Source organism: Drosophila ananassae, chromosome 3R (genome assembly GCF_017639315.1).
Source record: "Drosophila ananassae strain 14024-0371.13 chromosome 3R, ASM1763931v2, whole genome shotgun sequence".
NCBI lineage: Eukaryota > Metazoa > Arthropoda > Insecta > Diptera > Drosophilidae > Drosophila > Drosophila ananassae.
In genome coordinates this window covers 1,825,502-1,897,590 of record NC_057930.1, presented here as the reverse complement: position 1 = coordinate 1,897,590, position 72,089 = coordinate 1,825,502, and the positions used below count along the sequence as shown (strand labels likewise).

Genomic DNA, 72,089 nt, shown 5'->3' with positions numbered 1-72,089 from the left:
CTATTCGGCTTGTTCGTTACAGTATTCTCGCTGTTCCAAGGCTGAGCGTATTTCGGATGTTAATCTGTTCACTTGCTCGATGGTTCCGTGGTTTCTTCGGAAGCCAAATTGGTGTGCCGGGATAATGTTGCAAGCTTCCAGATGTGGTATTTTGCGAGTTAGCAAGCATTTTATAAACCATTTAGACAAACAAGATAGACGGCTAATTGACGGTACGATGACGGAGTTGTGTGGTCATATTCAGGCTTCGATATCATTATAATGATGTATTTCTTCCACTTTTTTGGGAAATAGCTAAGATTTATGATACCATTAAAAAGTTTGCAGACGACCTCTTAGGCGCATTTTCGAAGTTCGATTAGCATCTTTGGCGTCCGGGAGCCTTTTTTTGGTTTTACCCCCCTTATGAGTTTTTCGATTTCGTTTGGCTGGAATGAAGGTGCAGTTGGCTGAGGGGTAGCCTCTGGCTGGATGACTGGTAGGAGGAATGCATTTGAGGCAGAGTTTGGCTGAAAGACACGTTGGAGATGTGGAGCGAATGTTTTAGCTCAGTCTTCGTCGCTGAAAGCCAGCATCCCGAAGAGTTTCATATCGGGGTGGTCGTTTCGATTGGGGCGCTAAGATTTGGGTGGGCCCTCCACAGATCAAGATCTTCATAAAGTTAACTGGGTCAAGTAATGCTCGGGCCAATATGTGCTCACCATTTTTTGGTAATTTATTTACTGTAAATCGTCACTGTAAATCGGTGCAGAAGTTTATGGTGCAGTCTTGCACAGATTTGACATCTAGTCGATTTGCACTTCGATTGGGGCGCTAAGATTTGGGTGGGCCCTCCACAGGGGATACATTGTGCTTGTTGGGGAAAGATCCTAGATCTTTTCTTCCTGTTCATTTTCTTCCTGTTGGTGAAGAGCGTGGTCGAGTGATCGGGATGCTTATTTAAGGCGTTGCTTTGAATCTGGTAATCTGTTTTTTTGCCAATCACGACGCGTGTGCCTCTTTTCTTCTCTGATTGGATTTGTAGAATTTGTTTCGGTCTACTTCTTTCCCTTGAGGTGTAGAGATTTTAGCTGCCGCAACGAGTACTTCTTCCAAGGCGCTCGTAGTGTAGTCGATGTCCGATTCCATGTTTAACTCCGGGGCGAGTTCTATGTGGGCAATCACGTACTTTTTGTATTTAAGCCAGTTCGTTTTTGGCGACGTCAGGCTGAGAGAGTGTTCGGTTATTTCGGGGCTTTGAAAAAACGTTAATGGCACAGTCGCTTGGTCTGATGATAAGTCCGAGACTGCTATGGCATTTATTAGATTGCGAGGTAGGTTTTTGTCACCGCAAAATCAATAAGGTCCGGGAGCTTGCAAGGGTCGGTTGGCCAGTATGACTTCCAGGGGAAACATAGTCCAGATTATTTGTCACATTTATAATTGTATTGTATAATCGCCTTCCTCTGGGAGTCACTCCAGGTAGTGATATCAACAGTGCGTGTGTTTGGCGTTGTAGTCTTCTGCGGCTATAAAACGATACCCAAGTGAATTGTAGAAGTTCAAAAATTGTCCTTCCGAGATTGAGAAACGAGGAGGGCAGTAAACGGCAGCGATTGAAAGACTTTCGTTTCTTGACTGAATTTTTATCGATGTGGCCTGCAAGAAGTTTTTGTGAAAAAACCTTTTGTGAAAATGGTGTTTTAAGCATTGTCTGATCAGAACCGTAGTTCTGCCACGGGCTTTCCCATCTGGATGATCTGTGCGGTAGATTGTATAGCCTCTTATTTGAAAGTTGTATTTGCCTGTAAGATGCTTTTCCATCAGAACCATAACGTCAATATCGATCAAGCATAACTTCGATCAAGAATTGTGATAATTCTAATTTATGCCGTGAGATACCATTGTATGCCTTTGCTGCTTTTCAGCTGGTACGTGTAACAGTTTTTCTGAGCATTGTCCAGATATTTGGACACGATTCGGAAGTGCTCTTCAGTCTTGGTTTGCAACTTTGTTTCATGGATGTTCCCTTTGATAAGCGGGAAAACATGAAAGTTGTCACCGTTGCCGATCAACGCCGCAATTCGGTTGAACAGAGCACTCGAGTTTTTCTCCCTGATATAGATTGGAGAGAGCTTGGGTTTTTTGCGCTGGTTGGTTTTCGTCAACCTCCGCCAGTAGGGTTCTCCTGGACGCGGTTAATTTTTGTTGCATTGCCTGGCGGATAACTCTGTGGGCTGATCATGCGCTTATTTTTGATATAGCGATCCATTGCAGTGTGGCCGGGGCCGCTTTGGCACTTTCCGAAGTTGTTGTTTTTGTACTCGCTGTAGTCGTTGATGTCGCGATATTTTGAGTTGCAGTGGTTGTCGCTATGGTTGGGGAAATTGTAGCACTGCTTGTTGCGAAATTTGTTTCCGCATTGGAGGGGAGGTTTTACACTGCGAACTCCATGACGCGGGAGTCGGAGTGAGCAGAGTGGGTGAGCAAGGCCGTGCCCTTTGGCTTTTAGCGGTGAGTAGAGCCAGGTTGCTCTTAATCGCCGATTTTTCCATTTCAGTATCCCGGGTTGAAAAGTAAGAGTAGAAGCCGTTTCTTCAGTTCACTAAGACTTTACACTCGTTCTTTTGAACGTTGCTCAATGAGCTCATTGCGTGGCACTTATTATTTAAAACAATGTCCTAGTTTTTGTTTTAGCACATAACAACTGTTATAAAAAGCTTGTCTATTGCTTTTAATAAATTGTGGTTAAGGGTCTTTTCGCTTATATTGGGTTACCCAAGATTTTTTTTTGTTAATTGTTTTATTAAAACTATTATGTGGCAGTTGTCCCGGAGCTCGCGAAAAGCACGTCCGCTCAGTTCGATAGTTCGATTTATTATTAAATTAGTATTAATAACGCGATAATAATGTTTCTTCTCATGCAGTAGAAATGGAGAAAAACAGAGTTTATCCAATTTATGGTGCGTATGCGATGATATAAAAGGCAAGAATTAGAGCCCGTCTTAGAAAACAGCCAGATCCCAAACATAATGCGAAAGATCTTTAACTGGCCTTAAGTCGACCTTCAACTTCATTCCTAAGGAGCAAGGCTTAGACACTGCGCATTTGGATGCAGTTCTAATCACCGTCACTCAGGATGCTCCATCTCGAGCAGGGACTACATGCATAATAATTCTCGCCAACGGCCACTTCATGGCGGAAAGGTTCTCGTCCTTAACTAGCACCAAATCGTTAATTGCCAAGGCAGGGCCGGATACGCGTCATTTGGAAAGCTGTTAAAGGAGGCTCCTCCTTCCACCGGGCCCATAAAGACCGCTGCCAGCTGTCCATTCGGTTGAAATGTAACTTGTGACATCGCTGTTAATAAAGCTGTTAAGAAATGAACATCAATGTCTCTTTTAAAAGATAAAATAAGGCCATGAGTTCTTGACAGCATCTAAGTGACACAGCAAAGTTTGCAGCTCCTCAAATTTAAGAATTGACGATCCAACATTGACGGTAATAATGATGTTTTGCGGTTTTGACAGCCGCTTCCAGAGTCCACCGAAATGCGGAGATCGAGGAGGAATTCCACTTAATGGACTTAATCGCGCAATACTCCAGCTGCACCCGTTGATGCTCATCGCTTATGAAGATTTGCTTCTTTATCTCGAATTTTGTTAGCTCCAACCAAATTGGTTGCGTTCTTACACCAATTTTGCTGCGGATTACGGCGTGTGCATATAGACAGATGTGGGTAAACCCTTTACAAGATTTATGTAGCAAAACAAATGAAAAACATAATAAAAATTTAACTGGAGCCTTACTGCAAACTTCAGAAATTTTAAAGACTTGGCAACGCTGTGAGAACTTTTGCACATAAGTGAATATCTGCTTCAGTGCTGGAAATGAATTTCCATACTTGGAACCAGCTGTCACGTCACCGTACGGAGATTGGATAAGCAGAACCCTTGCACACAGCTCCAGATAGGGGTCTTTAAGATGGAACCGCTGCTGGCCACTGATCTTGAGGTCCAACAAGAAACGCAAAATCAGAAGACCACATCATTAACACCTTGGGAAGGAGCAGGGTTCAATGACTTATGGCGCGACTAAGGATTTTATGCCCTTGGATATGACATAAACGAAAGAATCATAAGCCTCGATGCTGGCGTCACAAAATTCATGAATCTAAATCTCGGACTGTTATTAGAATGACCATCTTGGGAATTCGTCACGCAGCGGCTCCATGGTAAAACTGAAAAAAAGCATCTCCCAATCGGAATGAAGAGCTTGAGAAAGACTTTTATCGCAGGCCAACGCCTTTGTTATTAGAGTTAGTTAAGACGGCTGGCGGTCTCCTCCTGAGAAGGCGTCACCTGAGAAGGCAACGGAATCCCAGCTGAGCTAGTTTTTCTTTCTGTTGACTTCCCTAAGTTAGAGGCTGTAAGAGGTTATAGGTACACCGGTACCCTCTAGTTCTTCTTGGAGCGGTGTGGTGGTGCTTATGCGCGCCAATTCATCTGCTATGCAGTGGACAGTGATGACCCTGTTACCAGGGAACCAGATGAGGCTTATGTCATACTGGTTTGCCATCTCGTGAGGAGATGACCTGCAGACTGAGATTGTTTTGGAGTTGCAGTGATCGAGGTGATCGATTTTATAGCTGCTTGGCTATCACTGTATTTATTGACTCCTCTTAGTGTAAAGTTATATGTGTTTATGTATTTTAGTGCTTCCTTAAGCTATCACTTCAACTTGAAATACGCTGCAGTGATTGGGTAGTCTAAAAGATGTTAATGCCTAGTTGTTTGGAGTAAATCCCTCCTCCTACTTTTTTGTTTAGTTTGGAGCCATCAGTATTGAAGCTTAGTGCGTTCTCCGGACCTGGGATCTAATACTCGCACTCCTCTCTGTCTGGAATCAGGATCTGGAAAGATATGCTACTATGGATTTTTTCCCAGCTTCTTAAGAAAATATTTCTTTTTGAGGGCTGTCCACTATACAGCACTCCATATAGGGGGACATGCCCCACATGTTTCCTATTGTTTTTTTTTTTTTGCAGGTAAAGAAGGCTACAACAGCCTTTTTTGACCTTTCTTTAATATTGGAGTTCCAATTTAGCTTCCTTTCCAGAATTAGCCCTAGGTATTTGGGCCTATTACTGATGGAGGGCCTTTGGATGTTTAGTATTTGGGGGACGAGGGCCGTGGGTTTGTATTTCCTTCTGAACTGAACTAGCTCTGTTTTCTGCGCATTAACTTCCAGACCATTCTCCTCCAACAGTTGCATTGCTCGAAATAATAAAAATTATCCTATAAGTGACAGTATCCAGTTGCAATGGAACCTTAGAAGGATGTGCAGCAACTTTGGCTGGATAACCGGACCAGACATCAACATGTCATTCCACGAATACACAGATGTGGTGGCAACAGATACATCAAAAGAAACACTGTTGTTGAACGGTCCCCTTTGAAAACACAGTTATGCGGTAGTAAATATAGGCTAGTTAGGCTTGCTCCAACTCCAAATACTCCCTTATAAACGCACCATTCAGATCCTTCAATTGAGACGGACGACAAAACAGAAGAAGAGAAGAAGAGAATTCGCCAAACGGCTTGGGAATGAGATTTGCCTCGAAACTTAGAACAACATTTCAATGTAATCACCGCGTAGAATGCTGCACTTTTAGCGCTCATTCAGCTGGCATGGACTTTTTACAACGTCCAAGCTGAAACTATGCTAAAGGTCCGTCATGTTGGCGGCGAAGACAGCGTTGACAAGGGCCGAATATTCAAAGAAATGGGACCGTAGGAGAATAACAACAGTGCCGCCAATTTCGGACACTTCCATGTAAATTTGCATCTTCGAAGCTGCAGCTGACTAGCTAGCCATAAGTAATCACGTGCACCTGCGATCCTGTATCCAAAAGAGCTCGGCAAGGACAAAAGGGCCCGGTGCGAATCCGAAGGAAAATATTCAATGTAGTCAGTAAGGCTATTGTCGGGTCAGGCAGCAGCCACGGCATAAATTGAATCAATATGAATTTAACATATATAAGTTAAAAAGATTTTTTTAATATTCTTAAAAAAAGAAATTAATCTGTTTTACGTTTTCATTTGAGTGTCGGATTGGAACTGACAATTATGATTCTTATAATTAATAATTACACCTATGCGTTGCTCCATCGCTGCCGCGATCTCATTCGCGGTTTGCTGCAGCTGCTGGCGTCCCTCGATGTCATTGGTAGCTGATGTTGTCGTTGTTGCTTAAGTCCATATCTTCGTTGCTAATTGGTCAATGCAAGTGCATTGTGTTGTTGGTGGATGCACTTGCCATTAAGTTCAGTGAGCTTTGCCAAATATTTGGGTGTTTTCTTTCTTTTGGCTTTCCCACGATCGCAAGCATAATCAATGCTTACTCAGCACACGTGTCTTTCGATCCGTGTGACCCTTATTGGTGCCACGGCATCATATTGCATCCGGTGCACGGTGCACTCAATGCGGTTATGTAAGCTCTTTTGCAGTTGTTATTAAGAACTTATGTGCTTGGACCTAGCGTTTTATTAATATTATCTAGTGTTTGACATTTTAGGTGTTAACTCTTCCCCCCTTAAACGCGGGCTACCTCGTTCGCAACGTAGAAGAGAACAGGGTTAGGAGGGGTTGGATCGCCGGTGTTTTTGTCGTTTTCGGGGCGGCTTCTTTTGGTCTGCACCTTCTAACTAGCATTATGATCAGACTTACGATCATTAAGAGCAGGATAGTGGCTGACGTATAGTTCACGGAAGCCTCGATTGTCTTCTCTTCTTTAATTTTTTTCAGAATATTAGTGTTATTTATGTTTAATTCTTTGATTAATTGAAGGGAGAGGACTTCGTTAATTTTAGGGTTTACCGCTGACAGTTGGAAAAGCGGAGGTTCGGGGTCTACCACAGTGACCTCTTCCGTTCTATAGATGTTTTCGCCGATCTGTACCGTGGAGTTCCTGTGCTGGATGATGAAGGATCCTTGAAGATTAAGGTTCTTTCCGTCCAGAGACACTGTTGAGCTATCAGCGTTTTGATAGCGACCGAATTAATAAAGAATCCACAATTTAATTTCAATAATTTTATTGGGTCAATTTAACCCCAAAACAACGGCAGCGGCCGATCCCAACAATGCCGAATTACAAGTGCTAAAACCTAAGAGCTTGCGCAGAAGCTCCACCAAAGCTCCCAAACTGCATGCGCTACAAAAGAACAACAAAGCGCATGCGAATTTGGGAGAAACAAAGAATATGGAGCAGCTGATAACGGGCAATTAGTGGACCGCTGCGGCTGGTTACACTGAGAGAATAGAAATAGAAATAATTATGATTTTTGATGCTGACACAAGTCCCAACAGACACCATTCCGTTAAAGTCGTTCAGCATCAGTGTTCCTGGTAGTAATTCCTCAAAATTAGGCACATGTTGACTGTTGATTGCCTTGCATTCCGGTGGTCTTAGGTTTAATAGAGCGCTCACGCAAGTGTCGTTGCTTAAGTCTAACAGTTTATCCTTAACACAAATGGTTCTATCATTATGCGATTCACATGGTTTTGATATCGCGAATAGTTCCTTTTTACATTCTAACAAGTTTTCATATTTTATGTCATATATTATATGGGCTTTTTTTACTGCTTTGCTAACTAATAGGGTTCTACAGATTTTCATTACTTATTATTGGGATACTTATGATATACAGAAGACCTTTATTATTCGATGCAAGTTTGACTTTTGAAATTCTAGTAATTCTTCCATATTAATAAACAGATTATTTCCTTTATTAAAAATTTGTTCTAAAATATTGGTTTCTATTGTTGAGAATATAAAAGAGTTTATAATATTTATTTTGGCCCAAGTTATTGCATGTAGTATATTAGATATTTCTTCTTTTACTATTTGAATTCTATATCTGAGGATATTTGGCTCTTCATGAATTATTTCGTTTGAATTTTTAGTTATATTTAAAATGGCATTCGTTACGTTACTTATTTGATTAATTTTCTCACTTAATTTTTTATTTATTATGACCTGCTTATTATTATTTTCTAATTGTCCGTTTATTTTGTTCTTTAGTATTTCATGATCATGGTGGTCCGGTGTTCCTGCCAACCATTTCCATGCCGTTCCTAGGATTTTCTATTGCTCTTTTTTGTCTATTGCTTGTTTTTAGTTTGAGAAGGTTTTGTTTTATCTGATTTAATTCGTAAGACAGGTATGGGTATAGATGGTGTGATGGTGTGAGGCTGTTTAGTCCTTTGTTAAGTTCGTCAAATGTATTGTCGTATTCTTTTAGGTCGAATGTATGGATGATTTTGAATGTTCCCTTTTGTTTGTTATTTTATCCTGATTATGGTATTCTAGGTCGGCTTCTTGTTTTTTTTTTATTTATTCCCTGATTTCGGTCCGCTATTTCTCTATGTCCCCTGTGGTGTTCGGAGTGGACCTCCTGAAAAACACCTCAACTGGTTTTTCCTTTATTACTGAATGGATGGACCCATTATATTCTTCTACTGATTTGAAAGTAGGTCTTCGAATGTCATACTCCCGTTGTCTTTTTTAATGCATCTCATGATTTCTGAAAGTGTTGAATGAAATCGTTCTACCTGACCATTACTGGTTGAAGCGTATGGGGCTGTTGTATGGACTGATATTTTAAGTTGATCTTCTAAAAGGAATCGAATCGCTGCAGAGTTTAAAGCGCGTTCGTTGTCCATTACTACCCACTTGGGCATGCCGAATGCTATCAGCATTTCTCTCAAAGGCGCTTTAATGTCCTCGGAGGCCCTTGATTTTAATATCTTGATTTGGGCGTATTTTGAGAACTTGTCGAGACCAGTTAGAATATTTTTTTTTTCTGTAATATAAATGTCTATGTGGATGATTCTCCTGGGTACTTAGGGATGGGAGTTGGTTGGATTGCCCCCTTCGCTGTTTGACAGGACTATTGCCTGAATTTTCTTTTGAGCTTGTGGGAAGAAGTATTTTTTAAGAATTTGTATTTTGTTTTCGTTTGCGTCTCTGTGTGCCCTTTTGTGTTCTAATGTAATGATCTGATTCTGGGTTGTTTCTGATGGTACGTCTTCAACTTGATTACTAGTAAACCTAACTTTGTGAGACTTGAAGTGCGTAGGATAAATAGTTTGAATTTTTCCCATTATTTCTTCTGAAGTGTAGATACCATTGATAATTCTGGGATCTAATCGGGCTCGGAGTATATTAATGATTTCCTGTTCTGTGTAAGCAATCTTTTTTATTATATGGCGATGAAAAGTTGGAAATGGAATTTCGAAGTTATACGCATCAGTGTTCTTTTAATAAGAAAATTTGGTTTTTAAATGCGTTGATCGGGGCTTCTACTGAGAATATTAGATTATGTGAGAAACTTTCGTCGCTGTGGATTGTAGAGTCTGAATGGATTGAATTAACTCCTGGTCGGGCTCTGGATAGGGCGTCTGCTACTACGTTAGCTACACCGGGCTTGTATTTAATTTCTGGGCTGTATTCGCCGATAATGTCCCTCCAGCGTTTTAGCTTGGCATTGTGGTTATTTGCACTATTTGAAAAGGTCAGAGGTTGGTGGTCTGTATAAATTGTCACTTTCGAATATACGTACAGATGATGTCTTAAGCTTTGGAGAGCCCATACGATGGCTAACATTTCCCTTTCGTTCGTTGCGTAATTTTCCTCGGTTTTCGAGAGGGTACGGGATATGAATGTTATTGGTCTATGGTTCTGTTCTAAAAAGGCTCCTATGGCAAAATTTGCTGCGTCTGTGGTCAATTGGAATTCCTTCGTGAAGTCTGGGTACGCTAATGTTACATCCCTAGATATAAGTGTGTTTTTAAGTTTTTCGAATGCACCCGTTGCTTCTTTGTCTAGGTTAATAGCTATTCTGCTTGACTTGTATTTGGATACGCGTCCTTCTTCTCCCCTTAAGAGGGCAGTTAAAGGTTTGGCAATCTTCGCATAATCTTTAATGAATCTCCTATAATAGCTTGTCATTCCTAAAAATTATCGAAGTTCCTTTAGTGTTTTAGGTATTGGGAAGTTTTTAATTGTCTTGATTTTTTCGATGTTGGTTTTAACTCCCTCTTCTGAAATCGTGTATCCCAGAAAATCAACTTCTTTTTTGAAAAAGTGGCATTTGTCGATTTGTATCCTCATATTGGCTTTTTGTAATGTTAGAAACACTTTGTTCAAGTTTTCAGCATAATCGTTTTCTGTATTACTGAAAAACGATGATGTCGTCGACGTACACATAACAGATTTTCCCTATGTGTTCTCGCAAAATGTCATCTAAAGCTCTTTGAAATATGGCTGGTGAGTTTTTTAATCCAAATGGTAATCTGGTAAAATCGTATTTGCCTCCATTTACTGCGAATGCAGTTTTTTCCATGTCTGACTCTTTAAGTGGTATTTGATGAAATCCACTTTTTAAGTCTAGTACTGAGAAGAATCTGTTGTTTCCTAATTGAGAAATTATTTCGCCTATTTCAGGCATGGGGTACCGATCGGATATTGTTACCTCATTGAGCTTTCTATAATCAATAACTAGCCTGTATTTTTGTTTTTCATTAGAGTCGGTTTTTTTTGGGACTAACCAAACTGGTGCATTATACCGTGACAGTGACCGTGAGGGTCGAATAATGCCATCCTGCAGCATTTCTTGAATTTGTTGTTCTACTTCTTGCCTAAGCGATGCCGGATATGGGCAGTGCTTTCCGTAGACAGGGGTATCGGAGGAAGTCCTAATTTCACCTACAACTCTGGTGGTGTAAGTTAGTTTCGTTTCAGGATCGGCGAAAAGGTTTTTATGGGTGTCGATAAATTTTTTTATTATTTCTCTTTGGGTTTCTGTCATATGTTCGTGTGTTGGTCCGATCTTGTTTACGGCTTGTGCCTCTAATTGATGGATTTTAATTTTCCTATTATTTTCCAACAGCAGAATATAATTTTTAACATCTATTATTGCCCCTAGTTTTTTCATAGTGTCGTTACCTAGAATTCCATGGAAGGTTTTCAGTGTATCTAATAGAAAGAATTTTAGTGGGGTATCTGATATGTTGGGAAGTTTAACTATTGTATGTTGTTTTATTTCATTATTCCCTCCTACTGAATTTACCGTAAAGTTTTTACTATTGGGTTTAGGGCTTGGTACTATTCAAGCGAAACGAATGTAATTTTGGTTTGAGCCGGTGTCAATTAAGAATTTCAGAGTTTTGCCGTTCCCGATAGTTACCTTAAAATAGGGTAAGGAGGAACGGTTTATTCTAAAAAATATAATTCTGACATATCAATGGATTCCTGTTGTTCGGATTCCGCTTGCCATGAAGCTTCTTTATCCAGCTCGTTTATTCCATTCTCTTCCGATGACTGAAGATATTCTTGTTCCTCATCTACCTCTGGTTGTATATTGAACTGGCGTTGCATTTTATTAGTATTTTGAACATTTGTGTTGCTCAGGGGTCGTTTCCCTACAAAATTGTTGTCCTGAGGTCTATTCATATAGTTAACGTGGCGTGAACGAATAGACTGGTCTACGTCCATGGGTGTTGGCTTTGGTTGGGGTCTGGGAGGTGGGTTGGGGTTAAAGAAAGCTTGCGCTCCTGGTTGATTTGTCTGAGTTTGGTTGAGTGGGTTAGGTCGGTTTGGTGTTGTTTCAAATATCCTTGGTGGGATTGCGGGGTTTTTTTACTTGGCTTGGGTAATAGTACAGATTTGGTTGAAAATTTGGTTTGGTCATTCGGGGTAGGGCTTGTGGCGGATACCCTCTAGTGGGTACTAAGTTATCTCTTCTAGGGTATGTGTTTTTTGGTGTTTGGCCATTCCTAGTGTTCTGATTCTCTATTAGGTTGGGGTTCATTAATAGCCAGAAGTTGGGAAAGATTGCCGTTCAGGCCTCTTACAAATGTATCCAGTGCTTTCTCTCTATACAGTGCTGTTAGTGCCTGTATAGTTTCCTGAGATGCTTCGAGATTCCCAATTTGGTTCAAAATCAAAGAAAGTTGTTGGTATACGCTTGATAGAATTCAACTATCGAGTTGCTGCCTTGGTTAAGTGCATACAACTGATATTCTAGTGTCTTTAGGTCTCTCCTATCAGCGAAGTGTGCAGTCAGACACTTCGATATTGCCTCCCAGTCCAAGGGTGTGTTATAGGACTCGAGGACAGCATCTGCTTGACCGACGATTTTGTTCCTAATTGCTAATATTATGCCATAATATTTTGGGGACCCCCTTTTTACTGTCATAAATTTTTAAAACCCTTTCTACACTTTTCTTCCAAGACGAATATTCGGTCTTATTTCCGAAAAAGTCTCTAAGTGTCCGCACTATGTCCGGTAATTTATCTTACTCGCCAATATTGTGGGCTAGTTCCCTTTTAATTATTTGGTCTGAAAAGTTTGAAAAGTCCTTTGTTTGGGTTAATGATTTCCTTTACAAACCCAGCTAGGTTCTTTTGAAGTATGTCCCTAATTTGCTCTTCAATGTCTTTTTCCGTCAGTAGTTTCGAACTCGTCCTTACAGAGGCCGAAGGTCCTGCAAGATTTACCATCCTATCTACCAAGTGCTGTTCAGTCATTTTAATGAGGTTTTTAATGGATGATCGTTAATGGTCTTATGAGGGTTAGTTGTTTGGATGTCAAGCGAATTATATTTAATTTTTTCTAAAAATTCTAGTTTAGATCTTCGTAAGGTTTCAATTGGAGCATATGTTATTAATTGTATGATTTGATTGGGATTTCCTTAAACTTAATTTTATATCCTTTTTAATATTATTCTTAAAATTTTTTTTTTTTTTGTTCAATTTCTTGATGAGGTTTTCTCTTATTTTCGATTTTGAACTATTAATTTTTTGTTCGTGTTTATTTTACTCAAGGTTTCTTATGGATTTTTTTGTTTTCAAATATTTCTTAGATAGCTTACATTAAAATCATTTCGGCGTGCTATCGTGACGATAGGTTCGGCTGATTCCTTTTTGTCCCACACAGCAACGATTCCTCCTGTGTGTGGGTCTACAACGGAGCCTCCTCTATACCTAGATCACGTTGCCTCTGAACGGGTACTGAAGGGATCACGGCGATAAAATCTCTGAACGAGATTCGGAACTTGTATCCTTTCGCGGTTTTTCACCAGGTCCCTGCTCGGGCGCCAGTTAAAAAGATTTTTTTAATATTGTTAAAAAAAAGAAATTAATCTTTTTTACGTTTTATTTGAGTGTCGGATTGGAACTGACAATTATGATTCTTATAATTTATAATTATACCTATGCGTTGCTCCATCGCTGCCGCGATCTCGGTCGCGGTTGCTGCAGCTGCTGGCGTCCCTCGATGTCATTGGTAGCTGATGTTGTCGTTGTTGCTTAAGTCCATATCTTCGTTGCTAATTGGTCAATGCAAGTGCATTGTGTTGTTGGTGGATGCACTTGCCATTAAGTTCAGTGGCTTTGCAAATATTTGGGTGTTTTCTTTCTTTTGGCTTTCCCACGATCGCAAACATAATAAATGCTTACTCAGCACACGTGTCTTTCGATCCGTGTGACCTTTATTGGTGCCACGGCATCATATTGCATTCGGTGCACGGTGCACTCAATGCGGTTATGTAAGCTGTTTTGCAGTTGTTATTAAGAACTTATGTGCTTGGACTTAGCGTTTTATTAATATTATCTAGTGTTTGACATTTTAGGTCTTAAACTTATATATAAAATGTAATAATTATAGTTTATCATATAATCATTTTCTCATCGCTGTTGTTAGTCGCAAGCCGACTCTTCTCGGCCCCTTGGCTTTATTTTATTGTTTGTCATTAAGTTAACGAGCTTTCCGTCCTATGCTAAAAGGCGGGCCCACTTGTACTCTCTAGCTCAGTGCATACGCATTCTAAATCGGAGCTTTCCATTTCGTATGCAAATAAATAAACATTTTATAACGTTTTGAAACAAATAATTCCCTTTTTTGTTATTTTGGAAAAAAGGGAAAAAGTCATTGAAAAGGCTCAATGACCAAACATTGGTGGCCCCGACGTGATATAATTAATAAAATTAACAATTCCACGAGCATAAAACAGTGCGAACATACCAGTTTCAGTTTTTGCGCGGTGTATTAACATATGTACATATGTGCATTTTCGAACATACGCGGCATACAGTGCATCAGTGAAACAATTATTTTGTATTTATACATAAATCATTTAATAGTATAAATAAATACAATACATACAATTGTTATCCGGTCCGCCAACATACATACATACAAACATACATACATACGTTCCACTTGCAAGTGCATTCGACTCACACAAGCGTTCATATATATATACATTCCACAACTCAGTGTACGGTTCTGAGCGCACAGTGGGATAAATCGTGTTCGCTGCGCTTAAATATAATTAAATATAAAAAATAAACAAGAACTATAATTTTGGCGCCAAAATTAATTTGTGCGTGTTTTTACCTAAATTGAGCGTATTTCAATTATAGCGGCGATGAACTCCAGCGGCGCCGTTACAGGAGAACCCACTCCATCTCAGAGCGCGATTTTAAAATGGAATGCAAAGGGTATCCTCCAGGATTTGAAAGAGGATCCAAGGCGCCCTGCAGCCAATGTCAAAGGTGGAGGATGCTATGCTCCATGTGCGTCACGGCCAGTTGGTCGCCATGTACGAGGATTTTAAGGCCATCCACGGTCCAGCTTGAAGAGTTAGACATTGCTGAGATAAGCAGCGACTTGCGATGGACAGTGTCTGAGCTTTGAGCTACGAATTGCTGCCCGTTCCACCCTTGCCAGCGGAGGTTCCAGTATCCAGGTGGAACCAGCTCTCAGTCGGAGTTTTCAAGCCTTGCCTCCTCTTCCTCTTTCTACTTTCAGCGGAGGATATTCGAGCGGGCTGAGTTTCATTCGGTCTTTTCGACGATCGTAGGCTGCAATCCTTATATAAGTAAGGTGGAAAAGTTTCAGAGGTTGCGATCTTGTCGTTGGGACTCCGCTTTAGAGGTAGTCCGTTCCTTGGAAATCTCCGAAGAGAATTATGATGTCGCAGTGAAGTTTTTGGAGAATCGATTAATAACCGTCGGTTAATATTTCAGGCTCATGTGAATGAGATTCTGGGCCTCAATCTATTGGAAGGTGACTCAGTTCAATGCCTTATGCGAGCCTTAAAAAATTTGGGGACGACAGTTCAGATCGCCGGCTGCATCATTGTCCAGTACTTCTTCAAAAGTTGGATCCAGCTACTCAGGCCAAGTGGGAGGAAGGTCAAAATGCCTCGAACTCGGATCTCATCCCTACTTGGGAGTCGATGGCAGAGTTTTTGGAACAGCGTTGCAGGACTTTGGAGGCTATGGATGTGGCCTTGGCCGCTTACGCGCCGGGCACTCAGGTGGGAAGACGTAGAGTCGCAAATAACAGTAGAGCATCCTTTATTATTACTAATTCACCTGCCTCTGCTTGTAGACTATGCGTTGGGTGGTCCCATGTAGTCTCTGCATGCCCAAGATTTTTGTCATTGCCCCCTGAGAGCCGCCTTGGCGAGGCCAGGCGACTAGGTCTATGACGGAAATGTCTCCAAACTGGCCATCACCTGCGTGAGTGCCTCGCTGATAATTGTCACAGTTGTGGGTGGAGGCATCACAGTCTGTTGCATTTTTTGGAGTTACAGTCTTCCAGCAGCCAGGCCTTCTGCTGTGCCGTCTACATCAGCCGCAGCCGAGTGCACATTCTCGTTCGGAGTCGTTCTGGGTTTTTGTTCCATGCCGGGCTCTTTTGGATTCTGGATCGCAGGTGCACGTCTCGACTGGCTAGTCAGCTGCAGCTTCGTAGACGCAAAATCGTACGTGGCAGTGTCGGACATAGGCGACACTGGCTTCGCGACAGACGGATTCTCTGTTGATGTGCTCCTACGATCTATTGCTCTGAATATTCGGCTCTCGTCAACGCTGTAATCGCCACCAATATCACGGACCTCCAGCCTAGTTTTGCTTGGATGTCTCCAGCCTGGAATATTCCGTCAAACCTCACTTTGGCTGATCCCCAGTTCTTTCGACCGCAGCGGATTGATTTACTTATCGGAGCCAGTCTATTCTATGATTTGCTGTGTGTGGGTCAAATCTAGCTCTCAGCTGGCCTACCGGTGCTGCAGAAAACCCTGGCTTGGATGGGTTGTGTGTGGCGGTGGATTACATCTGGAGAGAAAGTCGTTCGTAGCCCCAGCCCGCAAGGACGTTGTGAAGAGCTCAAGCCAGCTGGATGAGCGCTTAGAGGTGTCTGCTGCGTACATTTTGGGAAATCGAAGACTGCTCCGAGCCCATTGTGAAGTTGACGAAAGAGGAATTGGATTGCGAGACGCATTTCGTGCAGAATTCTGCTCGGCTCGAGTCAAGCGCCTACTCGGTGAAGCTGCCGTTGAAGGTCAGCTCTGAGTTGCTAGGTGAGTCGTACTCACGAGCCGTGCGGCGATTTCTCTCCATCGAAAGGAAGCTTTGCCATCGCCTCATTAAAGGATCAGTATGCTCAGTCCCGCCTAGTCCACGACCTGCCAGACAGTATTTCCTGCCACATCACTGCGTTTTGAAGGAGACAGCTCAACAACCAAGCTCAGGGTTGTTTTTGATGGTTTGGCTGCCACTACGTCTGGGTATTCATTGAATGACGTTTTGATGTCTGGTCCAGTTATCCAACCAAAGCTGCTGCACATTCTTCTAAGGTTTCGTTGCCCTCGAGTGGCCATTACAGGAGATATTTGCAAAATTTACCGATCGTTAGAGTTTTCCCCCGAGGACTGCCATCTGCAGTGCATTCTTTGGCGGAATTCCACCCAGGATGAGTTTCAGGTTTTTTAAACTGGATACGGTCAACTTATGGGACAAAGCCGGCCTCATTTTTATCAATTCGAGCAATGCATCAGTTGAGACAGATGAGCAGTCTATGTTTCCAAAGGGTGCCGAAATTTCTGCGTTGCGATTTTTATGTTGATGATCTAATTTCCGGAGGTGACTCAATAGAGGAGGCTACCAACATAATGCAGCAAACATCGGGGATCCTCGCCAAGGGCCAATTTCGGTTGAGAAAGTGGTGCTCCAAATGTTTCTGAAGTGCTCTCTGACGTACCGGAAGAGGATCGAGAGTCGTTCCTAAGGTTTGATGATGGCAGCAACTTTACGAAGACTCTTGGCGCAGCTTGGGATCCTTGTACTGATCGCTTGCTATTTTCGTTTGAAGGGCTCCAGACATTCTCGAAGCCCACTAGGCGCATCATCCTCTCCCTAATCGCCCGGCTTTATGATCCGAAGATCTTTCTTCAGAAGCTATGCCGTGAGAAGTTATCCTGGGATGAAAGTCTACCTCCAAGCTCTTCACTCCGATTGGGACATGATTTGCTCCAGCTTCGCCATGGTCGCAGCGTGCTGAATTCCCTAGATGGTCACTATCATCACAGTCTGAAGTGGAGATTCATGGATTTTGTGACGCCAGCATCGAGGCTTATGGGGCTTGCATTTATGTCGTATCCAAGGGTACCAGGTCAGAAGTCATTTACTCTGCTCAAAGTCCCGAGTCGCTCCTCTAAAAACAACTACGGTACCGAAACTGCAGTTATCTGGAGCAGAGTTGCTGCTCGGCTTATGTCGGAAGTAGCTCAGTTGAAGGGTCTACGATGGGAGGTATTTCTGCTGGTGCGATTCTGCTGTGGCGCTGTCCTGGATTCGGGAGGAGCCCGCTCGTTTTAATGTTTTCGTCGCCAATCGAGTTTTAACAATCAGGAATTGACCAGAACGATGGAATGGCGTTATGTTCCTACGCCTTTGAACCCGGCAGACATCCTCTCGCGTGGTGCTCTCCCAAGGAGTTAGTTACTGACAACCTGTGGTCCCATGGTCCTGCGTTTCTTCTTGGACTTCAAGACTAGTGGCCAGCAGCGGTGCTATCTGAAAAACCCACTCTGGAGCTAAGGGCAAGGGTTTTGCTAATCAAATCCCCGTACGTTGACGTGACAGCTGGTTCCAAGTACGCCAACTCTTTTCCAGCACTGCAGCGCGTGTTCGCTTATGTGCCACAAGTTCCACAGCGAGTCCGTCACATAGGGTGTCACTGCTAGCGACATCAGACTGGAACCCACCTACTATTGCGTTTGGTGCAGCGTGTGTATTTTTGGGATGACATAAAGGCGCTTCAGAATGGGAAGGAAATTTCGTCCAGCCAGCATACTTGACACTTTTTACACCTTGTCCCTTTTTACAACTTGACACCTCTCCCTTTTTAGACAAGTTTGGCCTGTTGCGTGTGGACGGTTCGTTTAAGAAATTCGCCATCTAATTATATTGCCTAGAAGCCATCCAGTTACTCGGGCTATAATTGTTGATTTCCATGAGCGTAATCTACACACGGGGCTTCGTGCTCTGCTGGCTATTATTCGATCCCAATACTGGCCGATGGGGGGAGGAAAACGGTGACGAAGGCACAAGTGTATCCGATGCTTCCGCACCAAACCTCGGTTGCTGGAGCACATTATGGCTGATCTCCCGGAGCATAGAGTCAGCGGTTGTCAGGTTTTCGGAGTGACTGGTGTGGATTTTTGCGGCCCATTTTACTATAAGCCAGAAGTTCGCAATAAAGCTTCCGTAAAATGTTACGTGAGTGTTTTCATTTGCTTTGCTATTAAAGCCGTGCACTTAGAGCTTGTAAGGGATCCATCCACATCTGCGTTTTTACATGCTTTGAAACGGTTTAAAGCTTCTGGAGTTTTGCGCGATTGAGTCCAACGAGTGGCATTTTATTCCTCCTCGATCTCCGCATTTTGGTTGACTCTGGGAAGCGGCTGTCAAAACCGTAAAGCATCATTTTTACCGGGCTGTTGGATCCTCAGTTCTTTGATTTGACGAGCTGCGAACTCTGCTTTGTCACATTGGTGCTGTCATAAACTCACGGCCTTTATTGTCTCTTTCAGAGGATCCTGCAGACCTTGATGTTCTAACGCCATCCCACTTTTTAACTGGTGGTCCGTCAGTCAGTTTTATCGAGCCTGATGTCACAAAGCTGAATTTCAACCGTATGGACAGCTGGCAGCGTGTGTCTTTGCTTATTGCCCCTTAAGGATGAAGTTAAAGGACAGGCCTCAACTGTCGGGTCAGGCAGCAGCCACTGCATAAATTCAATATTAATGTAAAATATATATAAATGTAATAATTATAGCTTAGCATATAATCATTTTTTCTCATAGCTGTTGTTAGTCGCAAGCCGACTCTTCTCGACCGCTCGGCTTTATTTTATTGTTGTCATTAAAAGGCGGGACCACTTGTACTCTCTAGCTCAGTGCATACGCATTCTAAATCGGAGCTTTCCATTTCATATGCAAATAAATAAACATTTTATACCGTTTTGAAACAAATAATTCCCTTTTTTGTTTTTTTGGAAAAAAGGGAAAAAGTCATTGAAAAGTCTCGATGACCAAACAGCTCTCTTATCGCTATTGGCTCGATGCACTCCGCTGTGGCTTACTTAGACCGCAATTCTAAAAAATTCTTAGCTGGTTGTAATGCCCCCTTCCACAATTGGGACAATTAGCAGCAAGGCACTGACGAAGGTGATGGCTAGTTTGGAGACATTTCCGATTAAGACCGAGTTGAATTTCCTCGCCAAGCGGCTCTCAGGAGTCATTAACAGATTTCATGGGCATGCAGACCACCCATTGCATAATATGCAGGCCGGGGAAGGTGAATGAGTGATGATAAAAGACGATCAACTATTATTTGCGAAGCTACGTCCTTCCACCTCAGTGCCACATCCATAGCCTCCAGAGTCCTCCATCGCTGCCCCAAAAATTCGACCATTGAGGCATTTCGACTCTTCTCCCACTTGACCTGTTTCTAACCCTTGAGTGATCACCTACTAATGCGGCTAGCGATCTGAACTGTCGTCCCAATTCGTCCCAATTTCAAGGCTCAGATATGGGCATAGGTTTGTATCTGAAAGTCTCAAAACACTTCCACTGAACCATCTTTTAATAGACTTAGGCCCAGAATCTCGATCCAATGAACCTGAAATATTAACCGTGGGTTGTTCAATCGTTTTTCCAAGAAATGCAATGCGACATCACAATTCTCTTCGGAGATTTCCAAGTAACGAACTGCATCTAAGGCTAAGTCCCGAAAACAAGATCGCAAGCTCTGCAGCTTTTCACCTTACTAATGTGAGGATTGCAGCCCACGATTGTTGAGAAAGCCGAGTGAAACTCAGCCACTCCGAATATCCTCCGCTGAAAGCAGGACGGGGAGAGGAGGCAAGGTTTAGTAGCCCCGAACGACCGTTGCGTCCACCTAATTGTTGGAAACACCGCTGGCAAAGGTTTAATGGAAGTCTCCGGTGATCTCTGAAATATCAAATTTTTTAAACTCCTCGTGGATGGCCTTGAAGTCCTCGTACATAGAAAATAACTGGCCATGACGCTCACGCGGAGAATGTCACACCATGTATCACATAAAAGTGGTTCTATTTTATGTTCGAGAAATTACACAGTGTAACATGATTCTGAACTTTGAAGTGGACATAGTAGGAATTGTTCATTGGGTCGAGTATATCACAAAACCATGTTTGAAATATTTGTAACACCCTCAAAATCTTTGATTTATGGTTAAAAACCGTTTTTCGGGACTTGTTTGCGCTTAAAAATTCCTGAACGCGATTTTTTTCAACCGATTTCAAAATTTTTGGTGTTTTTCAATAGAGAAATGTTGTAGCTTTTGAAAAAAAAAAATATGATCTTCGATTCTGTTAAACAAAAAGAACAACATTTTTACACCTGAAACTAAAGTTTTCGACTTTTGTTCGTGTTTTTCGACAACTTACAAAAATTCTGTCATTTTTGCCACATATCAATGTTGTCTTATTAATTCTGAATAAAATGAGACAAATTTCATCAAAAAATAATGAAAATTGGTGAAGTTATAACTCTTTTCCCAAAAAGTGTCAATTTAACCTTAATTCAATTCAGCTAAAAATGTTTGCTTGATCTTTAGCGTTTATAGGACGAGTCATCGGTTTCACGTTTAAGTGACCAACAGTAGTTAGCTATCATACTAACTTGGTTCTGTCCTGCGAACCGTTTTTCAATCGTTGACATTTCTTGATGAAATCGTTCACCTTGTTCCACTGACTTGACCAAGATTGTCCGGAAAAAATTCCAAATGAGAATGCAAAAAATGAATTTTTATGGACATGTTGCATCCCATATCTCCATAAGCTTTCAAAAATTCATGGACCACCTCAGTGTAATTTGAACTTCTCTTGTTTCCAAGTAAGTTTTGGCACAAAGAAATGAAACTCTGCCATGCTCTTTGCTCTACTGGGTTTAATTTTTTTACGAAGTCCTTATCAGTCATAAGCTTACGAATCTGCGGTTCAACGAAAACGCCTGTAATTAATGATAGAAATCTAAAAATAAATTTGGATAATATTTTCTGAAGAATGAGGTGTTGAACACTTTTTATAAATACCTTCTTTAATTTTGTTGTCGCTCAATTTGAGGAATACAAAACTCAGGTGTAAAAAGCTTCGCTGTTTTTATCGAGTCGTTTAACGAACTGCTTCATATACCCCATTTTAAGTACAACGGCGGCAATATGATATCATCAGTCTTCACTAATAGAATGTTTTTTTTTTTTCATACTTTTATCTTTTATTTGTTGGATCTTCTCTTATTAAGAGACTAACAACAATTTTAAAAATCTTATTCTAATACATAATTAGTTTATCTTTGTAAACATCTATACTATGGGGCCTCCGATGTAATGGAATGTTAAGAACATTCTTTTTGCCTATTTGAAGCATTCTCGGCGGCCAGTTGTTACACTTGTAATGATTTTTGGCACGACTGTCCTATTCACAAAAGTAACAAGGATATTTAGGGTAGCCTCCTTGCATTCCAAGTAGAATTATTAGAACTTTGAGGTCCGAGACAATCTGCCAGCGAAATTTATTAAAATTTATCAATCGTAGAATTTTTGCCATCGTTTGATACGTCTCTTTCATATCAGTAGCGTATGCTACTGGAACTGATGGCAATAAATTTTTGTTGTGCAGCAATACTGCTTTCAAACCTATGATGTTAGTAAATTGAAATTTAATTGGGAAATTATACTCAAACTTATTTCCCGCACACTCATAACACATAAAATATACTTACTTTTGCAGGAACCGTCTAGAAATAATCGCCAATCTTGTGGACAATGCTCGTGATCGAGTGCAGAAAACAATTCATCCACATCAACGCAATATACAAGGTTGTTATCAGTATCATCAGCTTTGAAAATTCGTTCGAACGAAGATACGTTTTTATCTCGTGCAAACGGTACTTTGAAGTCATTGTCTACTATATTCCATTGCTTCAATCTGGACCCCAGAATCTCAGTTTGTCTTATAGACAGATTCATATTCCGCGCAAGATCACAAAAATTCTGATTCGACACGAAATTACGTTCGGTTTCTATGGCTCGGGTTGGAATGTACAGTTCGTCATTTACCTCATTGGAAGATTTATCGTATGGTTCAAGCAATTTTGCTGGATTTTCGTCGTCAGTTGCCTGATCTTGTTTTCCTCTTTGAATTGGTTTCGATACAGTCAACGAATTGGCATATTCTATAAGGTGGCGTGTCTTATAGTGGTGACCAGTGATTTTTGTTTGGCAGAAGTAGCAATCCTCCACCTTGTAATACATTTGATAATGCCATGCCATATGGACTCACGAACGGCATACGCTGGTCATCACATTTACCGGATTTCCATTGTTTTAATGTTGTACAGCACATCAAACATACATATTCGGGTTCATAACAAGCACTTTTCACGTATGAGCAATTGAAAAAGAGGTTAAACATTTTAACTAAAGCTTTATTTGTTCTTAACTCGAACCCATGTTGCTTATCAACAAATAAACCGCAAGCGAAACAAAAGAAGTTACGCTTATCACACATTTTGCTTTTTTTCAAGACACAATTCTTTACGTAAACTTTTATTTTATTCTGACTGACCTTTTAAAGCGACATAGTAGGTCGCTTTAATTGGTAGTCATTGGTTATCGCCCTTCCATTGAGCTTACTCCTTTCCTTGAATTGACTCTTTTTGGGAAAAGCGTTATAACTTCACCAATTTGCATTATTTTATGATGAAATTTGTCTCATTTTATTCAGAATTAATGAGACAACATTGATATATGGCAAAAATGACAGAATTTTTGTAAGTTGTACCGAAAAACTGGCATCAAAATCCGAAAAACACGAACAAAAGTCGAAAACTTTCGTTTCAGGTGTAAAAATTTTGTTCTTTTTGTTTAACAGAATCGAAGATATATTTTTTTTTCAAAAGCTACATTTCTCTATTAAAAAACACCAAAAGTTTTGAAATCGGTTGAAAAAATCGAGTTCAGGAATTTTTAAGCGCAAACAAGTCCCGAAAAACGGGTTTTTAACCATAAATCAAGATTTTGAGGGTGTTACAAATATTTCAAAAATGGTTTTGTGATATACTCGACCCAATAAACAATTCCTACTATGTCACTTCTAAAGTTCATTCACTTTTGTTTTTTTTTGTAACATTGTGTTATTAATTTTATTAATTAAATCACGTCGGGGTCACCAATGTTGGGTCATTGAGATTTTAATTTAAGGGGGCAGGATAGATTCCAAGGCAGAGAAAAAAAAACAGATTTTTGCGATTGTTTTTTTAATATCTGAGTGAATATAATTATTTACGATAAATGGCTATATTTGGAGAGTATCTAGGAATTTTTTTGTTAAGAAATAATTATTATTTATGCCGTGACGGACAGTCGACCCCTTCAAAACCCTTCAAAAAATTGTTATCTTGCGGTGCGTAAAATCTGTCCTCACAATGTTATCTTAAATAAAAAAATTGAATTGATTTATTTAAAATATTAGTTCCTTGAGCGAATAAACGAAGATATTGAAAAATATGCGATTTTTAATTTGTGGCGCGGTTGTAAATTCAGAGGTACCATTTTAACATAAAAATCAGCGCATTATTGCCTAAAAAAATGGTACATTTTTAAATGCGATCGTTCATCCACAAGTATTTATTGTATAAAAGGTGTGCGAAAAATTTCATTTAGATCCGAGCATTACTTTTTGAGTTACGTTTCGCACCGACTTGAAAAAGTTGTTTTGAGAAAAATGCGATAATGTTCTATTATAAGTCTCAAACCATTCTGCCCCCTTAAATCACTTTAAAATAGGTCCGAGACTTTAAAAAAAAAATTTTTTTGCAGCATATAACAATTTTATTTTCCTACATAATCCTTTTATCCTAAACCTTTAAGCTCAGCATATTTAGCACAGCGTTTTTCTAATTATATTATTCCCTCCAAATATCAGGTTTTCACAAGGCTCTTAAATGACTCGCTAATGGCTTCTTCATTAGACTCAATAACTTAATTAGTCTAACCACCCAACCATTTATTTAGGTTTGGAATCAGATAATAGTCGCAGGGGACCATAAACAGATTATAGTAGCATTAGTGTCTCAATACGTGAATTTTGATCATCGTGACTAAACAAGTGTGTACACGTTCATAGTCTTCATGGAACAGCACTTTCTTCTTCGGCAAATGCGGCGGTTTTTGCTTAAAGTGAACGTCGAATCTGTTCAAAAGCTTTAACCCCAATGCGTCCCTTAAAATCTGTAACATAATAGCTCCTATGTATCAATTTGAACCAGGTTTAAAAACATGTTAAATTTGAGTAAAATTTAAAAAAACAATTTTGTTTATTTACTATGAACGTTTGCTTATTTTAAACAAAAAAAATGCTCAAGACAAAACTTGAGCCAAAATCACAAATCGATATAAGAATCCAGTTCTCCCAAGTCTGAATGAACGGATGAAGTTTTCAAACCATTGCGCTTGGGAAGTGGATTAGTATTATGTTGGGCTTCCTGCCCGGCATCGGCTTAAGCGAGATAGTGGATAGTAATGGTGTAACCCTCAATTATTTTTGCTTCCTATTATTTTCACCCTTTTTTATTTGCCAAATATTCGGGACTAAAACATACAATCTTATGTTTATTGTTAGGCAATATTGCACTGTTAATCAATAATAATTACGGATAAATATACAATATAAAATATAGAAGTTTAACACTGTAATGATTAAATAATAAACATTTTTAAATTAATAAATTTTTAATAAAAATTATTAGTTTTTCGTCTCTAGAAAAAAGTGTAAACAATCAAAAGGATTAGGTTTTATTAATATATGTTTCATGTGTCACAGCTGCTTAGATTAGCAGTTTTCTGTGGGTGAGCTTAGAGCAACTTGCTGTTTGACATTTGTCAAATGTGAAACCGTTTCACACAGTTCACATCAGTTTTAAACAACAATCTATAATTTAAGTAATTGGTATTGTTGGGCCAAGCAAAAAATGCATTTAAAATAATCATAAAATGCTTAGCTGCAGCTGTTGTTATCAGCATGTATTCTTCTTTGTTTTTTCTCCCAGTTTCGCATGCGCTTTATTGTTATTTGTAGCGTATGCGCTTTGGGAAGCTTTGGTAGAGCTTCTGCGCAAGCTTTTGCGTTTCGTTTGTTGTGAGTTGGAATTGACTGGAGCAGCATAGATTAGGGTTAAATTTAACCCATTTAAAAGTATTGAAAATCTGATTTGAAACGCGTCTACTTATTCGGCTGCTATTAAAAACTATTAATAGCACAGTCTTTAGTCTGACTTTGCCGTATCCCGACGTGTTTTTGCGATTGCTCTCATCTGATTACATTTATCTTTGATACGAGTTTCCCCTTTTCGCGTATCATCGTCGGAGCATATTTGACTTACATAGTTCATTGAACCATTCACTTCTTAAAAACAATATTATTATTCAATATTACTTCTGCCGCGCTCTTCGAATATTCATATATATATTTCCTTCCTGAGTTCTATTCTCAGGTCGAGTAATCCCGTTACATCATTGTTACTCTCAAGCGGTTATTCGTCACGGCGTATCTCTTTTGTGACGTCTTCTCATCGACGTGCCTGATCCGAACGTGCCTCTCTACCACAAATTTCTAATTGATCTCTTCTCGCACTCACTACAGTGGACAAATCACTGTCAATAATGAGTCTAATTTGCACTGCTAAGAAATGCGAGTTTGGAGGATGCATCACTGGTGCCTCGTATCTGTCCTGCTGGCTTTGCAACAACTGCTCACATATTAAATGTGCTGGTGGTGGGCACAATGGACGGATAAGCGATCTTATCACAAAGAATATTGGTCTGACATGGTCTTGTATTGCCTGTAGAGAGATTGAGTCTGAGATGCTGACTTTTTAGATGCCCGTAAGCAATTTTCTGCACTTAATGAGCAATTCCTTACACTTGAGACCCAATTCCTTGGTCTCAAGTTATTAAGTGAATCTCCAAGGAGAAAAATTCCAAACAACAACCCGGTGGGAGTCACTTTATTGGGTACTCCTGCCTCTCATGCGATTCATTCGGATACTTTTTTAACGCATCACCTACTGTTGTGCCTGTGGAAGTGATCCATTCACCAAGTCAGCCTATGGAATCGTCAAGGAGTCTTAGTCCACCTATTGTCTTGGATCCTCCATCGTTGGAAAACCTGCAGGTTCCTGTGGCACCGTCTCCTAGGCCTCTCACTGGTGTGGCGCCTGATCCTCTGAGCTTTCGCTTAGAGCTGTTGCACCTCGTAAAGCTTTATTTGTATCCCGCCTCATGCAGGACGCCACTGTGGATGATGTCAGGAGTCACCTCTTAAACCATCTATTGGTAGCTCCTAATGAATTAGCGGTCTTTAAGTTTAATTTTTAACATAAGCGTAGTATATCCTCTTTCAAAATTGTAATTCCTGAATCCTACTTTGAAAAAGCACTTGATCCGTCAGCCTGGCCTGAGCACAGTATTATTCATGAATTTTTAGACAAAGATCCTCTAAATCCCAACTATGTCGATTCAGCTCCAAAAAACTGAGTAATAACGAATCTTCTTGCTGCTACCAAAACGTTCGAAGTATTCTGGGTAAATTGAGCCAATTTTTTACTAAGAGTGCTTCCTTTGATTTTGATGCTATTGCACTTACTGAAACCTGGCTTAATTCCTCTGTCTCTGATTATAAAATTTTTGTTCCAAAGTACACTGTGTTTCGAATGGATAGGCCATCTCTCGGTGGTGGTGTCCTCATTGCTGTTAATAATAAATTCTTAGCTGAACTAATCTCTTTCCCGAATCAGTTTGGAATCGAGTTAATCGCTTTAAAAATAGCTGATATACCTCCATCGGTGAGGCTATTAAGTTCGTTCTATCATTAGTCAGTGACTCTGATTTTGTCCTAATTATGGGTGATTTGAACCTTCCCAAAATCTCCTGGATCCCGTGTGAAGATGACAATTCCTTGCATGCCAGTTGTCATAACGACTTTATTGATGCATTAATTGAAATTGCTCTTTTCCAAATTAACCCCATCCTTAACACACTTAGCAGATCTCTAGACCTTATTTTCTCTAATAGGATATCCTCCTGAGGACGTACACCATCCTTCACTATTGGTTTCGGTATTAATTGATGTCCCTAATATACATGCTAACTAAAAACGGATTATAAATGCTCTTCGCAATCATTTAGCTGGATTTGACTGGAAATATCTTTCATCTTTTAACTCTATTGATGCTGCCACTGATTCTTTTTATGATGTAATCCACGATGCCTTGGGCAAATTTGTTTCCTGTAGTTTCATCGTCTTCACCAACTAAACCGCCATGGTTTAATAAACACCTTTCTCGTCTTAAGAACAGAAAATCTAGAGCTTACAAAATGTTTCGTAAGTCTGGATCTTTGTTTCATCAGACAAACTTTCTTTACATTCGCAACCAGTTTATTATTCTTAATAATCAACTTTATAAGCGTTTCATCGTGAATTGTAAGGCAAACTTCCGAAATGATCCGAGCTCCTTCTATTCGTTTGTCAATATGAAACGTAAATCCAGTCTTTTTCCTCCTTCCCTAACTTATAAAAATATTTCCGATTTTTCAGAACAAGGTATTGCTAATCTCTTTGCTTCATTTTTTCAATCAACTTATTCATCCGATTCTTATAATTTAAATTCAACATACCCTTATACAATTTCGTATATAAACAATTTTTACTTGTCTAAATTTAATCATCTTGATGTTTTTAATGCTCTTTCAACCTCGGATATCCCATTTTCTGCTGGTCCTGATAATGTCCCGAGCTGTATTCTCAGGCACTGCTTCGATATCCTATGCTACCCTCTTACCATCCTATTCAATTTATCTCTGGACCTATCATGCCTTCATAAGAGATGGAATGAATCTTTTATTATTCCACTTCATAAGAAAGGTTCTAAAATACTTATAGATAACTACCGCGGTATTGCTAAGCTTTCTGCTATTCCCAAGCTGCTGGAGAAATTGGTTACATTGCAACTGCAACATCATTGAAAAGCATAATTTCCTCCTCCCAGCATGGTTTTGTCAAATATCGTTCTACAACAACCAATCTGCTAGAATTCACTTCGATCGTCCACAAGGGTTACTAAAACGAATGCAAACCGATGTAGTTTACACCGATTTTAGCAAAGCTTTCGATTCTGTTAATCATCGTCTCCTTCTCCGGAAACTTTATCTTATGGGTTTTCTTCCTAATATTATACAGTGGATGACTTCATATCTATCGAATCGTACGCAGCGGGTTTTGTTCAAGAAAATCACATCTCATGTTATAAAAGTAACATCTGGTGTTCCGCAAGGCAGTCACTTAGGACCTCTTCTGTTTATCCTTTTTGTTAACGACTTACCTAATGTCGTGAGCTATGCTTCTACACTTAAGTATGCTGATGATGTCAAGCTCTGCTTTTCTTTCTCTGACCACTTCCTTCATAGACATCTGCAATTTGACCTTGATGAAGTATTCTTGTGGTGCTCTAATAATCTTCTCTCAATAAACTGCTCAAAGTGCAAGGTTAGGACGTTTAATGCCTCATGTCATCTCGTACTCACTTGGGAATCACTTTTTAGATCGTGTTTCTTTAATGAATGATCTTGGATTTCTTTTCAATCACAAGGTGTCGTTTAATGAACATATTTCTGTAACAGTTAATAAAGCCAGAGGAGTACTTGCTTTTATCAAGCGTTGGTCAAAAGAGTTTGATGATCCCTTCACCACTTAAACGTTGTATATCTCTTTGGTTCGACCGATCCTGGAATACTGTTCATGCGTTTGGACTCCGCAGTATATGGTTCATCAAAGAAGTATTGAATCAGTGCAAAAGCAGTTTCTTTTATTTGCCTTAAAATATTTAAATTGGGACTCAGATGATCTTCTTCCAAGAAATCTTTGTCGGCTAAAATTATTAGACCTACCACCATATTAGCAGGTACGTCGTACTTGTGCTGGGGCCATGCTCTTTTATAAAATTTTTCTTGGTCAAGTTGACTCAAAACTTTTACTCGAAAAGATACTTTTTTCTGTTCCAAACAGGTCAACCAGGTCCTTCCGACCCCTTTGGTTACCAATTTGCAGATCTAATTTTGCGGATCATGATCCTTTTCGCGTTATCTGTAAAAACTATAACCTATTGTCACATATATTTTCGCCTGAATTATCCCTTGATGTAATAAAATTTAAATTGATTGTTTTTCTATTAGAATAATTTGCGTAATTCTTAATTATAATTAATTTTAATAATTGTATAAATAACAGTTAATTGTTATATTCAATAAATAAGTTTAAAAAAATAAACATTTGGTGACCCCGACGTTATATCATCCGGTTGATTATTGTGATCAGCATTAAAAGTGCCAAGAAAACGCCTTGCTGTTGTTGTTACAAGTTGCATTTTATTAAATAATGGAGTCTGGAGCTGAGACTATTAGAAGAGAAGAGCAGAGATAACCTGCCCAGGAGATGCAGGCCGATGCATCATAAGGTGAAGGCTGCGGCGCGGACTGAGGATATGCACCATTATGGCGCCGGAGTTAGTGGAGAAGCGTTTTGCGTGAGCGGCTCACCTAGCTTCAAGAAGAGTTGGAGGAGCTTAATTTCAGCGAGATTGGGAGTCAGCTGTTTTGGAGATTCTCACAGCTTGCGACTGATGTGAAGGTGGACATTCAATTGGATGTTGCCAAGCGCTCCATGAGAATCGCTGCCCGCTCCACCCTTCTCGACGGGGCCTAGTGTATCGCCAATGCCATACAAGCCAGCCCCCTCCATGCCACCGTTGCCGATGCCAACATTCAGAGGCGGCTATGCCGAGTGGCCGGATTTCTTCGCCCTTTTTAAGACACGATTGACTGACATCCTTACCTAACGAAAATGGAAAAGCTCCGGGGGCTCATTTCATTTTTGCGCGAGTCAGCCTTGGATACGGTGAGAGCGCTGGAAATACTGACACGAACTACGATGTGACCCTTGACTTATTGCGCAATCGTTTTAGTTTAATATTTCAGTCCCACATAAATGAGATCCTGCAGCTTCGTGTGGTCGAGCCAGGGTCTGTTGCTATTTTGCGGGAGCTATCGGATCAATGGGCATATTATGAGTTCCGGATCAGCTGCCGAGATCCAAGGATGCTTGCTTATCCAGATTATCCTTCAGAAGTTGGATCCTGCCACAAAGGCCAAGTGGGACATACTCGCCTGAAACAACGACAGCCTTCTATCTTGGGAGTCTATGGCACGATTCTTAAAGCAAAGGTGCCGCACTCTCGAAAGCGTTGAATTTTTTTTTGAGTATTCGCTAGGTAACCAAGTGGGCCGAGGTAGATCATCAAATAACCGATCTTCGTGCATGGTATTAACGCCCAGTCCTGGTCTATGCGCCCTGGGTGGTGTTTCGACACACGAGCTTCCTTCTTGTCCAAAGTTCAGTGCTTTGACAATTGAATACTCGATTTGGCTGGATGTTTTCTGGACGCGGATGTGTCGGCGCTCTTTTACTAGGGAGGACAACCCTCGGAATAACCACTCCAATGATGTGACTGCTGCTCCTTCCCACATTGTTATTGAAGGCCCACCCTTCAATGAGGGGAGGATGTTGGGCCAAGCAGCCACCAAAAAATGCATTTAAAATAGCCATAAAATGCTTAGCTGCAGCTGTTGTTATCAGTATGTATTCTGCTCTGTTTTGTCTCCCAGTTTCGCATGCGCTTTCTTGTTATTTGTAGCGTATGCGCTTTGGGAAGCTTTAGTAAAGCTTCTGCGCAAGCTCTTGGGCTTCGTTTGTTGTGATATGGATTTGATTGGAGCGGCATAGATTAGGGTTAAATTGAACCCATTTAAAAGTATTGAAAATCTGATTTGAAACGCGTCTACTTATTCGGCTGCTATTAAAAACTATAGAGCATAGAATAGTTAATATAACCTGTATAAAATTTTATGCGAATAACATTTTTTCAAAAGCTGTTTTAAACAGAGCCAAACAGATCTGTAATAGAAAGTGAAATTTAGAAAACGAAGAATTTTAGAAGAAGTGAACCACTAAAAATTTCCCCAATGTTCAGTTCTTAGTTAAATAAAAAATAATTCAAATATTTGTTTAGAAATAGTTTTAAAAGAGTTTAACCGTAGTTTTAGTTATCATAGTGAAATAATCCACGAATTTTCATTTTTGTTTTCAGTTTTTAATGTAACTGTTATTTGTAATTTAATAATTCCTCCTTGGTTTCGAGTAGGTGGTGAACCAATTAACGTTTGGAATGAGTATTGAACCAAATAAAAAATTCCAGTTTCTTTTTAAAGATAAAAAAATTTAATTTTTCTTTCATTCTCTTATTCTCTATTACTGGAAGATATAACTTCTCTTATTTCATATATTCTCAATAGTATTTTTTAACTACTTAAACTTTATTCCGTGCATAATTAATCGTCTACCATTCATCCAGTGTCCTTTCGCTTATTTGTTTAAAAATTTTGTTTAAAAAAAATTGTTTATCTTTATTATTAAGTCAACATGAATAAAGGTGTTTATATAGATGTACCAAACAAATTTCCATAATTTAATAAATCAAAATTATCGCGGTAGCCCGGTATCAAAATTGTAAATCGAAATATTTTTGTGGGTTATTTCTCCCTTTTAAAACGGTCACATTTTTTCCATCCAAAGTATTTCCATGGGGTGTTCACATTGACATGGGACGTGCAGTTTTCAAAATAAATTTAAAATTATTTTCCAGATATAGCTTAACCTGATTGTGAACTAATTAAAATAAAAGTTTTTAAATTTATACGTTTTGAATAACCTAAACAACCTTTTTGGATACCCTGACGGAGTGAGATGGAGAACACGATGCCAGATGATTTATGGAAAGACTCTTTCGATAAGCTGTTGGATATTCAGCCGTAAAATGAATCAAAGATTAGTGAAATGCAATAACAATAACAAAAAAATTTTATTTTCAGACAACTTCGGAACCTGAACATAATTAAACAATCAGTAAGGCCTGCGCTAAACATGGACTCCAGTGTAGAAAATAGCAACATTGGCACAGAATTAAATGTATCTTTTCAAAATAAGGAGAATGACTCTCTTGAATCTTATATTCCAAGATTTTGTCCAATTTCAACACCTTATACTTATTGCAAAAAATTTATTTGCGAGATGTCTCCTATTACTGGAATAAATTTAGACGGTTTAGAGTGCAATAAAGAAATTCATAAAAACAGCCTTTTTAAAAGGAAAGTTTGTTTCGAAGATTCTTCAAAAGACAAAAAAAATGAAAGCTTTGATTGCGAAGTTCCCAAAAACCTTCTATTAAAACCAGGCAAATGGAGAAAATCCCTAAATATTTGGCGGCGGACACAAAATATTTTTCCTGAAAAAGGATGCATGTGTTCAAAAGCATCATGCGTAACTACTATCACTAGACCATTCAGCCGACGTAAAACAATATTCAAAAAAAATTGTACTGTAAACTTCAAAAATGAAATTTTGCAACATTGCCAACAGACCAAGCCAACTTCATTCGACTTGAATATGCAGAATGTAATATGATCAATACTAAAAAGATTGGAGAAGGAGTGTATGGAGAAGTCCTTTAGATATACCCCAAGTTCTGGAAATCGCCATAACTTCAAAACAGACGATGTGGTTTAAAAATAATACCGATCGAGGGTGCCACTGAAATCAACGGAGAAATGCAAAAAACATTTAAACAAATTTTGCCTGAAATAATTATTTCAAAAAAGATGAGGCAGTCTTCGAAACGGAAAAACCAACATTACGAGTGGATTTGCAAATTTAAATAAGGTATATTTTCATTATTTTCCTTAAGGCAAGCGACTTACCCTCATGTAAAATTTTCTTTTCGAACCCCGGACTGAATCTTTTTATACCCTTGCAGAGGGTATTATAATTTTTGGTCAAAAGTGTGCAACGCATTGAAGGGACATTTCCGACCCTATAAAGTATATATATTCTTGATCAGGATCACCTCCTCGATATAAGAATGTCCGTCTGCCTGTCGGTTTCTAAGCAAACTAGTCTCTCAGTTTTAAAGCTATCGAGTTGAAACTTTGCACACATCCTTCTTTTCCTTGCAGGTTGTATAAAGTTGGAACGGCCGGGATCGGTCGACTATATCCTATAGCCCTGATTGATCGGAAATGCCATAACTTCGTTTTTTCCAAGTTAGAAGAATAGGACTTTCTATCATAGCTTGCAAATAACTGTTAACCGTTTTTTGCTTACGCTCTGTTTGCGAGAGCAACCGATACAAAGCATGCCGTTTCGGTTCCTCTCTGAGCAGCAGGCTTTCATTTGTTTTGTTTCGGTTTTCTGTTGAACGAATTACAATGAGCAAATCATGAAACTCTCATCTACCGAACATCGCTTAATGAGAGATTTGAGTGACACTCGCACAGAGAGACTCAGTAAAAGACCGATTGACTGAAAAAGTCAGCGCAAAAAGTCTTTTCAATAATTTGTTTTCATTTCGCTGCACAGTGGCACATGGTACATGAAATTTGACGAAAAAACTTATTAAAATTTAAACGTGAATTTTCCAATTTCAAACTAATATATTGATTATTTTAATTAAAAAATGAATAGTTGCCTTTTAAATTCATTTATTTTGAGTTAAGCTTAACAACTAAACTTTGGAAAACTTTGTTGTCCATTTTGTTAAATATAAAAAATTGATGCTTTTTTTATTAAGTTCTCGTCCCATTTCAATAAATTTGATGAATCACTGCTTACACGAGAGATTTACAAAGCAAATTGACAAGTTGAGCCCACTAAACTTCACATACACACATACATGCACAAAAGACTTTTTGAATCGTCGAACGCAAGCAAACGGTCCTAGAATGAGCAGACCAAAACGAAAACAGAAAAAAAGTGTGCTTTGACTGAGCGCGAGCAAAATTTGTATACGAGCAACTCAATCGGTTGCTCTCAGACTTTTAGCTCAAAGTCTCAGTGACAAACACTTATTTTGAGACCGCTCGAATCGGTTAACAGTTATTTGCAAGCTATGCTTTCTATGGATTCTAAATTGGGCCAACTTATCCGATCTGCCAAATTTCATAAGGATCGGTCTATATTCTATATCCGTCTATATTCTATAGCTGCCATATAAGTATGTAAAAAGTATGTGTGCAAAGTTTCACTCGATAGCTCCAAAACTGAGAGACTAGTTTGCGTAGAAACCGACAGACAGACAGACAGACGGACATGCTCATATCAACTCAGGAGGTGATCCTGATCAAGAATATATATACTTTATAGGGTCGGAGATGTCTCCTTCACTGCGTTGCACACTTTTGACCAAAATTATAATACCCTTTTAATACTTAAGTGTCCCATTTTATGTTTGGGCCCAAAATTTGATGCTCATTCGACAAATTTCTTCGACGCACTGATAACAAATGTGTGCGAAAATGAAATAAACTGATAATCTGATTAGAAATTCACAGAAATTAGCAATCGCATCCTTTCTTTTACATTATTGTTGTAATCTTTGGTTATAAGCCGATATTACAAATATTGAATGTCAATGCAATTTAACTCTCTTTACGAAAATTATTTAAAACAAATCGTGCCGTTGAAATGCTAAAAACTAAACTTTAAACATTTCAGACTTTGGATCAAAATATTTCGAAATGTGTTATAAGTAAATGTAAAATATTATTAAATTAGTTAAATTTAATGGGTTTACTAAAAAAATGCGTGAAAAAACATTCTTTTATTGACTTTGAGGAGAATTACCCTAAGACTAAATATCTTCCAAACCACCAGGGGATGCTCAATTGTATTTTATTCTTCACATAATCTTTAGTTAATAAACTGTAATGTTACATTTCATACCAAAAATATTTCATTAATTGTAATAAGCTTAACTTTTTTAAGACTTAAAAAAAATACTTAAAAAGCTTAATAACTTGATCTAATGAACAAATTAACAATCGATGAATGGTTAAACCATTTACGCTACGGACTAAAATTCCAGTAGGTCCAGCCAAAACAACATGCTCTCCCAAATTGTTGTTATCTATTTTTTATGAAGTATGATTTTTTTACATCTGGCGCTTCCATAAGTACATATTCTTATATAAATGCCAAATTAACTTTTTAGTCGTGGGTAAAATTGTGTAATTTCATTTCGGCTTACAATTTTGTCAACTTTGATAATGTACGTCAACCCAAATCAGAAATATAACATTTTTAATTGAAAATGATTTATTATATCAGAAACTACATCATTTTATTATGATATAATATAAGATTATAATATGTATATGATTATAATATAACTAGCTGTACCCTGCCACGCTTCGCTGTGGCGTATTGTGGTTGGACGTTCAAGAAATGAAGAACACATCAGAGCATAAGTTCGAATACGTTAATTTCGTAATACTTGTGGGAAAACAATATTTTTCGTTTCTCTATTCTCCGCGTAAATATGAAGGCTATCTGGTTTGCCTACACGGAAACACGCCACATACAATTGTCCGTGTGAAAAGCAATCTACATCTAAATCTAAACCACACAATTGCAGTGATTGACCTTGAGCTTTACCATTAACATGGCGAATGCCAATCGTATGGGAAACTGCAATCTTTTAAATTGGAACGGTGTATCCGTCGGGATCAGGGGGAATCCTAGGAATGAAGACATCTTCACCATTGAAAGGTCCTGTTAAGATCGTTGCTTCCACTAAGTTATTAATCAATTTCTTGACCGCAAGTCGCGTGCCGTTGTAGAGTTTGGTTTGATTAATATCCCGGAGCATAATAATTGGGACGCAATATGTGGGGTGTGCATGCCGGGCAGATTGTTTTTTTAATTTATATTTAATATTTCCAGTTTCTATGCTGGAATGGGATAACATGATTAAGTTCATAAACATCTTTTATTCTTGGTGGCAAGGATAGCTCGTTCACTAGAGCCCATCGTGATTCCTATAATTACAGTATGTTAAAATTTGATCTTGAATAGTTCAGTACTTTTTAAAATTTTAGATGTCGGAGAAATGGACACAAAATTTTTATACCCTTTGCAGAGGTATAATAATTTGGTCAAAAGTGTGCAACGCAGTGAAGGAGACTCATCTCCGACCCTATAAAGTATATATATTCTTGATCAGGATCACCTCCTGAGTCGATATGAGCATGTCCGTCTGTCTGTTTTCTGGCGCAAACTAGTCTCTCAGTTTTAAAGCTATCGAGTTGAAACTTTTCACGACACCCTTCTTTCCTTTGCAGGCAGTATATAAGTCGGAACGGCCGGGATCGGTCGACTATATCCTATAGCTGCCATATAACTGATTGATCGGAAATGCCATAACTTTGGTGTTTTTTAAGTTAGTGGTTTGGGACTTTCTACACTTGTTATATTTGACCAACATATCTTATGTACAAAATTTCATAAGGATCGGCGACTATATCCTATATCTGTCATACATCGATCGAAATTGGCATAACTTTGGTGTTTTTTAAGTTAGAAAGATGGGATTTGGTCAGATTCTATTTTGGAAAAACAATCTGATTTGTCGAATTTCATAAGGATCGGCCGTCTATATCCTATAGCTGCCATATAACTGATTGATCGGAAATGCCATAACTTGGTTGTTTTTCAAGGTAGAAGGATGGGAGTTTCAATGGATTCCTCTTTGGGCAAAATAATTCGATATGCCAAATTTCATTTAAGGAAATTTCATTAAGGATTTAAGGATCGGCCGACTATATGCGATCCGCTATATTTCTAATAGTATAAGATGCGTGGCGCCATCTAGCGGACTGAGACTCAACTGCAAGGGTATATAAACTTCGCTCCGCCCGAATTTAGCTTTCCTTTCTTGTTATATATGTAGATGTTTGACCCATTAGGTGTAAAGTTGGGCTCAAAAGAGGGTTGTAAAATGTGGATGTCCGAGTTATTCGCAAATAAGGAGAAAAGTTTCTACAAGGGGGTATAATGAAGTTTCCTTCTAAATGGGAACACATTATTGAACAAAACGGCGCATAATTTGAGCTAAATACATTTTTTTCCTTCAAATTAATCGATAGATTTGGCAGTTGTTGGCAATTTTCATGCTGAAACCAAAAAATTTATATTTTTTATAATGTTTGGGATGCATTGTTTTCATCGTTTCATAACAAAAAGTTCTCAAAGCTCAAAGTTTTAAATGCACCAAGTACTATTCAAATGTAGTGATCATGCAAAAAAATTTATTCTGAATATTCTATTACTTCTAAAATCATTAATGCTTTTTTCCGTTTCATTCCTCAGAAAATCGTACAATCTAAACATTAATAATTTTCAACGTCCAAGATCTAAATTAGCAACGCTTTTCAATACAAAAAAAATTTCTACTTTTCTTCCATACCTAAATCAGAAATAAAAGATTTAAGCTTATAGACCTCGGAATTTGCATATTTTCATATTTTTTAACGGTTTAAGTTATTTGAATTCTGAAAACAACCAAAATTCATTTCAATGAATAGATAGTTAGAAACGATCGGCATATTTTTTGTTTGTGCATATTTGCACAATGAAAAATATGCAAAATATATGCAAAATATGCTAAAAACATGAAAATAATATAAAAAAAAATGATATGATTATTAAAATCAAAATATTTAATAAAAGCTATTGGTGAAGACGTAATGTATTAAAATTTGATTGATTATTATTAATAGTTATTTTTATTTATGGTAATTGTGTTGCAGTAGAAAATCATAATTTTATCTAGGACTTGTAAAGCTTTGGCGTTTATCACCACAATTCCATTGCTCTTGACAATGGAAGGCCCCTCGCTTCCAAGGAAGTTATTATTTCGGCAATTCTATTAAAATTCGATTTTATAAATTTAAAATCCCGATGTAGTTGAGCATTTCTCATCTGGTATTTGTTGCCCTGTGTATTTTTTAAAAAATTGGATGAGTGGATATTTGATGCTTTTGACCTGTTATGAAAAGCAGTAGCAATGTGCTGCTGCAATTATAAAAAATTAGAACGATACAAAACTTTAAGACTAAATATCACCTTTTTTTTACATATTTTACAAAATACACCATTTCCAATTACTTCGAAACTATTCTCGGGAAGGCTGTTGAACCATTTTCCCATTAAATTTTTTTGGGAAAATTTATTTTTGGCATGGCTTCCTACGTTACTTAAAGATCAGCTTGAACTCGTTTTTTAAAACCACAAGTTAACACGTAAAGCACTTGGACCACAAAAATTGAAAATTTTATATATTTACGTTACGTGACCCACATGTTTTATTCCTGGTTTAATAATATTTAAAAAGTAAATATACCTTTTTTTACGAAATTTAATTGCATATTTTTTGCATATTTTTATACCCTTTCAGAGGGTATTATAATTTTGGTCAAAAGTGTGCAACGCAGTGAAGGAGACATCTCCGACTCTATAAAGTATATATATTCTTGATCAGGATCACCTCCTGAGCCGATATTAGCATGTCCGTCTGTCTGTCTGTCGGTTTCTACGCAAACTAGTCTCTCAGTTTTGGAGCTATCGAGTTGAAACATTGCACACATCCTTTTTTCCTTGCAGGTAGCATATAAGTCGGAACGGCCGGGATCGGTCGACTGTATCCTATAGCTGTCATAGAACGATCGGAATTGGCAAAACGGATCGGAATTTGGTGTTTTTTAAGTTAGAAAGATGGGACTTGGTACAGATTACTCTTTGAGCAAAATAATTCAATATGCCAAATTTAAATTTATAAGATGCGTGGCGCCACCTAGCGGACTGCGACTCAACTGCAAGGGTATATCAACTTCGGCTCCGCCCGAAGTTAGCTTTCCTTTCTTGTTTTTTGAATAAGTTTTGCATATTTATAGCATATATTTAGCATATTTTTAATATGTATTTAAAATTCTAATATTTGAAAAATGTAGTGTCTAAATACAAAATTTGGCATCAAATGGATAAAAAATAAGAAAACATGCAAATTCCGAGGTCTAGTTATAAGTAGAGAAAAGCTACAACATGTGGAAGTATGAACATAATACCCTTAAGGGATCGTAAAGGAAGAAAGATTTTAGTCCTTCTGCTAGGCACGTTTAAATTTTAATCGTTTTAAGTAGATGCTAGCTGTCTACATTACCATTGATAAGATTATTTAAAAAAAACGACACCCAACATCGTTCTACGGTTTGTCAGTGAATGTGAGTAAAATCCAACTATCGTAGGAGGTACAAATTTGTACATATTAAAATTAAAATTCTTTAATATTCGATCGCTAAATCTAAGTTTTAAATCTAATGGGACTCCCAGTTCGGTAACCTAAGTTAAGCTAAGTACGTAGTCTGGTGAGGCTAGATCGATAAAATAACCTTAAATAATAAAGTTAATGTAAGGAAATGTTTATATCTTCACATGGCAGTAGATTGGACCAATCAAATTTAAAATTAACTTATTTAGTTTCATAAAGTCCGCCTTACGGAAGAGAACTTTATGAGATTTAAGTGGAGACTTAAGGTCAATTAAAGTATTGGTTCCGATTAAAACCTCAGAGTAGGATATGTTTTACCGAGTAACATATCAAACATATCTTGCCATCTTGACATTCCTCCCCCTATTTGAAAAAACTTCGGTGCTAAATTTCTCCGGCTTTAACCAAGTTTCTGTAAGAACTGTAATGTGGGATGCAAAGAAAGAACTATCTGAATACAGTTTGGGAAGATAGCTACGGAGCTTCACTCCTAAAGGTTTTCTTCTCAGTACTTGGGTGATGTATTTGGCTTATGCATACGCCCTAGCGAGTCTCGATCAGTAGTCTTCTGGCTGAACCGTGTGTCCCCGATTGGTTTTCTTTATTGGGGTTGAGATCCTGAGCTGGCCAACCCTCGCTTATGTAGGATCACGGCTGGTCGTTTCGGTCAAGAAGTGAGGTGGCGTTTTCCAGACCGATCCGTCACTATGCTTCGATACCAGGTTTCTGCGGTGCCCGGGAAATGACCCAACCCGGCTCCTTTTCCCTGAGGCTTCAGTTAAGCCAAGAATCCGCGTTTTTCCCAAATTTGATGACCAACTCTGTGCGATTGATTCCCAGTATAGTAAGGTTCAGCTACTAAATGAGTCTCCAAAGCGTAAGAAATCCTTTGTTAGTAATGTGCTTGTGGCGAATAATCTGAATTTTTAATGTCGGCCTACTCCGACGACAATTATGCAGCCGATCATATCTCTGGCCACCCAAGAACGGGAACTGAGAAAAATCTCGGCTTCAATATCTCAGTATAAATGAGCAATTGTCCGATTATACTGCAGGTGATTTCACCATCGAAACAGATATTTGTTTTCCCCTGACACTTCTTAGATTTATATCTCGGTTTACATCAAAGCAAAAACAAAAGTACCGGTTATTAATTTAAATACACTTACAACCGTGCCCCTGCAGATGTTTAATAAAATTCTTATGTATGGAACAGTACAGTCTTACTTATAATGTTAAACCAGACAACCTTATATTTTGCTCATCCTTTGATAAGAGTGGTATTGGAACATCTTGAGGTTAAGCCCCTGTATTCGCCAGGCCCCGATGGAGTACTAGGTTGTGTCCTATATAGCTGCACCGAGTCACTGTGCAAACCTCTTCTAAAATTCTCTAATCTATCTCTGGAGACTTCGATCTTTCCCCTCATGCGTAATTAATCATAAATATCCTCTACATAAAAGAGGGAAAATCCGACGCTGCGAATTGTAGATGCATTTCTAAATTGTCAGCATATTCAAAGCTTATTGAGAAAATGAATTACCCACCTGTATGATATTTGCAACACCTAAATATCAACGTGCCAGAATGGCTTCATAAAGCGCCGCTCCACCACTACCAACTTATTTGAGCTTATTATATTTGTCACGGATGGGTTCCAGAATAGCTTACAAACAGACGTCATTTACACTGACTTCAGTAAAGCATTTGACTCTGTTAACCATTCGTTTCTTCGAAGTAAACTCAGTCTTTTGGGATTCCCAACTGATCTCCTTATATGCATTTTGAGCTGCTTATTTGGAAGAATAGTTCAGTTCGCGTCACATCTGGCGTACCCCAGAGGGAGCCATCTTGAACCCGTACTTTTTAAATTATTTATTAACGATTAACCCCTTGCCTTAACTGATGCACTTGTACGCTAATGACGTTAAGCATTGTCTGCAGTGTAGATTCACTTGTGCCCAATCTAGACTTCACTCCGATTTGGATAAATTATAAAATTTGTGTTTAGCAAATAACCCCAAGCTTATTGGTTCGAAAAAGTAAACTCATCAAAGACCCCCAATAGACCAATGCGGGAATCGAGTTCTCCTCGAGTTCTAATGAGTGCAGGGGGGTCCGGAACGTTGATTCTTCTCCTCTTCTCCTTCTGTATGGGGCAATCCAGCCACCCGAAGTTGTCCATTGCGTCCAGAAACCACCCATCCAAATAGTGTATTTTGGGCAATGGGGACGCAGTGACCTAAATGGATTTGGCCAACTGACAAAAGGTTGAAGAACAGGCTGGTTCCAATGAGCGAGTCCACACCCTGCGGTCTGTGGAAGTTGGGATCAGCCAGAGCTACGTCGTGTGGAATCTTCTAAATATCAATTTTAAGGCTGGGCTGACAGTCCGCAATATAAGACACTATAACCGCCTCTAGGTTGCACAATATGTGGTTAGTCGAGACTTCACATCACACATTAACGGAGGATCCATCCGTATAAAACTCAGTGCCACCGAGACCGTCGACCGCTACACAGCTTGACTTGCCAACCGCGATGAGATAAGGTGAACTTGTGAACCAGAGTCCAATAACACTCTGCAAGGAAGGAAGGCACCTGATCGACCACCAATGAGGATATTGGCGGTTGGCAGAAGCACTTCAGTAGGGCGATTTCTGCGTCAAGACCGTGTTGATTGACTGGGAAGGTAGTGGTAGCAACGGCAACACCAGCGGCGAAGACCAAACCTCGTATTGGTGGGGATTTGTTAGGGCTGGACAGCTGCCCGCAATGGTGCAGACAAGGCATGATGCGATTGCACGTTGGGCGACGGGAAGCTGAACATCCGCGTGCAAATTACCATATTCCAAACATACAAAACAGTGGGTCAGCCGTCGCACTTCGGTGTACCGTTGACTATTGGCAAGGCAATGAAGCTTGGACAAGTAGGAAGCGCGTGCGCCAAAACACCACACAGGGCGCATAGAGCTGGACGGTCATTGATAATCATGCACGAAGATCGGTTATTTGATATAGCTGGTGGATACGCAGCCAAAGAAAAGTCGACGCATTCAAGAGTCCGAACCTTTGCTCCAAGGACTCCCAAGACGGAAGACTGTCGTTTGTTTCCGGCGAGAGTGTCTTCCCACTTGGATCTCGCAGCTGATCCGGAACTCATGAGAGCCCGCATATGCCCATTGAACCGATTCGATAGCTCCCGCAACGTAGCAACAGACCCTGCTCGACCACACGAAGCCGCAGGATCTCGTTGATGTGAGACTGAAAAATTAAACCGCCGATTACTAAAACGATTGGCGCAATAGGTTAACGGCCAATCGTAGTTCGCGTTAGTAATTTTCAGCGCTCTTACCGTCTCCAAGGCTGACTCCCGCAGGCATGAAATGAGCCATCGGAGCTTTTCCATTTTTTGTTAGGTGAGGATGACTGTCAATCGTGGTCTTAAAAGGACGAAGAAATCCGGCCAGTCAACATAGCCGCCGCTAAATGTTGGCATCGCAAAGGTGGCAAGGAGGGGGCTGGCTTGTATGGCATGGGTGAGACACCGGCACCGTCGAGAAGTGTGGAGTGGGGTAGCAATTCTCAGAGAGTGCTTGGCAACCTCCACCTGCACATCAGTCGCCAGCTGCGAGTATCTCCAATACAGCTCACTCCCAATCACGCTGAAATAAAGCTCCTCCTGAAATAAGCGCGGTGAACCGCTCACGCAAACGCTTCTCCATCAACTCCAGCGCCTTAATGGGGCTCTTCTCCGCAGCAACCTTTCCCGGCTTGCTGCAGCAGATCCAATAGTACCACATCCAGACTCATCCCGTAAATTTCCAGCGCGAGTGATGCAAATCTAAAACCAAGAGATGATGTTTTTAGTGCCGCAGTTTTTTCAGTTGCTGGGGCAATTAAGCTATTAAGGCAGTCGTTTACCTTTGCGCTCAAATTTCGGGTCTATTTTGACGATGGATTGCAAAAAAAACTACACATTATATTTGCACAAACTTTTTTTTATTTTGTAAAGTCATCCTTGAACTTGAATTAAAAATAAAGAAAACAAGAATATTTGAAAAATTCTGCCCTTTTTTTTTAAATATCATGTTTTTATTTTTAAATTCAAGTTCAAGGAAATAAAAAAAAGTTTGTGCAAATATCATGTGTAGTTTTTTGCAATCCATCGTCAAAAATAGGCCCGAAATTTGAGCGCAAAGGTAGACGACAGCCTTAAATCACGTCGGGGTCACCAAAATATTGAGCATCAGCGTTTTGATAGCGGCCAAATTAATAAGACGAGGTTCATTTTTTATATATTTTAATTTATTGAGAGCTAATTCCGCGCAATAAACAAAATAGCGCAATTAAAACAGAAGCTCTTCCGAAGCTCCCAAAACCGACACAAATGTTGTACAAATGACAACAAATTGCATGCGAATCCTGGGAGACAAAAGAGAAGATTAAATGCCGCTGCAGGTAAACAAATTATCAATATTCTACTTTGCCTGTCTGGTGGCTGCTTAGCCCAACAGTAAGGTAAAAAGCCAGCATCTGCTAACACGCTTAAAACGCTTTAACTTTTCTAGTGGAAGGCGAAAAACTTCCGTCCTCTACTCCTAACCCATTGTAGTTCGACAATAGATCCTTTTAGGGTATTATGTTCGGAATTAAATGGTTTCTTCCACATCTTGTCACTTTAGTCTCATGAGACCCAGAATAACCTTAAATATCTTGTTTCTTAACGCTCTTCCTCATAGTAACATATTTTACACGTACATTATGTGGGGAGCTCTCTCGATTAGTTGGACCGGTAGTGGCCTGTACGTAGGAAGCAGAAGCCGCGCAAACTTTTAGACTTCTTCTCAAGGCACACAATGTTTGCAGCTTAATAAAAGGCCGCTGAAAAATATATTATTTGAAGAATAAAAACATTTTGCTAGCTTTTTTATTCAACAACTAGTCTAGGAGAATTTAAAAAAGCTATTTTTATATCCTTGCAGAGGGTATTATAATTTTGGTCAAAAGTCTGCAACGCAGTGAAGGAGACATCTCCGACCCTATAAAGTAAATTTATTCTTGATCAGGATCACCTCCTGAGTCGATATGAGCATGTCCGTCTGTCCGTCTGTCTGTCTGTCGGTTTCTACGCAAACTTGTCTCTCAGTTTTGGAGCTATCGAGTTGAAACTTTGCACACATCCTTTTTTCCTTGCAGGTAGTATATAAGTCGGAACGGCCGGGATCGGTCGACTATATCCAATAGCTGCCATATAACTGATTGATCGGAAATGCCATAACTTTGGCCATAAACGTTTTTTAAGTTAGAGGGTTGGGACTTTGTGCACATGTTATATTTAGCTAAAATATCTTATGTACAAAATTTCATAAGGATCGGCCGACTATATCCTATAGCTGTCATAGAACGATCGGAATTGGCATAACTTTGGTGTTTTTTAAGTTAGAAAGATGGGACTTGGTAACAGATTACTCTTTGGGCAAAATAATTTGATATGCCAAATTTCATAAGGATCGGCCGACTATATACGATCCGCTATATATCTGATAATATAAGATGAGTGGCGCCACCTAGCGGACTGCGACTGAACTGCAAGGGTATATAGACTTCGGCTCCGCCCGAAGTTAGCTTTCCTTTCTTGTTCATACTAATTTAAATTATGATATCTAAAATATTTAAGTCTACTAATGTATACACTAAACTAAAAAAATTGAACTTAAAAACATTTTTTGATCCTCATATTGAATTTAGTGTGGGAGTGCCCATCCGGCCAATGGGTTTTTTATATATAAGATTCCCCCAATAGGTTACAATTTAGACCTCTTATGCTGCGAGCCGCTGAGGTCTGGATGAAAAAAACAAATACCCATTTATATACACCCTGTTCTGGTCTAAAATCGAGTAAAAGCGCTTTAAAAAACATGGTAACAGAGTGAAGAAACATGGCAACCTGAGAAACAGGTATTACCTGTTAATAATGAATATCACCAAAACAAAAAACAATGACTTTGTTCTAGGTTCATGTCAGCAAAATCACTTCTGAAAAATATAGTTTATTCAATGGCATCCCACAAGGCCTCCACTGTCTGTAGTTCTCCTCATGACAGTGTGTGAATAATTCAATTTCATTTTGATACAAAAACATAAAGGTATCAATCAGAGAACTTCAGCGAGTATGATTGAGTATAATATAATCATCCTTGACAAAAACGGATCAAATCACATCACACACAAAATTTTAATCGACTCAAGTACAACACAACATTAAATCAGTTTTTGTGAGTCTGATTCGTATGATTTTGGCTCGGTTTAATCCAATAACTTTAAACCAAACGTTCGGTCTAATTCAGTCAGTGGACTTTGATAAAAAAAAATTTTTGCGAGTAAGCTTTGATCCAGGATGATGATTATTGAGATATACTCGAGTAAACATATATGGTTGAAACTTGGAACTTAAAATAATGATTAATCATATGTCCGTCGGTCAGGCAGCAGCCACTGCATAAATTCAATATAAATTTAACATATGTATATATATAAATGTAATAATTATAGCTTAGCATTTAATCATTTTTTCTCATAGCTTTTGTTAGTCGCAAGCCGACTCTTCTCGGCCGCTCGGCTTTATTTTATTGTTGTCATTAAGATAACGAGCTTTCGCCCGTCCTATGCTAAAAGGCGGCCCACTTGTACTCTTTATCTCAGTGCATACGCATTCTAAATCGGAGCTTTCCTGTCTCCATTTCATTATGCGAATAAATAAACATTTTTATAACGTGGTGAAACAAATTATTTTGGATAAAAGTCATTGGAAAATCTCAATGACCAAACATTGGTGACCCGTGATTTAATTAATATAAATTATAATTATTAAAATAAATAAAACAATTCCGCGAGCATAAAACAGTGCGAACATACCCGTTTCAGTTTTGCGGTGTATAACATACGTATGGTCATTTTTAAACATAAACGGCATACAGTGCATCAGTGAAACAATTATTTGTATTTATACATAAATCATTTAATAATATAAATAAATACAATACATACAATTGTTATCCGGTCCGCCAACATACATACATACAAACATACATACATACGTTCGACTTGCAAGTGCATTCGACTCACACAAGCGTTCATATATATATACATTCCACAACTCAGTGTACGGTTCTGAGCGCACAGTGGGATAAATCGTGTTCGCTGCGCTAAAATATAATTAAATATAAAAAAATAAACAAGAACTATAATTTTGGCGCCAAAATTAATTTGTGCGTGTTTTTACCTAAATTGAGCGTATTTCAATTATAGTGGCGATGAACTCCAGCGGCGCCGTTACAGGAGAACCCACTCCATCTCAGAGCGCGATTTTAAAATGGAAGGCAAAGGGTATCCTCCAGGATTTGAAGAGGATCCAAGGTGCCCTGCAGCCAATGTCAAAGGTGGAGGATACTATGCTCCATGTGCGTCACGGCCAGTTGGTCGCCATGTACGAGGATTTTAAGGCCATCCACGGTCAGCTTGAAGAGTTAGACATTGCTGAGATAAGCAGCGACTTGCGATGGACAGTGTCTGAGCTTTGAGCTACGAATTGCTGCCCGTTCCACCCTTGCCAGCGGTGTTTCCAGTATCCAGGTGGAACCAGCGCTCAGTCGGAGTTTTCAAGCCTTGGCTCCTCTTCCTCTTCCTACTTTCACCGGAGGATATTCAGAGTGGGCTGAGTTTCATTCGGTCTTTTCGACGATCGTAGGCTGCAATCCTTATATAAGTAAGGTGGAAAAGTTTCAGAGGTTGCGATCTTGTCTTCGGGACTCCGCTTTAGAGGTTTCTTGGAAATCTCCGAGGAGAATTATGATGTCGCAGTGCAGCTTTTGGAGAATCGATTTAATAACCGTCGGTTGATATTTCAGGCTTATGTGAACGAGATTCTAAGCCTCAATCTATTGGAAGGTGACTCAATGGCAGCGCTTCGAGGGCTGTCCGATAAGTTCAATGCCCATATGCGAGCTTTAAAAAATTTGGGGACGACAGTTCAGTCGCCGGCTGTATCATTGTCCAGGTACTTCTTCAAAGGTTGGATCCAGCTACTCAGGCCAAGTGGGAGGAAGGTAAAAATGCCTCGAACTCGGATCTCATCCCTACTTGGGAGTCGATGGCAGAGTTTTTGGAACAGCGTGGCCGCTTTGGCCGCTTAAGCGCCGGGCACTCAGGTGGGAAGACGTAGAGTCTCAAATAACAGTAGAGCATCCTTTATTATTACTAATGCACCTGCCTCTGCTTGTATATTATGCGGTAGGTGGTCCCATGTAGTTTCTGCATGCTTAAGATTTTTGTCATTGCCCCTTGAGAGCCGCCTTGGCGAGGCTAAGCGACTAGGTCTATGTCGGAAATGTCTCCAAACTTGCCATCACCTGCGTGAGTGCCTCGCTGATAATTGTTGCAGTTGCGGGAGGAGGCATCACAGCCTGTTGCATTTTTTGGAGTTACAGTCTTCCAGCAGCCAGCCTTCTGCTGTGCCGTCTACATCAGCCGCAGCCGAGTGCGCCGAGGCAATAGGCGCTTCACCATCCACGGCTAATGCACTAGTTGCCTAGGGTCGCAGCGGTGAGATAGCCTTACTGGCCACAGCGAACATTCTCATTCGGAGTCGTTCTGGGGTTTTTGTTCCATGCCGGGCTCTTTTGGATTCTGGATCGCAGGTGCACGTGATTATGTCCCGACTGGCTAGTCAGCTGCAGCTTCGCAGACGCAAATCGTACGTGGCAGTGTCAGGCATTAGCGACACAGGCTTCGCGACAGACGGATTCTCTGTTGATGTGCTCCTATTGCTCTGAATATTCAGCCCTCGTCAACGCTGTAATCGCCACCAACATCACGGACCTCCAGCCTAGTTTTAGCTTGGATGTCTCAAGCTGGAATATTCCGTCAAACCTCACTTTGGCTGATCCCCAGTTCTTTTGACCGCAGCGGATCGATTTTCTTATCGGAGCCAGTCTATTTTATGATCTGCTGTGTGTTGGTCAAATCCAGCTCTCAGCTGGCCTACCGAATTGGATTGCGGAATTGGAATTGGATTGCGAGACGCATTTCGTGCAGAATTCTGCTCGGCTCGAGTCAGGTGCCTACTCAGTGAAGCTGCCGTTGAAGGTCAGCTCTGAGTTGTTAGGTGAGTCGTACTCACGAGCCGTGCGGCGATTTCTCACCCTCGAGAAAGGAAGCTTTGCCGTCAGCCTCAATTAAAGGATCAGTATGCTGCAATCTTAAAGGAGATTTGGGGCATATGTCTCCAGCCCCGCCTAGTCCCTTTTAAGGGATGGGCAATGGTGGGCATGCTTTTTTTTGTAAAATTTGTAAGTTTTTAGATGTATGCCATGAAGGGAATCGATTTTTTTGTACAATTTTAAAGTTTTAAGGGATGGGCAATGATGGAAATCAAATTTTTTTTTTAAATTTATATGTTTTAGGCGATTGCGAGACGTATTTCGTGCAGAATTCTGGTCGGCTCGAGTCAGGCGCCTACTCGGTGAAGCTGCCGTTGAAGGTCAGCTCTGAGTTGCTAGGTGAATCGTACTCACGAGCCGTGCGGCAATTTCTCTCCCTCGAAAGGAAGCTTTGCCGTCAGCCTCAATTAAAGGATCAGTATATTGCGTTCATAAAGGAGTATTTAGATTTGGGGCATATGTCTTCAGTCCCGCCTAGTCCACGACCTGCCAGACAGCCTTTCCTGCCACATCACTGCGTTTTGAAGGAGGACAGCTCAACAACCAAGCTCAGGGTTGCTTTTGATGGTTCGGCTGCCACTACGTCTGGGTATTCATTGAATGACGTTTTGATGTCTGGTCCAAAAATCCAACCAAAGCTGATGCACATTCTTCTAAGGTTTCGTTGCCATCGAGTGGCCATTACAGGAGATATTTGCAAAATGTACCGAAGTGCATTCTTTGGCGGAATTCCACCCAGAATGAGTTGCAGGTTTTTAAACTGGATACGGTCACTTATGGGACAAAGCCGGCCTCATTTTTATCAATTCGAGCAATGCATCAGTTGGCACAGGATGAGCAGTCTATGTTTCCAAAGGGAAATTTTCCAATTTTTCTGCTCCAATTTTTCTGAAGTGCTCTTTGACGTTCCGGAAGAGGATCGAGAGTCGTTCCTAAGGTTTGATGATGGCAGCAACTTTACGAAGACTCTTAGCCTAGCTTGGGATCCTTCTACTGCCCGCTTGCTATTTTCGTTTCAAGGGCTTCAGTCACCCTCGAAGCCCACTAGGCGCATCATCCTCTTCTGAATCGCCCGGCTTTATGATCCGATAGGACTTGTTGGACCTGTCATTAAGAAGGCGAAGATTTTTCTTCAGAGGCTATGCCCTTATAGTGCGAAGTTGTCCAGCATCGAGGCTTATGGTGCTTGCATTTATGTCGTATCGAAGGGTATAAGGTCAGAAAGTCATTTACTCTGCTCTGCTCCTCTAAAAACAGTTACGGTACCGAAACTGGAGTTATCTGGAGCAGAGTTGCTGGCTCGGCTTATGTCGAAAGTAGCTCAGTTGAAGGTCTACGATGGGAGGTATTTCTGCTGGTGCGATTCTGCTGTGGCGCTGTCCTGGATTCGGGAGGAGCCCGCTCGTTTTAATGTTTTCGTCGCCAATCGAGTTTCAACAATCCAGGAATTCACCAGAACGATGGAATGGCGTCATGTTCCTATGGTGCTCTTCCCAAGGAGTTAGTTACTGACAACCTATGGTCCCATGGTCCTGCGTTCCTTCTTGGACTTCAAGACCAGTGGTCAGCAGCGGTTCTATCTGAAAAACCCACTTTGGAGCTAAGGGCAAGGGTTCTGCTAATCAAATCCCCGTACGTTGACGTGACAGCTGGTTCCAAGTACGCCAACTCTTTTCCGGCTCTGCAGCGAGTGTTCGCTTATGTGCACAAGTTCTCACAGCTAGTCCGTCACAAGGGTGTCACTGCTAGCGAGTGTCAAGGCAGGAACCCACCTTCTATTGCGTCTGGTGCAGCGTGCGTATTTTTGGTATAACATTAAGGCGCTTCAGAATGGAAAGGAAATTTCGTCACCCAGCATACTTGCCACATCCTCTCCTTTTTTAGACAAGTTTGGCCTGTTGCGTGTGGACGGTCGTTTAAGAAATTCTACATTGGATTTTGATAGTCGTCATCCAATTATATTGCCTAGAAGCCATCCAGTTACTCGGGCTATAATTGTTGATTTTCATGAGCGTAATCTACACACGGGTCCTCGTGCTCTGCTGGCTATTATTCGATTCCAATACTGGCCGATCGGGGGGAGGAAAACGGTGACGAAGGTATTGCACAAGTGTATCCGATGCTTCCGCACCAAGCCTCAGTTGCTGGAGCACATTATAGCTGATCTCCCGGAGCAAAGAGTCAGCGGTTGCCAGGTTTTCGGAGTGACTGGTGTGGATTTTTGTGGCCCATTTTACTATAAGCCAGAAGTTCGCAATAAAGCTCCCGTAAAATGTTACGTGAGTATTTTCATTGAGTCCTCCTGAGCATTTTGGTGGACTCTGGGAAGCGGCAGTCAAAACCGCAAAGCATAATATTTACCGGGCTGTTGGATCCTCAGTTCGTGGATTTGACGAGCTGCGAACTCTGCTTTGTCACATTGGTGCTGTCATAAACTCACGGCCTTTATTGTCTCTTTCAGAGGATCCTGCAGACCTTGATGTTCTAACGCCATCCCACTTTTTAACTGGTGGTCCGTCAGTCAGTTTTATCGAGCCTGATGTTACAAAGCTGAATTTCAACCGTATGGACAGCTGGCAGCGTGTGTCTTTCCTGCAGCAGTCTTTCTGGTCCCGATGGAGGGAGGAGTATTTAAGCCTTCTTCAGCAGCGCTCCAAATGGCGTGCGTCCGGCCCTGCCTTGGCGATTAACGATGTGGTGCTAGTCAAGGACGAGAACCTACCCCCCATGAAGTGGCCGTTGGCTAGAATTCTGGATCTAGTCCCTGGTCAGGATGGAGTGCCTCGAGTGGCGGTGGTTAGAACCGCTTCTGGAACTACCAAGCGCGCAGTGACCAAGCTTTGCTTATTGCCCCTTAAGGATGAAGTTGAAGGACAGGCCTCAACTGAGGGGAGTATGTCGGGTCAGGCAGCAGCCACTGCATAAATTCAATTTAATAAATGTAACATATATATAAATGTAATAATTATAGCTTAGCATATAATCATTTTTCTCATAGCTTTTGTTAGTCGCAAGCCGACTCTTCTCGGCCACTCGGCTTTATTTTATTGTTGTCATTAAGTTAACGAGCTTTTGCTATGCTAAAAGGCGGGCTCTTTATCTCAGTGCATACGCATCATAAATCGGAGCTTTCTGTCTCCATTTCATATGCGAATAAATAAACATTTTATAACGTGGTGAAACAAAAAATTACTTTGTTATTATTTTGGATAAAAGTAATTGAAAAATCTCAATGACCAATCACATATATTTTTAATAAAACAAAACACCTAACATAAAAAATGGATCAAATTTGACCGTGTATTAAATTATTTAGGCCTTGCAGTGAATCTAGCAGTTACCATATTTTTGGCATATGCATTCAAAGTTGAATTCTATACTTTATTAAATTTTTTTATGCTGCAAAATTAAATATACTAAAAAAAATGTTAGTCAATTCCATTATGAGGCCTACATAATTCAATTCATGGTCATATTTGATATGCGCACATTTCTTTTAATCAACTCTGCAGCACCATCTTCATGAATTCTCCTCCTTTGTCTGCTGTAAACACTAGAAAGTATTTTGCCACCTAATTGGCATAGATTTTTATGGACAGTTTTTTTTTCTTCAGTAGCACTTATGCCTGTTCAAATTGTATGTTTAGCCGTTTTTGTACTTAAGGGGGCAGGATGGTTTCAGAGGCTGATTTTTAGCAGATTTTTGCGATTATTTTTTTTTATGTCTGAGTGAATATATCAATTCAATTTTTTTACACGATTAATGGCTATATTTGGAGAGTATCTAGGAATTTTTATTTTTAAGAAATAATTATAATTTATCCCGGGCGGTATAAAAAAATTGAATTGATTTACTTAAAATATTAGTTTCTTGTGCGGATGAACGAAACCATTTTGAAAAATATGTGATTTTGAATTTTTGGCGCGGTTGTAAAGTCGGAGGTACCATTTTTACATAAAAATCCGCCCATTAAAAAAAATAAAAAAAAAAAAGCGTTCGTTCATCCGTAAGTATTTATTGTATTAAAGATGTGTGCAAAATTTTATTTAGATCCGAGCATTACTTTTTGAGTTACGTTACGCACCGATTTGAAAAAGTTGTTTTGAGAAAAACGCGTCTAAAGTTTTAAAAGCAATGGAAAGTATATGGAGAGAAAGAAACTAGAAAATCGGTATCTCAGCAAGTTTTAGTCCGATCGACATGAAACTTTCACAGGATATTCCTAAGATTATGTTCAATTATATAAAAAATTTCTGAAAAAAAAATTTTTTTGAAGTCTCAAACCATCCTGCCCCCTTAAATACAGCTGCACAGTTACGGCAATAGACAAATACAGGCAACAATTGACAGACAACAAGCATACACACCATTGTGCATTTCCTAACATATTATATAAGAACAATTGTAACAATAGTTTAGTCAATAGAAAAGTGCTGGATATAAACTTTAACTCAGTTATCGCCACCGAAGCTTATGCTATTCTAAAAGCCTGCTAGTTTGCCGCTATGAACAGACGAACTAAGATTATTCTTATTAATATTATTATTACTCTCAGTCCAATTGCCTTTCGACCACAAATGCCCTACAAAACTAATACCTTAACGACTTCACCATACTGGAAAAAATTATTTAACAAAAACTAAATTAACAGTATGATACGGTGATTAGCCATTATTTCCAGTCGAAGTTTTTAAAAATCTATGAACTCATATTTTATATTTATTTTTATTTTAGGTAAAAATAGTCAGTGGTAAATACCCCCAACATTTGATAATGCTTTGGGAACGATACGACCATAAAAATAAATCCGAAAATGAACATCCCCAAATTTTTAGAGATGATCAACTTTTTCTAGTTTTAGAAATGAATTATGCTGGATCGGATATATCGAATTATACGTTTAAAAATGCGGAGCAGTCGTATAATGTTTTATTACAGGTGTGTATTAAATATCTTATTATCTTTTGTTTTTTGATTATTATGAGAATGTTTGCACGACAAAACATACGTGCACTCGGCTTCACGTTATAATTTCGAATATATTCCATAATAAACTTTAGCCTAGCTTATCTATTGCGGCGAAGCGGAGGGAATTGACAACTGAGCTTTTCTTGCGCTCCCGCTCCGCCCTATGCTAACTTATACTAGACTTTCAATTAATTTCAAATTCTACTTTCCATTTACCTATCTATATTATGTATATTTATCTATTTTCATTCTACAGTATGTATAAATTTGTATAAAAATGTAGAAACCGCATATTTACATAGCCTTCTTTGACTGCACTAGAGAAAGGTTGTTTATGAGCTAAGCTTTCCATTTATCTCTACACTCTGATTGATTCCAGTCTGTACAAGCGTCGAACACAGAAGTAATATGGGACTAATTATGCTAAGGTCACTGAGTAGCCGCAGATTTTATGGTTGGTGTTGTAGTTTATACTATAGTGGTAACAGCAGGTACCGTGAGCTTGCGCGCTTGACGTAGCAAACTCAGGTCATTGTGAACTTTACGACTGGATAACTGTAGCACTGCCTGTGAGAAAACCCTTTGATACGGGAGCTGCTACACATTAGCTTATCTTGCAATTGCGTGTGGTAGCCCCGCCTTAGAATGATAGAGAACTGCATTGGGTGGTGCAATTTGATTTGAGACTTTGATTAGATCAGCTGCGCGCATATTTGGTTAAATTGAACCCATAATAAAAATTGAAATTAACACTGCCCTTTTTTTAATTCGGCCGCTATTAAAAATTTTGAATAACGTAAAATTTGGTGACCCCGAATTGATTGCGCCTCGGTTTGAATGTTGTGATCTTTTAAAGTGCCACGGAAACTTGTTGCTGTTGTTTCTATACCCTTGAACTCTATAAATTACGCAATGGAGTCTGAAGCTGAAGCTAGTGGATCGGCTACCGCAAGCAGGGAAAGGATGCTGCGGAAATGGAAATAGAGCGGACAAAAGGCTCAACAACTAACCCTAAAGTCAGTAAAGCGTCTTCGCGGAAAATTGGAAATTCTCTCAGTTGGCCACAGACGAGCACGTCGGCATCCAGGTAGAGGTTGCCATGTGCTTCATGAGACTTGCTGCGCACTTTACGCTTCTGGAAGCTTCCAGCGGCCGTATTTCTGAGCCCCGTTAAGGACCTCGTTTGACAGCAATCCTTTCTTGACCAAGATGCGTATGTATGGCTCGTTTATTGGAACAAAGGTACCCTTAAGGTTGGTCGGCCATTTAATATTATGCCCTTTTGCATCCTTGCGTCCATTTATCCATCACAACCTCCGATCCCGCTTCCGGCTTAGATCCTTCCAATAAAGCTGTGGTTTCCCCCTCTTAGGCTCCGCCAGCTAACATATTTGTGACACAGGATCGCCACTTTAAAGTAGTGTTGTGCCAAACCCATAATATTCTGTCGTTTGGATGGATCCACGTTTAATGTTTGCCGGAAGTCTCGCCTATCCACGTACTCTGTATACATTAAGGCAGTCGTGACGTCTCACATTAGAGAACTTCAGCTCTGAACATAGATGTCTCCAACTTGGAAATTCCTGGTTCTGGCAAATCCAGGATTTGCTGATTGAAGCCAACATGTTTTTTTATCTAATGTCAATTAAGCAAAAACAGCTAGGACTGAACTTACCTCTTGTGCAGAAGATGCGTTTTCGATGGGAAGTTTCAGGACGTGGTGGCACCCCACGGAAGTCTCGATTGGCCGCTTAATGCAAGTTGGTTTCTGATGACTCTATGCATGCTCTTGCCAATCGTCTTGATTGTCTTCTTCGCCAATTTATTGTATGGGACAAAGCAAGCGTATTTCGTATCCGTTCGCTCAATGTACAAGATAGCAAAGGATGAAGGTGCATTATTATATGAACGACCTTATATTTTGCCCGAAAAACGACATAATGGCCCAGACATGGAGCCTTTTAAATAAGAGTCTGTTTGAATTTAGGAAACGGAAGTGGTGCTTCAACATGCGAGAGGCTTTGGAGGGGATCTCTGAAGGTGACAAGGAGTCATACTTGAAATTTGACGATGGCAGCCCGTTCACAAAGACTCTAGGATTAGCCTTCAGGCCACCGCCAAGCCCACCAGAAGATCTATCCAATCGTCGTTTTTCTTGGTTTTATGACCCGATGGGCTTGATAGGCCCTGCCGTCACCAGGGCGAAGATATTGTTGCAGATGGGAAGAGAAGGGAAAATTTATCATGGGATGAAAGCCTTCGCGAATCCCTGCTTTCTGAGTGGCAAATCCGTATCAGTTTAAATCAAACTCGCCGAATTAAGATTCCTTGTTTAGGCATTCCCTGCCAAGGAGGGTTGGAAATCCGCTAAATTGTCTGATGGAGTCTAATTGTCGACTGTTATGCTCAACGTGTGGAGTGACGCCTATAGAGACTCAGACTTTACTTAACTGGTGCCGATTATCTGGTGCCTAGTTACTAGAGTTACATTTACAAATTTTGTCACCGTATCTGTCACGAAGGCATTTCTGTCCAGGATCTCGAAGGTGGCACCCATCTGCTGTTGCGCGTGTCCAGCGCACTGAATTTAAGGAAGACATAAGCTTGGTGATATCGCGCAGATTGCTTCCACACTCAAGCCTACTTTTCTCCCTTGCTCCCTTTCATCACTTCGGCTTTAGTGACGCATTTTCAAGATATGAACCTGAACTCTGGTCCTGGGGAGCTAAATGCGAAAATTCGTTCCAAATAAATTTTGAAAGCAGCAGTAAAGACAGAAAAAACACCACATGTATCGGGCAGTTGGTCCCGCAGTTCTTGACTTCGAGAAGTTGAGGACTTTGTTGTGCCACATAGCCTCAATTGTTAATTCAAGACCTCTTTTATCGATTTCAGAAAATCCTGCTTACCTGGAAATTCTGACTCCGGCTCATTTTCTTAACTTTCCATCATTCAAATTTTATTGAACCACAACTTATTGCCCTTAGTTTTAACCGCCTGTATGGTTGGCAGAGATTCTCTTTCTTACAAAAATGTTTCTATGCGCGATTAGAGGAGAAATATCTTACGCTGTTGCATCAGAATTCTAAATGCCGTATCATTTGCGTGCCCTTGGCAGTTGGCCATCAGCGCATTGCAAGGAATAGTTTACTATACTTAATATTATGACTATACTGTGCGTTCTTTACACGGTCGCGTGCTAAAAGCAGGCGTATTTGTATTCGTACGAAAAAGAATTAAAAATGTAAAGTTTGAAGGTGTATCTATTATTTTAAAAATGTTATATATAACATCTGTTCGTCCGTAGAGCGTTATTCTGCTTGTAGCTTCCAACTTGGACTCGCGAAAGTAACGGTAGGTCCTTGACTTATGAATTCCTGAATTGTCTTTTACTTAAGCCGCTTTAAGTTAGCCGCTTGCCGAGGGGACGTGGGCGTAATAAGAAGTTGAGGTCTGGATACGGTGTTTCGGTTAAATCTGTTGGTGGTTCTGACAGATGCACCATGCTAAAGATGTTAAGTACCGCTGTTATGGGTACTTGTAGTTCGTAGAGTTTGTAGAGCCTTGTAGTTCGCTCGCGACTATCTTTATTCTTGAGAAAGTGTTCTTTTATATGATGTTTAGCTAAACTCATGATTAGGTCCTTAAGAAAGCTCCATATAACTAGGTCAGCTATTTCCGGGTCCGACTCGGATTTCAGCCAGTGATTTAAGTTTGCTAGTTAAGTTTGCCCTCGTTCTGGCGTATACATTGGCCTGATTATTCACAGGCTGAGGTATGTCTTGGCGTTGAGAGGTTAGGTTGGCATTATGCGAAACAGTCTCAATAAAATCAATTAATTAATATGTATTGTTATGTATATACGAATTAGATTTGGGATTTTAAAAACAATTGCGCGTTACAAAAAACGTTTAAAAAAATATTTTCTAATTATAGGTGATAATAACTTTGGCAATTGGCGAGGAAGTATATGAGTTCGAACACAGAGATCTTCATTGGGGCAATATATTAATTGAAAAAACCAACAAAAAACGTATTTTATACAAATTTAACGGCGAGAAATTAGCTGTTTGTTCAAAAGGAGTAATCGTTACTATTATTGATTACACCTTATCAAGAGTTACTATAGATGAATGTTGCCATTTTAATGATCTCTCAACTGATGAGGAACTTTTTACTGCAACTGGTGACTACCAATATGACATTTACAGGATGATGCGAAAAGAACTGGGGTAAGTAAATATTTGACACTAAACACAAAAAACAAAAAATAAAGCTAACTTCAAGCAGAGCCGAAGCTGTTATGGCAGCGACGTCAAATATTCCTGCCGATTGCTGGTTTGTTGCCGCAACTTGCAATTGAAAAAATTAGACGTTGAGAAATAAATGAGTTCAGAATAGGTTTGTCTGAAACTTATTTAATTAATATATAAGTTCAATATTTATAGAAAATTTAAAACATTGATATTGCTCTGGTGGTAAATTAATGAAAATATAGCAATACGTAAAAATGATAAATTAATTTAAAAGTGTGGATTGTGTTACAATATTTTGTCTATTGCATGTCAGCAGTTCCTTGCTGCCGTTTTAGTTTCTTGTTGGTGTTGTGTTGGGTTATCTAGGTCTTTATGTAATCAATAACCAAAAATTTTCTCTATTCTTAATTTTAATTAAGATACCTAAATACCTAAATTTTAGGTATTCTTGTTTCTCTGTTTTTGTTGTGTGTATATCTGTGTTTTTGTGATTTAATATTAAATGTTTATGAATTGACACTTCATATGCCATATGGAGGAACTGTTCTTTTAACCTCTTTCGCACCTGCCCTTACCGTTGTACACAGCTGTACTGTTAAGCAATCGTCAAAAATCTTCCATTATCGCATTAAATTGCCATGATCACGTACGCTCTTTGATTTTAACAACAGAAAAATGCTCAAAAAAGTGGTTTCCATCGCAATTACTCACATCATTTACGAATGAATCCGCCGACATTTTATTTTATGTTTTTCTCACTTCTTTTTCATTGCAACTTTAGGCCAATAATTCTTTCAACTGCTCGATTTTGTGTGAATGAAATGACATTGTATGAGTGTAAGCTTATGTTCCTCTCGTAATTTGAGACGTCAAACGAAATGACAGAGAATGAATGAAACGAAAAGTGAAATGAGAAATTGTCAATGTCATGTATACCCGAATCTTTCGAGTTGTTTCTTATGATTCGGGCATATTTCTTTCTGAGAGCTGCAGCACAAAGACGGAAATATGGACAACCAATTCATAAAAGAAGCCGACGAGCCTGATTTTTTTTTAACTCAGAAAATATCAATAAAGTAATGTTTTTGTATTCCAATTTAAATTAGTTATAAGTTATCGTTGGGGGCCTCATAGCCTAGTGGTTAGTGTACTAGCTCGCTAAGCGTGAGGTCGTGGGTTCGAGCCCCACTCGTGTCAAGTGCATGGCCCTGCAAGTTTTTCGGCGCTCGCGCATATGTTGTAAGTAGCGCAAAAGCTCTCGTTGGATTCTCGCTATTTATAATTATGTGCATGAGACCCGAAAAACCGGCATTCCCAGATGTCGTTAGGTGGCAAGCCCACTTCTGAGATAGGTTGCACTCGGCTAATCACCGGATCGACTGAACAATAACGATTACAGAAACAAACACATGATTAGAAAAAAAACACCCACACCCCCAGCCCGATGACGACCCGCCGCTTTTCGCAACGGACACGAATTGGACAATGGAATGTGAGGACCCTAATGGAGCCATCCAGAATTGCGCAGTTTGGAACCCGCAAGGAAGAAGAAGAGTGGGACGCCCCAAAGCTAACCTGGCGCCGATCTACAATACGCGAACTCGCAGACAATAATACATCACCTGGGGACTTGGCAAAGAGAACAGAGGGTCCGGTGGAATACACATGTGGATGCCCTAAGCTCCCAAGCGGAGTAATAGAAATAAAAAAAAATAAATAAATAAAAAAAAGTTATCGTTAATTTAGAAATAAATAAAGAAAAAACCATTTATATAACGCCATTTGGACTCGAAGAAAATTCCCCGCATTTAATTTGGTTTTATTTCCTTTTATTTACATTTACAACTCGAATATTCGAATGAAACGTCTCTGTTTTCAACGTTTCAATCACTCAATTCGTTTCCTTCTATCAAATGATTGTGCAAATGAGTAAGCGTAAGAAACCCAACCTCTCACATCATGTGGCTTTGCTCTCAAATTCATTCAACTCATTTTTAGCATTGTGCATTTGAATGTGTGTTTTTTGCCACAGATGACTCATGCAGATGTCTAATTCACATTTTTTGCATGAGGCTGATTTTTTATGAATTCACGCACAGTTTCGATGGAATTTTCGTTGATCACGGATTTTGGTTGGCCCACATGTTCATCGTCATTTATGTCCTCACGACCACTTTGAAAACGTTGAAACCACTTGTGCATTCTGCTACGGGATAGGCAATCATCGCCATAAACTTGTTTCATCAATTGAAATGTTTCGGTAAAAGTTTTACCAGTTTTAAAACCAAATTTAATGTTGGCTCTTTGTTCGAAGCTCATGTTCGCACAAACATACTGTGTATCTGTAAATGATCTGTGATCGTTTTATAGCTGATTGTCTTTTTGTTTGGGAATAAGTTTTTAAGTTGGATGATATGGATTTTAACATACACTATTGCCCTAGACACTATTGGTTGCATTTGGAGAACTTTTCGATGTAATTTAGAAACAGTTTTTTATCGTGGAAAAAATTTCCATATGCAGCATTTCATCGAACAATTGCGGAATTCCAGTTACTCCAAGTTCTTGTTTCTTGTCACTACCTCGGTCGCTAACTTTGGAAAATAATAGATAATAATAAATAATCTCACCCACATGATTAAAATATTTTGTAATAACATAACATTTTAGTTATTAGTTTTAAGAGTCACAATATTTTCTAGTATAAAGGTACACAACGGGTCACTAAGACGGTTCAACAAAAACGTACAATCACATTGGATTGAGTCCCTCATTAACATTGACCAGCTAACCAGTTAAGTTAGGCCACAAAATATCTTATAAAAGATATCCTTATCCTTATCCTTAATAGATATTCCTATCCTTATCTTATATCCTATAAAATATCTTATAAAAGATCACCTGGGCCATAATAAAGCCATAGAAAAACTATGTCACGAATGATTAAGAGAGCAGGTCAACGTTTAAAGTACGTTTTAGGGTTATATGTTTATGTAGAGCATATTTAGATTAACCACAAATCGAAAGTGAATCTAAAATCGCGGTATTATGTCGGGACTGATGACTGATGAGAAACTAGTTTGTGTTGAAACTCGATAGCTTTAAGATTGAGAGACTAGTTTGTGTCGAAACAGATAGACGGACATGGACTGACGAAAAGACGGACATGCTTATATCGATTCAAAATTACAATACCCTCTGTAATAAATGGAGGTTTGATTATAAAATATTAATATAAGACTTTATTAAAATCTTATTATTTATTTATCTAAAAGAATAATATTTTTTGCAGAAACAACTGGTCATCTTTCGCTCCAAAAACAAATGTGCTGTGGCTATCATATTTAATTTCGAAATTACAAGGAAAGGTCAAGTACGAAAGTGAACACACTAGAACACACAAAATAAATTTACAGAAGCTTAAGGATTTGCATAATACTATATTGTCGTATAAAAGTGCTGCTGATTGTTTAAGATGTTTGTTCAAATTATCATAAAATAAGTTTAAAAAAATGTCTGAGGCACGTAGTTCAACATTTTATTCATAAAGATTTATATTATTTTAATTTAAATATAAATTGAATAATACAATAATTTTCTTAAGGTTAAAAAGTATTAATTATTTGATAAATACCAGGATGAATACCATTTCTCTTCTATCTTCGTAGAATCTCTTCCATTCGTTCGTCTACTCGACCGAGTAGGATGGAAGACGTCGGGGAGATCAAAATCTGAGCTAAAAATCTAATAAATCGATCGGCTTGAACATCAGCTACTTAAAAATAATCTCTGACTTCAATAAATTCTCAAAAAGATTATTAACTTTATTTATGTTAAAGCCACTAGATGAACTGAATGTTACTTATTTGTGAAAATTTTTGTAATAATTGATTTCTTGGCATCCCGCCAGTATAAGACGCCTAACAATCTTGCTTCAAACCTAACCCTGGTTTTAGATAAAACACGCCTACAACCAGCCCAGGTGAATTATATTTGAGGCACTTAATTAAGGTCATACTTTGAAGTTTTTATAACTCGAAAGGAGAAGATTAAATTGTACAGATGTCCTTACAATGATGGTTTGCCCAAGGAAAGGTCCATGTCTCTTTCGTTGTGTTTGAAAGTTCTTTATTGAATAATTAATTCATTCTTGTATCTATGGGCATTTACTCATATAGCCAAATAATGCACGCTTCCGCCGGCAGAGACGCTGCTGAATACCAGGTCGTCATTATATATTTTACACGTAATTGTACACACGCATTAGTATATGCAAGATAATTTATGTGTATGTGAGTTAGAAGGTGTGATGCATCCATATCGCTCTCGCGCCTACTAGATATGCCGACTAAGCATATAGTGATTCACACTCGAATTCTTGTGTGATCAATTTGCTACACATTTAATATAGGAACACATATATGAATTATTTACGAATATATATGTAAGTATACATTTCAGTACATATTCGATGCATGCTACATCTCCCTCCTTTTGAAACATAACGTAATATTGTGAAGTTATTTTGATTATTATATATTTAATGTTGTATATTGAGTGTGGTATATTGTATTAAGATATCTATATTTCTGTGTATTAATTTAGCTTCAATTTATGAAAAGAATATGCTTTTTGTATGCGGATACCCATCAAAATATATTTATTATGTTATTTGTATATGTAAGTTTTTTTACGTATTCGGTTAATCAGACCATTACTATCTTATTCAAGATTTCTTTCTTTTTATACCCTCGCTTATAACGGTAAAAAAATACTTCCCCAATATGTGATTATAGGGCTGCGAAATATGCAAAATCGCGCGTTTTTGGGAAATCCATAAACTTATATAGGACGTGTTTTTTTTGTGCGCACTGCGTTGTCATAAAATTTGCTTATTAGACTTCCATAAACAATCGGTGTTTATTTCTATTCACTTAAAAAAATTAAAATAGTAAAAAATTGCAATTCATAGATCCGTATCCCTTCGCGTGTGCAGTGATATATTTGCAGGTAAAATAATATTTTTATAAATTTTTCTTCCAAACATAGCCCTGCTCTTCTTCTTCATCTCTTACGGTGTTGCTTCTATTCTATTGCTCCTATTTCTCGCTCAATAGAGATTCTTATCTCTATTCTTTGCATTTTACTAACTCGCACTAACTGCTCTCTTCAATCTCCCCCTTTCGTTTCCCTGGTACAGTGGTACAAGGTTCATCAATATTATTAATAAATTAATTATGGAAATTTTAATTATTTTTAATAAATAAATTATTTAAATTTTTAATAATTGTGGAATTTAAATTGGTCTGTGCATTGAAGTCTTGTAATAATTCTTCAACTACTAAACGAGTCTCCAAAGCGTAAAAAATCCTCTTTTAGTTATGTGCTTGTGGCGAATAATCTTCAGCCTGCTCAGCCGACAACTATGCAGCCGCTTATATCTCTGGCCACCCCAAGGGCCGGACCTGAGAAAAATTTGGCTTCCGAATATCTGAGGATTAATGAGCAATTGTCCGATATGTCCTCTGTGGCATCGCTTCAAGTGATCAGGGCAATCAACCGCCCGGACCCCCGGTACGTACTGATGCCGCTGTACTAGTTGCGGCAGCACCAAAACCCTTGCAGGTGATCCCACCATCGAAACATATTTTTGTTTCCCGGCTTGCCCCTGATACTTCTGAGATTTATATCTCGGCTTACATCAAAGCCAAAACAAAAGTCGACATAAAGGAGGTGGACATTTAAATATTTATGAAGACATTAGTTTTTTAAAACTGAGGAAGATGAAGTGGAAGGTTGGTCAGTGGCCGTAACATGTGGGGGTTTTACACCCACAGGTTTGGTTATTTTTTTTCACCGTACTTGGCTGATGTTCTTGGACGAAAATATTCTCTGGCCAAAAGCTGGCGGAAAAAATCGTCTTGAACATCTGCAAGGGCACACGTATTTTGAAAGATGACGTGTGCCTGGTGTATGAATATTTAAATTTTATTTTACAACTTCTGTAAAGCTTTACTAAACAAGCTGAACCTGCAATAGATACGTTTTGAATATAGAAACACTTTTAGATAGCCATGACTTTTTGAAAATATGAGATTAAAAACTCCAATTTAATTAAGAAAATATTGTTGAACCACCTATATTAAATTCAATAAAATTATTCCGAGTTTTTCCTTAAATCCAAAATTAAAACATGGTATGATCTACTGATTTCAATAAGAAAATAAAAATCTTCCATAGAAAAATGTTTGGGGAAAAATCATAGAAGAGCAAAAATTAACGTAGAAAATCTGAGATTTCAACTTTGGATGAGTATTCCAAAGATATGGTAACTGCTAGATACCATTTTTTAATTTTAGTTGGTACACATACATTTCAAAAATGATATGTACTGGAAACAATAATGGTCGTAGCCATTTCACGGCCTACATAATTCAATATATGGAAAAATCTGATCAATTTCTTCTCTTAGGTGTACCGCGGAAACGGTGGGTGATAGAACCTATGTTTGTTCTGGACTTTGGTTCAGGAGAGCCTAAAGATTATGGATCAGGTAAAATTATGCGTGGAGGAAAAAAAAGTTGGAAATTGTCGGCCTGTGTAATCAATCAAATTTTAATATATTACGTCTCCACGAATAGCTTTTATTAAATATTTTGATTTTAATAATCATATCATTTTTTTTATTATTTGCATGTATTTAGCATATTTTGCATATTTTTCATATATTTTGCATATTCCGCATATATTTTGCATATTTTTTGCATATGCATTTTATGCAAATATACACAAAAAAAATATGCCGATCGTTTCTAACTATCTATTCATTGAAATGAATTTTAGTGTTTTCAGAATTCAAATAACTTAAATTGTTAAAAATATGCAAATATGCAAATTCCGAGGTCTATTTATTAATAATATTTCGAATGACATTTTCAAAAATTTTGTTTATTTAAATGTGCTGCGAGGTGGCGCTGTAGTCGTTAAAGTCATGGCACCTACGGCGTGAAGTGGTTTGCGGGCGGACTCGATTTGCAGCCAGAGGTATTTCTAGCACAAAATAGATATAGGTTTCATAAACTTGAATATTCAAACTAGTGAAGTACCTGTCCGATTGTAAAAATATTGATTTCTGACAAAATGGTGCGCGTTCGAAGAAAATGATCTTATTTTTAGGCAAAAATATCAAACATAATCGTTAATTACAAAAAAACGTTTAAAGATAAAAATAAATCTCCAGGTACTTCACTAGAAAAAAGTAGGTAAAAGAAGCTACGAAAAGAATCGAATCAATCAGTCATTTGGAATATGATTTTCGTGTTCGCCCGACTTGATAAACATGGTTTTGAGAAAAACGCGATTAAAGATAAAGATAGCGCCGCTGTACAGCTCGCGCGAGCAGCCGGTAGCGCGCAGGTAGTCCCCTAGTTTTTGACCCAAAATATTGCGGAAAAAAGTGTTTCCGGGTATGAAACCAATTGTACCGACTTCGTTGGACTCTAAACTATCATTTAAGATAAAAAAAATCCATTTTTTGAAACCGCTTCAGTGGCCTAACCCCTTAACGCAAATTGATTGGATATTTGCTGAAAATGAGCTGAGGAATGCTGTAGCTATTACGTACAAAACAATCTACAGTCATCATGATTGAATGTTCTTTAGTTATTAATTTATTTATTTATCATATTTATTATTAATTAATTTATTAAATTCATTAACATAAATCAGTAATATGCTTGTAGATTTAGATAAATTATTTATTTAAAAAAGTGCAATATAGATTAAGTTATTTATTTCCCTCTCGTGGATTGAGACCTTGTCGTGGTGAGGGGGCTGAGTATGTGAGGATTCATAATAAATATCACGGAAACCAGCATCAATCCTTTTTTAAAATGAGTTTATAAAAAAAATTATAGTTCATTTTATATATTGAGCATTAATAAAATTTCGAATCAAATTTTTAAATCTTTACCACATGGAACTAACTTAAAAAACACCAAAATTATGCCAATTCCGATCCTTATATGACAGATATAGGATATAGTAGGCTGATCCTTATGAAATGTTGTAGATAAGATATTTTTGGGGAACATGCAAGTCAGCACTGCAGCGTCGGATGGGCCAGCGCTGCTGTGTTTAGAAATACGGAAGAAGAGAAAGGTATCAAGGGAGAAATGCGTCGAGCACAAACGCCATGCGGGGGCAGCAGCGGGGGCAAGAGGAACCAGCACGGCGTCGCGCACGGAAGAGGGCGAAAGAGGAGTCACCGTGGAACGTAACGGTCCCGGCCGAGCCTCCGCGGCCGCGCTCGAAGGTCATAGGAAACAGCGGGGACGGCGGGGAACGAAGCGGCTGTCTTTACAAAATGCACAAAAACACAGAAATGCATTTGAATGTCCAGGGGGGATCGCGGGGTATCGGGACGAAGTCCGATGACCGGCACAAAAATAATGCGGATCGGAGGCCCAAACGGGGCAATCGGGGGGAACAATAAAGGAAGCCCGCCGATAGAAAGACGGCGGGCTTGGGGAAAGCTAACGGAGAAAGTGAAGGAGCGGAGGATTAACGGCAGGAAGTGGATTCGCCAGGATTAACGGGCGCCTCTGGCACTATATAAGGAGGGCCCCTGGAGCGAATCGAGGCCGAGTCTTCTAGGGAAGCTGGGAGAGTGAGTGAAAGACCCCCGTGGGTAAGTCTGCCATTCAAGTTGGAAAGCTTCCTTGAAGAGTTAGGAGTACAGGCTGAAGGACCCCCGTGGGTAAGTCCGACAGTCTTCAGTGCGGGCTATTAAAGCGAGTGAGCAAGGATATACGAAAATAGCTCAAGGACCCCCTGTGGGTAAGTCCGGCGGCGGTACGCGCATCGAATCGAGCAAGGAGTCAGGGGAAAAGGATCAAGGATCCGCGGCAAAGCTGAGGCCCAAGGGTAAAAGAGCTATGCAGCGAGGAGCATATCCTGCCCGGCGTATGCCTGGGAGGTGAGCCACTCGGTCTGTTAACACGGATTAGGTGCCGGCCACGGCGAAAGGGCAAATCCAGGCAAGCCAAAGGTTCCGAGTCCACGGCACCCCAAGCGGAGATACAGGAACGGCAGAGGCGACGTCGAGGGAGCAGCGGCAACAGGAGAGCAGCGACGACGAGGGAGCAGCGGCAGCAGCATAGCAGCGACGACGAGGGAGCAGCGGCAACCGTAGAGCAGCGACGACGAGGGAGCAGCAGCGACGGACAGGCAGCGGCAGCGGAAGACGACAAGCAGCAACACAGGCCCCGCAACCAGAGTCCATGAGTCCAAACGAAGGGAACCGAGAGCCGTTTGCCTGGCGCCGGCACCAAGACCGCACGACCTGCCGGGCGCAAGCTTTGGGAGGGCGTGCGTATTGGCACCAACCCGGAGCGGGGATCGGGGATCGACGGGAGGACGAGCGGTCGGTCGGCTGAGCCAGACAGCCGGTGAGATTCTCTTTATTGCTTTGTAAATTAATTAAAATAAAGGGGATTTATTTGAAAAGAAGCAATACCGTGTTATTTCTGGGCTCGGGCAATCACGTCGAATCAATAAATTCGGTGGAACGTACCCTCAACCTCTGTGAGCTAGCCGCGGCGTTTGTTGCGAGCAAAACATAGCAGAACAGTTCGTTACACGTGGCGCCCAACGTGGGGCCTGTACTTTATAGGGTCGGTAATGTCTCCTTCACTGCGTTGCACACTTTTGACCAAAATTATAATACCATCTGCAAGGGTATAAAAATAATTTACACAAAAATATTTAAAATCTCATTATTTTAGCAAGGATAGATGGAGAAATCGAACGTTTATTTGTCCATTAACAGAAATTTTATAAGGGTTATCCATTACGACACATTTTGGAACACCATAATAGTATAGTAGGTTTCTTTCTTGCGGTTTCTTTATGTCTTGTATTGATTTGGATTTGATTATTCTATTATCATTATAAAATTTATCTATTGCTGTTAAAATTGTTTCCCGTTGAAAATATACGATATGCACTGTGTGTGCTGGGAATCAGATTCCAGAGTATCGGAAATTTCAAGATTTGTGGGTGGATATTTTCCTTCCTTACACACTTACTTAGGCACTGCTTTACTAGCGCCTTTGTCTCATTTTCGGAGTATTTTTTTGCTATTTGAATTTTATTCTCCTGTGCATTTCTATGCGCTCTATTATGAGCAGTCAAAATAATTTCGTCTTCGTCCACTTCTTTAATAATGTATTCCACTTTCGTTTGAGTGAACCTCACCTGTTCTGGATATAAACTTATGATTTGACCCATTAATTCTTCCGTTGTGTAAATGCCATTTATAACCGAGTGGTTTACCGTAGAGATAGCTTTTAAATTTTTTTACAGAATACGGCTAGCATTTCCTTTTTCGCGGTTTCATACCCGGCTTCGCGGATTAATATTTCAGCTTGTGACAACACGGCTCCTATTGCATGATCTAAGGCGTCGGTAGTTCGTATAAATTCTTTGTTAAAATCGGGATATTTTAATATTACTTCGTCAAATTCGAGTTGAGCTGCTTGTTGCTCAAAACCAGACTATGTATATCACTGTGGAAGGCCAACGGCGTCGCACAGCACAAACTCGTGTTAACTCCATTCCTTAATACTAACCATATCGATGTAATGCTAATCGCAGAAACTCATCTTAAAAATAAAAAAACAATTTCCAAATTCGAGACTAGTTCTTCTTTAAGACGAATCACACCCAGACAGGAAAAGCACACGGAGGCACCGGGGTTACTGATTAGAAATCGCATAAAGCACTGCTCCCACAATAGATTCTCCACTAACTACAAGCAAACTACATCTATAGATGTACAGATGAATCACCGTTCCTTAAAGCTATGCGCCGTATACTGTCCTTCTTCGTTTACAATATCCAATATTTCATGGACTTTTTCAACTCTCTAGAGCGAAAAATTTATAGTAGCAGGAGACTTTGAAGCCAAGGCATGCGCACTGGGGATCTCGACTTGTGACTCTAAAGGGAAGTCAGTTAAACAATGCAATAATTTAAGAAAGCAACAAGCTAGACTATGTGTCACCTGGGACACCTACATATTGTTCAACAGATCCCAGAAAACTGCCAGACTTGATAGATTAGCAGTCACAAAAAACCTTCACGCAATCTAATAACCGCCAACTCCTTATTAGATCTATCGTCTGATCACTCGCCTGTACCTCCTCCAACTAAATCTACATCCAGTCGCGGTAGATAAACCATTCAGACTAACAACGAATAAACCAACTGGCTTAAGTACAAAAAATATGTAAGTTCGCATATTGAGTTGATCTACGTTTGAATAACAAAGCTGACATCAACTTATCCAAAACACTCTTGAATCCGTCTTGGATCCAACTCTTCAATGCAATAACGAGACATGGATTCTTCCCAGAGAGATGGAAAAAGTCGATCATCATAATGATACCAAAACCTGGCAAAGACCGCAGAACTGCTTCATCAAATAGACCAATTAGTTTTATTTACGTGTCTATCAAAACTCTTCGAAAAATGATTCTTGGCACATATTACCCTATATCTCAGAACACACAACAAAATCCCCGACTCATCAATTCGGTTTTCGAGAAAAACATGGAACCATCGAGCAAGTCAACCGCATAACTTCAGAAATCCGAAACGCATTCGAACAAAGGGAGTTCTGCACTGCTATATTTCTGACGTATCACAAACTTTCGACAGAGTATGGTTAGAAGGCCTAATACGAAAAATTACAGAAATGCTCCCAACCAACACTCACAAACTTCTGAAGTCATACCTTTACAACAGGAAATTTTCAGTAAGATGTAATGCTGACATGTCCGATGATTACATCATCAGAACCGGAGTTCCTCAAGGCAGCGTGTTAGGGACCAACACTCTACCTTATCCCCCAACGAGCGGACATCCCAACGAGCCTGCAACTAACCACATCCACTTTTGCTGATGACACAGCGATCCTAAGCCGCTCGAGATGCCCCAAGGTGGCAGTGGCAGTGGAGAGATGGCTATCCGACTGGCGAATCAAAGTTAACGAACAAAAATGCAAACACGTAACGTTCACACTTAACAGGCAAGACTGCCCTCCACTTACTCTAAACAACACAGTGGTTCCGATAGCAAATGAAGTAACATATCTTGGCGTACACCTCGATAGACGTTTTACTAGGCGCAGCCACATTGAAGCCAAAAGAACACATTTAAAGCTCAAAGCCAGCAGCCTCCACCGGCTTATCTATAGCGGCTCGCCCCTTAGCCTGGACTATAAAGTACTTCTATACAACACTGTTTGAAAACCAATCTGGATGTACGGCTCTCAGTTGTGGGGGAATGCCAGTAACAGCAGTGGGGATATAATGCAAAGAACTTAAACAAAAATTCTCAGAACCATCACCGGGGCACCGTGGTACGTTCGGAATGTAAACATTCACAGGGACCTTCACATATCACTCGTCAGAGAAGAGATAGCTCAAATCTCAACAAATCATCACTACAACAGGCTATCAGTACATCCAAATCATCTCGCGAGAGCCCTTACGCGAGTTTCCAGCAGTTCTCGTCTTCCAATCCGCCGCAACGACCTTCCAATAAAGCGCCAATTATTAGGACCATGTAGTCTCTATTCAGTATTATTTTAAGATTTGCAACCTTATTGTTAGACTCATAACCAGAAGATCAAATAAATGAAACCAAGCTTTTAAAAAAATAAACAGTGTGTTTTTAAGTTTCTCAAAAGCTTTAATAGCTTTGTCATCAAGTTGAATAATTTTTCTTGCTGAGGTTCTCTTGGATATGCGTCCGTCTTCCCTCTAAGTATTCTTGTGAGTGGATTGCTATTGTAGCGAAACCCATAATAAGTCTCCTGTAATATCCAGAAATCTCAATACATGGTCTGAGTTCCTTAAGGGTTTTAAGGAAACCACAAACAATACAACCCGAATTTTACAAAATTCTGAATTTTTGACAAAAGCCTACTTGAGGACAAGTAGAATTTTAAAGGAGGGAGAGTTAAGTACAAGTTTGATTTCTTGGACAGGGGGCATGCGCACTTGTAAATTTAAAAAATCGAATCTTTTTTTTTTGCATTTTCTTAAAGTGCATATATTTAGAAAAGTGTTTCACAAAATTTTGAAATGATCCGGTGAAAATTCATTGAGATACACAGGTTTAAAGGTAGGGGCGTCCGGTTTATGTAATAGTGAGTTGAAACTTTAAACACGTTTGTTTCTCAAAACTATGTTTTTGAAGTCGGTGACCACTCTTACTCGAAAAGTAGTGACCCGATTGTCTTGAAATTTAGCATGCTTATTTAATACATAATAATCTAGTACTTAATGGAAGGATTGATTTTTTTTATGCAAAACTTTTTTTTTACAGCTGAAAAACTACCGTTTTTTTTTAACGAAAAACGATTGTTCAACTTTGATAGGGTCGCCATTTTGTCGAATATATTTTTTTTTAATATCCATCGATTACGTACTAGATAAACTTTTAATAATTGTAAATCCGTTTAATTTTTGATTTCCGACGATCCAGATTTTCACAGTCTTGGTCACCGCGAACCGTGTTGTTGAGCTATCAGCGTTTTGATAGCGAACGAATTAATAAAGACTCACAATTCAATTTCAATAATTTTATTGGGTTATTTAACCCCAAAACAACGGCAGCGGCCGATCCCAACAAAACCGAATATACAAGAGAATAAACCTAAGAGCTTGCGCAGAAGCTCCACCAAAGCTCCCAAAGTGCATGCGCTACAAAAGAACAACAAAGCGCATGCGAATCTGGGAGAAACAAAGAATATAATACAGCTGATAACGGGCAATTAGTGGACCGCTGCGGCTAGTTACACTGGGAGAATTAAATTGAAATAATTATGTTATTTGATGCTGCACAAGGTCCCAACACATGTTTTTTTAAG

At 39.4% G+C, this 72,089-nt stretch overlaps 1 protein-coding gene across 1 annotated transcript; it reads left to right on the top strand.

Annotated features, from left to right (window-relative positions):
• Nucleotides 1–33,087: 33,087 nt before the first annotated feature.
• LOC6499447 (serine/threonine-protein kinase haspin homolog) lies at nt 33,088–62,822 on the top strand (the record flags this gene model as incomplete). Its single annotated transcript, XM_001965863.4, is given in 5 exon segments — nt 33,088–33,207; nt 33,209–33,265; nt 53,661–53,864; nt 57,831–58,126; nt 61,443–62,822. Coding segments are annotated over 5 exon segments (882 nt in total), but the record flags the coding sequence as incomplete, so codon positions are not given.
• Nucleotides 62,823–72,089: the final 9,267 nt, after the last annotated feature.